Here is a 72089-nt window from a genome sequence, read left to right on the forward strand (position 1 = left end):
TTAGTATTTCCAGTAGATTTTGTTGTTTTGGACATGGAAGAAGATTCTCAAGTTCCTCTCATATTAGGAAGACCATTCTTAAACACGGCTAAAGCAATGATAGACGTGTTCGGTAAGAAATTGACCCTAAGTATAGAGGATGAGAGTGTTACCTTTTCAGTTGATAGAGCAATGCAACAACCACAATCTGCAGATGATACATGTTATTATATTCAAACTATAGATGCACATGCAGAATTATTAGAAGAATTTCCAGAATTACAAGGAACCGGAGAATGTTCTTTAGGAGAAGGCAATGAACCAATTGATGAAGCTGAAATGTTAGCTACACTTATAGCTAATGGATATGAACCAACAACAGAAGAAATTCAAATGCTAAAAGAAGAAGTCAGATATCGATATAAATCATCGATAGAAGAACCTCCGAAATTAGAGTTAAAGCCACTTCCAAACCATTTGGAATACGCTTATTTACATGGTGAATCTGAATTACCTGTAATAATATCGTCTTCTCTTACTGAAAATGAGAAATCACAACTCATTTCTGTGTTGAAAACTCATAAACCAGCCATTGCATGGAAGATTCATGATATTAAAGGAATAAGTCCTTCGTATTGCACACATAAAATCCTTATGGAAGAAGGTCATAAAACGTATGTGCAACGCCAACGAAGACTAAATCCTAATATGCAAGATGTAGTTAAGAAAGAGATTATTAAACTGCTAGATGCAGGTTTGATATATCCAATTTCCGATAGTCCATGGGTAAGCCCAGTTCAATGCGTACCTAAGAAGGGTGGGATGACTGTCATTACAAATGAGAAAAATGAGCTTATTCCTACTAGGACTGTAACAGGATGGCGTGTATGTATTGATTATAGAAAATTAAATGACGCCACCAGAAAAGATCACTTTCCCTTACCTTTCATAGATCAAATGTTGGAAAGATTAGCCGGAAATAGTTACTATTGTTTTCTAGATGGATTTTCCGGATATTTTCAAATTCCAATAGCACCCGAAGATCAAGAGAAAACCACATTCACGTGCCCTTATGGTACTTTTGCTTACAAACGCATGCCATTTGGACTTTGCAACGCCCCTGCAACCTTTCAAAGGTGTATGATGGCGATTTTTCACGACATGATAGAAGAATGCATGGAAGTATTCATGGATGACTTTTCAATCTTCGGTGATACATTTAAATCATGTCTAGTTAATCTGGAACGAATGCTAATTAGATGCGAACAATCAAATCTAGTACTTAATTGGGAGAAATGCCATTTCATGGTTAAAGAAGGCATCGTTCTTGGACATAAAATTTCAAAAGAAGGAATTGAAGTGGATAGAGCTAAAGTAGATGTAATTGCTAAACTTCCACATCCCACCAATGTTAGAGGAGTTAGGAGTTTTCTAGGGAATGCCGGTTTTTACCGACGTTTCATAAAAGATTTTTCTAAAATTGCCACTCCTATGAATAAACTCCTAGAAAAGGATGCGCCATTCATCTTTTCATATGAATGTATCAAATCTTTTAATATTCTTAAAGAAAAACTCACTAATGCACCGATCATGATAACACCAAATTGGAATCTACCATTTGAACTAATGTGCGATGCAAGTGATTTTGCAATGGGAGCCGTTTTAGGACAAAGGATTGAAAAACGATTTCAACCTATATATTATGCTAGTAAGACGTTACAAGGAGCACAAACAAACTATACAACTACTGAAAAAGAACTCCTTGCTATTGTCTTTGCTTTTGACAAATTTCGATCATATCTCGTTCTAGCAAAAACGGTGGTCTATACCGACCATTCTGCTCTTAGATACCTATTTTCAAAACAAGATGCTAAACCAAGATTAATCCGTTGGATCTTACTCTTACAAGAGTTTGATATTGAAATCCGAGATAAAAGAGGAGCAGAAAATCTCGCCGCTGATCATCTTTCTCGTCTTGAAAATCCTGAATTAGAAGTTCTAAATGAATCGGCCATACAAGACAACTTTCCTGATGAATATCTATTGAAGATAGATTATAAAGAAATCCCATGGTTTGCAGACTATGCAAACTACTTAGTTTGTGGATTCCTTGAAAAAGGATTATCGTACCAAAGACGAAAGAAATTCTTCAGTGATATAAAACACTATTTTTGGGAAGATCCACATCTGTTTAAAAGTTGTCCCGATGGAATAATACGCCGATGTGTATTTGGAGATGAAGCTAGTAAAATTTTAAACCATTGTCACACAGGACCAACAGGAGGGCATTATGGGCCTCAACTAACAGCAAGAAAAGTTTATGAAGCTGGATTCTATTGGCCTACAATTTACAAAGACGCACACCTTCTTTGCAAATCCTGTGATGCATGTCAAAGGGCCGGAAAAATAAGTCAACGTGATGAAATGCCACAAAATGTCATCCAAGTATGTGAAGTATTTGACATTTGGGGTATTGACTTTATGGGTCCATTTCCAAAATCTCATAATAATCTATATATACTCGTAGCCATTGATTATGTATCTAAATGGGCGGAAGCACAAGCTCTCCCAACTAACGATGCACGAGTTGTAGTCAACTTTTTAAAACGTCTTTTTGCAAGGATTGGAACACCGAAAGCTTTAATAAGTGATCGGGGTACTCATTTCTGTAATAATCAACTTGAGAAAGTTCTTAAAAGATATGGAGTAACTCATAAAATCTACACCGCATATCATCCACAAACAAGTGGACAAGTTGAAAATACCAACCGAGCTTTAAAACGTATTCTAGAGAAAACCGTAGGATCAAATCCGAAGGAATGGTCCATTAAATTGGAGGATGCACTCTGGGCTTTTAGAACAGCCTACAAAACTCCAATTGGAACCACACCTTTTAGACTTGTTTATGGAAAAGCATGTCATCTTCCAGTAGAAATTGAACACAAAGCATTTTGGGCTTTGAAGACATGTAATCTTGATTTACATGAAGCTGGACGTCTACGATTAAGTCAACTAAATGAATTAGAAGAATTAAGACATGAAGCATACGAAAATTCGTTAATCTATAAAGAAAGAACGAAGAAATGGCATGATAAAAGAATCGGAAGATCAAAAGAATTTAAAGAAGGAGACAAAGTTCTTCTTTTCAATTCACGATTCAAGCTATTTCCTGGAAAATTGAAATCAAGATGGTCTGGACCATTCATAGTCAAAAGAGTTTTCCCATACGGAACGATAGAATTGATAAATTCAAATGGGATTGAATTTAAAGTTAATGGTCACAGAGTTAAACATTACATACATGGTCCAATGAAAGTTGACAACGAAGTTAATCACAATTTCGACACCACAGCTAACTAAGTGTGGGGAGAATCAAGTCTTTAAAGGATAATATGTATTTCTGTTAGAGTTAGATTGTCTGTTTTCGTATAGTTCTCGAAAATGGAACCCGAATGGTCTTTCCCTAGCAGACCCTAAAGAACTAGTCTTCTCCCCCCATTCTGAATTTTTATTTTTTTTAGGTTTTTACGAAATGAAGACTGCCTGTGAACTAAACCATGGTCTACTGCTACACGCTTTGATCACTAAAAGAAATAATGACATACTACCGAGTGAAATAGTATCAGTAATCAGAGAAAGAATGGACGGAGTTAGAAAAGAATCCAGATGCGAAGATAATAAGTTACAATTTGGTAAAGGAAAATCAAAATCCGCAGCGAAAAGAAGAGCACGACACTTAGAACGATGTCACAAATGCGGAAAATGGTCACATGGAGGTAAATGTTCCAATAATCAAACCTATTCAAATACCGAATTTGTTACTTTATGCAGAGACGGACCGTTCATATGTTTAGAAGAAAAGACACTGAATGCTCGAGGTTACGCCTATGTAGCCATGGAAAACCAATTAAACCGACTATCTTATGAATGGGATAGATCATATAACTAAGAAATCTATTTCACAGGTATGTCTGTACAGTTTTTATTTTTATTTTTATTTTTAACCTTTTGATAATAAACGCTAATTTGTTCGCTAAAAAGTATTAAATTGGTATTGAATAAAATTAGGTTTGGCGACCGAAATTATTGATATCATTCAAAAATTTATTACATCACTGCGAAATTTAACGTTTATTCTTAAGGTATAAATATCTTTAATCAATCAACCCAAAATATTTCAAAAATTCGTCATGAGTTAAATTAAGTCTTGGAACCGAAATTACTTTACCGAAAAGAGGGGCGCATATTTTTGATAATATTTGATTGATTAAAGTGGGATAAAAAGACAAAAAGATTTTTAAATTTATTTTTACCATGTTTTTAAAATTAATATTTAAATCTTAAATTAATATTGTAAACTTTGTAAAAACAATATATTTAAAATTGTAAATATTTGAAAAATTAATATAACTTTGATATGAATTTATAAATTTTTAAATTAAGTTTGGTGTGAATTTTTAATTTTTAAAATATAAATTTTTAATTTTATGCATTTCAAATTTTAAGTTTGGTGTGAATTTTTAATATTAATTTTGAATTTCATATTTAAGTTGTGTGAATTTAAAAACAAAAATTTACTTTATCTCATTAAGTTAAGAATATGATTTTTAAAATTCGTCGTAAGTTGAAGACTAGGTCTTTGAACCGAAATTGCTTTACCCGAGGGAGGGACGAGAACTTTTATTATCATTATTTTTAATCTTATTGAATTAGAGTATGCCAAAAACATTGAAAAAACCCAAAAATCTTAGCTTTTAAAACAATCGCTACAAAAAGACAAATTTTAAAATTTTATCGAGGGACGGACTAGGACATCGATCCGAAACGACCTCGTCCTAAATAACAAGGGAAACAAAATTTTAAAATTAATTACTTAATTGTTTTAATAAGTTAATGATTATAAAAAAAAATAATAATAATAATACCAAACTCCGCGAGTCGCGGAGTTTGGAGGGTAAATCCCCGCGACTCGCGGAGGGGCCGGATTACAGAAAAAAAATAAAGAGTTGAACGATCAGTTTCAGTCCCCAACCCAAAACTCAAAAAACACAGCGAACATACTGCCGAAAATACACCCAAAAACACCCCCAAAATCACAATTTTTAACCGTTAATCACCAAATCTTTTGCTAAAATCATGTTGAGAAGGATGCTATCTAAGAATTACTCAAGAAAAACGGTAAATTTCTACACCTAAACACCATTTAATCCGAAATTTGGTGTTCTTGAGCAAATTTTTCCCCAATTTGATTTTGATGCTTTTTATTGTAATTAAGCTTAAATTGTTTATGTATTATGCTTGTATAACCTAGATTGATGCTGTTTAACATGATTAGAAGCCTTAAACTTCAAATTTTGAGTAATCTAGGGTTTGTGTTCTTGAGCAATTTGGGGCTTTTTGATATAAACAGGTTATGGCCGATTTTTGTCATGAATTGTTGCTAAATTAAGTAGTGTAACATGTTTAGGTAGTTAAATGATCCAAACTTTGAGCCTAAACATGATTTTGAGAATTAAAGTGGACTTTTTCAAGTCTAAAATTCATGAACTTGATTTTTGAAAGATAATGCCATTTGAGACTTGTTTAATTGCTAGTAATGATTATTTTGACATGTTATTTGAGTTGAATGCTTATGAACTTGGCGAACATTTTCGTATATGCTTATTTGAAAAAGTGTAGATTTGATAAAAATGTGAAAATGAGCTTAAGTTTGATATAAATTGATAATGTCATTGTAATTATTTTGATTGATGATTTTGCTGACACTAATGCATATTTGGATGCACAAAAATTGTGTTTGATGTGTTTTGCAGAATGAAAGGGGTGAATCTTCATCCCAAGCCCGCAATGCTCCTGCTGAGAATTTGGAACAACAGGAGGTGGATAACTACTACAAGCAGGATATACCTCATCCAGTCATGACCTTTTCTGATATGCACTTGGAAGAGTTGCACCCGAACCTGAGATTTGACAGACTTTGGATAGATTATCCAAAATATCAACGGGGTTTGCATACTCTTCATTCCAAGGTTGTTGAGGTACCGAGGGTCATAGAATGGGGACCCTTAGAAGCTGTAGAATTGGCCGGGCCAATTAGGGAATTACTTGTACAGAGGTATGGTAATTCTTCTTTTAATGACTGGGTATGTTTATTCACCATACGTAGACCTGTATATAAAGTATGGTGTGAAGAATTGTTATGTAGTATAGAGTTGAATGATCGGGTAGCTAGTTTAACCGATCGTTCTTTTATTAGATTTTTGTTAGGCGGTTCGATGCGCCACATGTCTTTACTGGACATGGCTCAGGCTTTACGTATATATACGCCTGAGGAGTTAGCGTCTGCCGATTGTAGAGGATTGATACTAAACGGTAGAAAGATAGATGAGAATTTTGATACACACGGTGTGTGGAGTCAAATGACAAGCCATCACCGTTTCAAAGGGGGAAATTACTCTTATTTGGATATAGATAGAGCCAAATTAAGAGTGATACATAGGTTTTTAGCTAATTCGATTACACAAAGGGGTAAGAACAAAGAAAAAGTAAATGAACAGGATTTGTTTTACTATATGTGTATTCGAGACCCACAAAGCGCTGTAAGTATACCATATTGTGTGGGTTATTATTTATCAGCTATGGTTCGGGGGATGCGACCACATAGCATAATAGGAGGTGGTATTTTTATTACTTTGATTGGTGAATATCTCGGTGTGGATATAAGTCGGGGGGGATTATTACTAGAAGAGTCGGAACCCCGCGATACTATAGGTTTAAATGTATACCATGGTGCGAAAGTTTTGAAGAGGCGAAATAACGCCGCAGTACGATACCATGGTAGACATCCACAGGTGGAGAGAAACCAGCAGCAAGGTAATGTAGGAGGGGGGAATGAGATGCAAGAAATGCATAGGTTTATAGCTTCTCAGGAATACGAAAATGCTAGACAGAGAGCATTTGAAGATTGGCAAGTTCATCAGAACCAAATCATAGCTCATTGCCAACATATAGGTAGAAACTATATTCCTACACCGAAACCCATCTTCCCTCCTTGGTCTATAGAGATGCAGCCACCATATCCTACGTATGACCCTGCCGAAGCATTCTATAGCACTTATGGTTATGCCTGGAACCCCTATTGGTACCAATATCATCCTTAGTATACTTATTTTTTTTATTTTGTAATTTGTAATTATTGATACGTTTAATACTTTTGTTAATATTGTAATCATTTTTATAATTGTCTAACTTTTATTCTTAGATTTTAATAATTTTTGAATGTGGGGTAATATACCAAACTTCAAAAATATGTATATATGTTTGTAGTTTATCTTATGTACACAACAGGGTAAAACAACGCATTTTCAAAGACTGGCATTAAGTTCAGCAAAAGCAACTAATTTTGACGACAAGATGCAAAATATATGTGAAATAACAACAAGACGGAATGAACAAATGATGTGCACCATTTATCATTCAGCAAACAAACGCCAATATATTTGGAAACTTTGGTAAAAATTTAATCATTTTCACACAAATCACCCTCAATAATTTAAATTGTTACTAATTTCTTGCAAATGAGGGCATTGCAAGATCTTAAGTGTGGGAAGGGGATAAATTCTTTCGGATTTTAAAAATTTTTACTTTATACACTTGGTTACCATTAAAAATACTAGTAAAGCAGTAGTTGTATTAGAATCTAGTGCTCTCTGATAAAAAAAAAGAACAGCCCTAGTCTTATATACTGACTACCCAATTCTAGTAAAATTTTTCAAAATTTTCAATTAAATGAATTCAAAATCATGTTTATACATATTTATAAACGATAAAACTAGGTTTTAACACCGAAATTATTGTTACCTCGGAAAGGACATAAATTAAGAAACAAACTAAAATGTTAAAATTCATTTAAAATGGAATAGAGGACGATAAAAAGGAAAATAAAAGCCAAGTGTGGGAAAATTTACCAAGTTATCTTAAACATATGTCACATATATCTGTAACAAATAACTGAAAATACTTTTGCTTTGGACTAAACTAAACTGTTTTACCCGATGAAAGAAAAGAAGAGATGGATCTACACGATGAATCAATTCCATCATTAAAAGGAAGTAAAGTCTTCCGAAAAAGACACGCGCTTCTTGATTTAGGTCATGAAGTTGTCGTCCAGACCAGCTGTAGGTTGACGAAAAATCTAGAAAAGTCATCACTAAAATCAGCAGGAAATCCACGGACCTCAGCATTAAACAGGGTCGCCAAGTGGTCAGATTTATCCTAACCATGAGAAGGATTTATCTCGTACAATGGGGGGGCACCATGCAAATTAGCTGGATAAGACTAATGAATCAGATCCCCAGAAAGGATAATCTCCTTAAAGATTAAAAATCAGATTTTAAGACTGATATTACTCAATCCTAGAGATTGACCTTAAAGATTGAGAATTACAAACTCATGGAATTCGATGATATCTAAACTCGAGCTTAAACGAGAAAATATTTTGATCAAAATTACAAACCGATTTGTTTTCTGAAAACCCTATTTTCAATGCGTTCATTACCATTGAACGTAAAATCCTAGGAATTCACCTGGAATTCATTAGGTCACCTGAACTAAATCGGGTGTCAACCGTAAGAACGGTGGTTGCATAGTGGTCAAAGACAGGACCTTGTGCCATACCGAAAAATTATAAGGGTGAGCTTTACTATTGCTCCTACCAAGGATAGTAATTGCGTCCGACACATTATAGACCATAATTAAAAGCATGTCAGGGGACATTGCCTTAACAGTTGCTTGTTCAACGCTTTCCTTTCAACCGGACGGTAGTTTACCAAAAGGTAATATACGGGACAAGTAAACTGGACGTGTTGCTTTCCAAATACAAGGTTAGCAAGTGGGTGACACAAAACCGCATTTGAGCTAAAATTTTCAAATCTGAAACCCACCAAACCCACAAAAATATTTTGCAAACACCGGTAAAGGGTTATTCCGGAAAACTTATCTAGGGTAAAAACTAGATTTAATTTTCAAAAGATCAAATGTTTTCATAAAGATCCAATTTCCTTAATGGATCTAAATTTTTATAGTCATGTGGGACTGTAAACCATATCGTTACTACCATTGTTTATACCGCCGTATAGAAATCACTGATGTACAAAGTGTGAAGAATAAAGAAGTGATTCTAGTATTTCAAGACAATATTGCTTGAGGACAAGCAACGCTCAAGTGTGGGAACATTTGATAATGCTAAAAACGAACATATATTTCATAGCATTATTCCTCAAGAAAGACAAGCTTTTAGTTGCAATTGTTCTATTTACAAGTGATATTCGTTTAAATAATAAAAGGTGAAGACAAAAGACAGATTCGACGAATTGAAGACGCAAATGACCAAAAAGCTCAAAAGTACAAAAGACAATCAAAAAGGTTCCAATTATTGATAAGAAACGTCTCGAAATTACAAGAGTACAAGATTCAAAACGCAAAGTACAAGATATTAAATTGTACGCAAGGACGTTCGAAAATCCGGAACCGGGACCAGAGTCAACTCTCAATGCTCGACGCAACGGACTAAAAATTACAAGTTAACTATGCATATAAATATAATATATAATTAATTATATTAATTATATATATATTATATTTATAAATAAACCGTCGGCAGAGAAAGACTCCAAAGTGTGAGCTGGAATCTCAAACTCCGTGACTCGCGGAGTTTGAAGGCAAAATATGCCGCGAGTCGCGGAGCCCCAAATTTCGAAAATCCCTATAAATCCAACCGAATTCTGATCGCAAAATATAATCTTTTTCTCTCTTCTCTCATATGTAAACGATATATATATATATATAATTTATATTTTAATTTTAATTTTAATTATAATTCTAATAATAAGGGTATGTTAGCGAATATTGTAAGGGTGTAAGTCGAAATTCTGTCCGTGTAACGCTACGCTATTTTTAATCATTGTAAGTTATGTTCAACCTTTTTATATTAATGTCTCGTAGCTAAGTTATTATTATGCTTATTTAAAACGAAGTAATCATGATGTTGGGCTAATTACTAAAATTGGGTAATTGGGCTTTGTACCATAACTGGGTTTGGACAAAAGAACGACACTTGTGGAAATTAGACTATGGGCTATTAATGGGCTTTATATTTGTTTAACTAAATGATAGTTTGTTAATGTTAATATAAAGATTTACAATTGGGCGTCCCTATAAATTACCATATACACTCGATCGGACATGATGGGCGGGGTATTTATATGTACGAATAATCGTTCATTTAACCGGACACGGGAATGGATTAATAGCCACTAGAATAATTAAAACAGGGGTGAAATTACATTCAAGGGTAATTGGTGTAATTGTTAACAAAGTAGTAAAACCTTGGTTTACACGCAGTCGATAACCTGGTGTATTCATTAAACAAAGTATTAAAACCTTGTTACAATTCGAATCCCCAATTAGTTGGAATATTTAACTTCGGGTATAAGAATAATTTGATGAGGACACTCGCACTTTATATTTATGACTGATGGACTGTTATGGACAAAAACCAGACGGACATATTAAATAATCCAGGACAAAGGACAATTAACCCATGGGCATAAAACTAAAATCAACACGTCAAACATCATGATTACGGAAGTTTAAATAAGCATAATTCTTTTATTTCATATTTAATTTCCTTTATTTTATATTTAATTGCACTTCTAATTATCGCATTTTTTATTGTTATTATATTTAATTGCATTTTTAATTATCGTACTTTTTAATTATCGCAAGTTTATTTTATCGCACTTTTATTATTCGCAATTTCATTATCGTTATTTACTTTACGCTTTAAATTAAGTCTTTTATTTATTTAATATTTTACATTAGGTTTTAACTGCTACTAAAGTTTTAAAATCGACAAACCGGTCATTAAACGGTAAAAACCCCCCTTTATAATAATAATATTACTTATATATATGTTTGTATTTTTATAAAAGTAAACTAATATAGCGTTACGCTTTGTTTAAAGATTTCCCTGTGGAACGAACCGGACTTACTAAAAACTACACTACTGTACGATTAGGTACACTGCCTATAAGTGTTGTAGCAAGGTTTAAGTATATCCATTCTATAAATAAATAAATATCTTGTGTAAAATTGTATCGTATTTAATAGTATTTCCTTGTAAAAATTAATAGTATTTTATACCCCTCTGCTTTAACATCAACAACGCCTTTCCAAGGTGCAACTTTAAGCATGACCATCTCTCCAATTTCAAATTCTATATCTTTTCTTTTAATGTCAGCGTAGCTCTTTTGTTGACTTTGGGCGGTTTTCAACCGTTGTTGAATTTGGATGATCTTCTCGGTAGTTTCTTGTATAATCTCCGGACCCGTAATCAATCTATCCCCCACTTCACTCCAATAAATCGGAGACCTACACTTTCTACCATAAAGTGCTTCAAACGGCGCCATCTCAATGCTTGAATGGTAGCTGTTGTTGTAGGAAAATTCTGCTAACGGTAGATGTCGATCCCAACTGTTTCCGAAATCAATAACACATGCTCGTAGCATGTCTTCAAGCATTTGTATCATCCTTTCGCTCTGCCCATCAGTTTGTGGATGATAGGCAGTACTCATGTCTAGACGAGTTCCTAATGCTTGCTGTAATGTCTGCCAGAATCTTGAAATAAATCTGTCATCCCTATCAGAGATAATAGAGATTGGTATTCCATGTCTGGAGACGACTTCCTTCAAATACAGTCGTGCTAACTTCTCCATCTTGTCATCTTCTCTTATTGGCAGGAAGTGTGCTGATTTGGTAAGACGATCAACAATTACCCAAATAGTATCAAAACCACTTGCAGTCCTTGGCAATTTAGTGATGAAATCCATGGTAATGTTTTCCCATTTCCATTCCGGGATTTCGGGTTGTTGAAGTAGACCTGATGGTTTCTGATGCTCAGCTTTGACCTTAGAACACGTCAAACATTCTCCTACGTATTTAGCAACATCGGCTTTCATACCCGGCCACCAAAAATGTTTCTTGAGATCCTTGTACATCTTCCCCGTTCCAGGATGTATTGAGTATCTGGTTTTATGAGCTTCTCTAAGTACCATTTCTCTCATATCTCCAAATTTTGGTACCCAAATCCTTTCAGCCCTATACCGGGTTCCGTCTTCCCGAATATTAAGATGCTTCTCCGATCCTTTGGGTATTTCATCCTTTAAATTTCCCTCTTTTAAAACTCCTTGTTGCGCCTCCTTTATTTGAGTAGTAAGGTTATTGTGAATCGTTATATTCATAGATTTTACTCGAATGGGTTCTCTGTCCTTCCTGCTCAAGGCATCGGCTACCACATTTGCCTTCCCCGGGTGGTAACGAATCTCAAAGTCGTAATCATTCAACAATTCAATCCACCTACGCTGCCTCATATTCAGTTGTTTCTGATTAAATATGTGTTGAAGACTTTTGTGGTCGGTATATATAATACTTTTGACCCCATATAAGTAGTACCTCCAAGTCTTTAATGCAAAAACAACCGTTCCTAATTCCAAATCATGCGTCGTATAATTTTGTTCGTGAATCTTCAATTGTCTAGACGCATAAGCAATCACCTTCGTTCGTTGCATTAATACACAACCGAGACCTTGCTTTGATGCGTCACAATAAATCACAAAATCATCATTCCCTTCAGGCAATGACAATATAGGTGTCGTAGTTAGCTTTTTCTTCAATAACTGAAACGCTTTCTCTTGTTCATCATTCCATTCAAATTTCTTCCCTTTATGTGTTAATGCAGTCAAGGGTTTTGCTATTCTGGAAAAGTCTTGGATGAACCTTCTGTAGTAACCAGCTAGTCCTAAAAACTGGCGTATGTGTTTCGGAGTTTTCGGGGTTTCCCACTTTTCAACAGTTTCTATCTTTGCCGGATCCACCTTAATACCTTCTTTGTTCACTATGTGACCGAGGAATTGAACTTCTTCCAACCAAAATACACACTTTGAAAACTTAGCGTACAATTCTTCCTTCCTCAATACTTCTAACACCTTTCTCAAATGTTCACCGTGTTCTTGGTCATTCTTTGAGTAAATAAGTATGTCATCAATGAAAACAATGACAAACTTGTCAAGGTATGGTCCACACACTCGGTTCATAAGGTCCATGAACATAGCTGGTGCATTAGTTAAACCAAACGGCATGACCATAAACTCGTAATGACCATAACGTGTTCTGAAATCAGTCTTTGGAATATCATCTTCTTTCACCCGCATTTGATGATACCCGGAACGTAAGTCAATCTTTGAATAAACAGACGAGCCTTGTAGTTGATCAAATAAGTCGTCGATTCTCGGTAGTGGGTAGCGGTTCTTGATGGTAAATTTGTTCAACTCTCGGTAGTCGATACACAACCTGAATGTACCATCTTTCTTCTTGACAAACAAAACAGGAGCTCCCCATGGTGATGTGCTTGGTCGAATGAAACCACGTTCTAATAGTTCTTGTAATTGACTTTGCAGTTCTTTCATCTCGCTGGGTGCGAGTCTGTAAGGAGCACGAGCTATTGGTGCAGCTCCTGGTACAAGATCTATTTGAAATTCAACGGATCGATGTGGGGGTAATCCCGGTAATTCTTTCAGAAATACATCGGGAAATTCTTTTGCGACGGGAACATCATTGATGCTCTTTTCTTCAGTTTGTACTTTCTCGACGTGTGCTAGAACAGCATAGCAACCTTTTCTTATTAGTTTTTGTGCCTTCAGATTACTAATACGATGTAGCTTCGTGTTGCCCTTTTTTCCGTACACCATTAAGGGTTTTCCTTTTTCTCGTATAATGCGAATTGCATTTTTGTAACAAACGATCTCTGCTTTCACTTCTTTCAACCAGTCCATACCGATTATCACATCAAAACTCCCTAACTCTACTGGTATCAAATCAATCTTAAATTTTTCGCTAACCAGTTTAATTTCTCGATTCCGACATATATTATCTGCTGAAATTAATTTACCATTTGCTAATTCGAGTAAAAATTTACTATCCAAAGGCGTCAATGGACAACTTAATTTAGCACAAAAATCTCTACTCATATAGCTTCTATCCGCACCCGAATTAAATAAAACGTAAGCAGATTTATTGTCAATAAGAAACGTACCCGTAACAAGCTCCGGGTCTTCCTGTGCCTCTGCCGCATTAATATTGAAAACTCTTCCGCGGCCTTGCCCATTCGTGTTCTCCTGGTTCGGGCAATTTCTAATAATGTGGCCCAGTTTTCCACATTTATAACAAACTACATTGGCATAACTTGCTCCGACACTACTTGCTCCGCCATTACTCGTTCCGACACCATTTGTTCCTTTCGTTCTGTTAACCCCTGGTCCGTAGACCTCACACTTTGCCGCGCTATGACCATTTCTTTAACACTTGTTGCAAAATTTGGTGCAGAACCCCGAGTGATACTTTTCACACCTTTGGCATAGCTGCTTCTGATTGTTGTTGTTGTTGCGGTTGTTATTGTTGTTGGGATGATTGTTGTAGTTGCTGTTGTTGTTGTTGTTGTTGTTGTTTTTGTTGTTGTTGTTGGGCCGTTTGTTGTAGTTGCGATTGATGTTGCGATTGTTGGGATAATTGTTGCGATTATTGTTGTAATTGCTGTTGTTGTTGTATTGGTGATTCTTATCACCGTTTTCCTCCCACTTTCTTTTGACTTGCTTCACATTGGCCTCTTCAGCAGTCTGTTCTTTAATTCTTTCTTCAATCTGGTTCACTAGTTTGTGAGCCATTCTACATGCCTGTTGTATGGAGGGGGGCTCGTGTGAACTTATATCTTCTTGGATTCTTTCCGGTAATCCTTTCACAAACGCGTCGATCTTCTCTTCCTCATCTTCGAACGCTCCCGGACACAATAGGCACAATTCTGTGAATCGTCTTTCGTACGTGGTAATATTAAATACTTGGGTTCGTAACCCTCTAAGTTCTGTCTTGAGCTTATTGACCTCGGTTCTGGGACGGTACTTCTCATTCATCAAGTGCTTGAATGCTGACCACGGTAGTGCGTACGCATCATCTTGTCCCACTTGCTCTAGATAGGTATTCCACCATGTTAACGCAGAACCTGTGAAGGTATGCGTAGCGTACTTCACTTTGTCCTCTTCAGTACACTTACTTATGGCAAACACCGATTCGACCTTCTCGGTCCACCGTTTCAATCCGATCGGTCCTTCGGTTCCATCAAATTCCAAAGGTTTGCAGGCAGTGAATTCTTTGTAGGTGCATCCTACACGATTTCTTGTACTGCTAGATCCAAGGTTATTGTTGGTATGTAGCGCAGCCTGTACTGCGGCTATGTTTGAAGCTAGAAAAGTACGGAATTCCTCTTCATTCATATTCACGGTGTTTCGAGTAGTCGGTGCCATTTCCTTCAAAATAGTCAAATGGAACAAGTTAATCATACAGAATATTAAGAGTAGTTAATAGTATTTCGTAGCATAATATGAACTCATTTATAAAAGCTTTTTCTTCATATTAGCGTTTTATAAGTTTAAATTCGGGTAGTACCTACCCGTTAAGTTCATACTTAGTAGCGAATATACAATTCAACTACTACAATTCTATATAAAAAACTGATTATAATAATATTTCGCGTTCAAACTTTTACACAATATTTTACAAACTTACAATACCGCTTATTTTACATATAGCATGAAATATAGCACACAATAAATTTGATACAAGATGGTTGTGAAGATAATTCTAGCTAGTACACAAGTCGTTCAGCAAAGGCAATAAAGACACGTAATTCATACGTCCAGAAACAAGTCATGCATTCTGGTTTTACTAGGATTACTTCCCATCCTTGCTCTTGTGGAACATAACCGTTATGGTCGTTGATAAGACAGCGTGTTGTAACGTCGTCAAAGGGACGAGGGTTACGTAATGTCCAACAGTCCCGTAACAATCTAAAAACCTCATTTCTTACCCCAATTACCGACTCCGTCACTTGTGGGAACGTTTTGTTTAATATTTGTAGCCCGATGTTCTTGTTCTCACTTTGGTGAGAAGCGAACATTACTAATCCGTAAGCATAACATGCTTCTTTATGTTGCATGTTAGCCGCCTTTTCTAAATCACGAAGTCCAATATTCTGATATATTGAGTCAAAATAATTTCTTAACCCATTGCGTAAAATAGCATTTGGGTTCCCCGCAATATATGCGTCAAAGTAAACACATCGTAACTTATGGATTTCCCAATGTGATATCCCCCATCTTTCGAACGAAAGCCTTTTATAAACCAAGGCATTCTTGGAACGTTCTTCGAATGTCTTACAAACTGATCTCGCCTTAAATAGTTGTGCCGAAGAATTCTGACCGACTCTAGACAAGATTTCATCAATCATGTCTCCGGGTAGGTCTCTTAAAATATTGGGTTGTCTATCCATTTTGTATTTTTATACTGTAAAATAGACAAGAGTTAGATTCATAAAAAAATACTTATTAATACAAGCAATTTTTACATATATCATAAAGCATAAGCACACTATATTACATATATTACACCACACGAATACAACTATCTTATTCCGACTCGCTCGTTTCTTCTTCTTCGGTTTTGGTTCGTTTTGCTAAGTTTCTAGGGATATATGATGTTCCCCTAATACGAGCTGTCGTTTTCCACAACGGTTTAGAAAAACCTGGTGGTTTAGAGGTTCCCGGGTCATTGTTACAACTTAAGGGCTTCGGGGGTTGACGATACATATAAAGTTCATCGGGGTTGGAATTAGATTTCTCTATTTTTATGCCCTTTCCCATATTATTTTCTTTTGCCTTTTTAAATTCGGTTGGGGTAATTTCTATAACATCATCGGAATTCTCGTCGGAATCCGATTCATCGGAGAATTGGTAATCCTCCCAATATTTGGCTACCTTGGCGGAAACACCATTGACCATAATTAACCTTGGTCGGTTGGTTGAGGATTTTCTTTTACTTAACCGTTTTATTATTTCCCCCACCGGTTCTATTTCCTCCTCCGGTTCCTCCTCTTCCGGTTCTGATTCTTCTTCCGGTTCTGATTCTTCTTCCGTTTCTTCTTCGGGAACTTGTGAATCAGTCCAATATATATTCGACTCTTCGTTATTATTAGGTGAGTCAATGGGATTTGTGCTAGAGGTAGACATCTATCACACAATATCAAACATGTTAAAAGATTAATATATCACATAATATATACATGTTAATAATATATAGTTTCCAACAAAAATGTTAAGCAATCATTTTTAAAGAAAACACGGTCGAAGTCCAGACTCACTAATGCATCCTAACAAACTCAATAAGACACACTAATGCAAATTTTCTGGTTCTCTAAGACCAACGCTCGGATACCAACTGAAATGTCCCGTTCTTATTGATTAAAAACGTTCCATATTAATTGATTTTGTTGCGAGGTTTTGACCTCTATATGAGACGTTTTTCAAAGACTGCATTCATTTTAAAACAAACCATAACCTTTATTTCATCAATAAAGGTTTAAAAAGCTTTACGTAGATTATCAAATAATGATAATCTAAAATATCCTGTTTACACACGACCATTACATAATGGTTTACAATACAAATATGTTACAACAAAATAAGTTTCTTGAATGCAGTTTTTACACAATATCATACAAGCATGGACTCCAAATCTCGTCCTTATTTAAGTATGCGATAGCGGAAGCTCTTAATAATCACCTGAGAATAAACATGCTTAAAACGTCAACAAAAATGTTGGTGTGTTATAGGTTTAACCTATATATATCAAATCATAATAATAGACCACAAGATTTCATATTTCAATACACATCCCATACATAGAGATAAAAATCATTCATATGGTGAACACCTGGTAACCGACATTAACAAGATGCATATATAAGAATATCCCCATCATTCCGGGACACCCTTCGGATATGATATAAATTTTGAAGTACTAAAGCATCCGGTACTTTGGATGGGGTTTGTTAGGCCCAATAGATCTATCTTTAGGATTCGCGTCAATTAGGGTGTCTGTTCCCTAATTCTTAGATTACCAGACTTAATAAAAAGGGGCATATTCAATTTCGATAATTCAACCATAGAATGTAGTTTCACATACTTGTGTCTATTTTGTAAATCATTTATAAAACCTGCATGTATTCTCATCCCAAAAATATTAGATTTTAAAAGTGGGACTATAACTCACTTTCACAGATTTTTACTTCGTCGGGAAGTAAGACTTGGCCACTGGTTGATTCACGAACCTATAACAATATATACATATATATCAAAGTATGTTCAAAATATATTTACAACACTTTTAATATATTTTGATGTTTTAAGTTTATTAAGTCAGCTGTCCTCGTTAGTAACCTACAACTAGTTGTCCACAGTTAGATGTGCAGAAATAAATCGATAAATATTATCTTGAATCAATCCACGACCCAGTGTATACGTATCTCAGTATTGATCACAACTCAAACTATATATATTTTGGAATCAACCTCAACCCTGTATAGCTAACTCCAACATTCACATATAGAGTGTCTATGGTTGTTCCGAAATATATATAGATGTGTCGACATGATAGGTTGAAACATTGTATACGTGTCTATGGTATCTCAAGATTACATAATATACAATACAAGTTGATTAAGTTATGGTTGGAATAGATTTGTTACCAATTTTCACGTAGCTAAAATGAGAAAAATTATCCAATCTTGTTTTACCCATAACTTCTTCATTTTAAATCCGTTTTGAGTGAATCAAATTGCTATGGTTTCATATTGAACTCTATTTTATGAATCTAAACAGAAAAAGTATAAGTTTATTGTCAGAAAAATAAGTTACAGTCGTTTTTGTAAAGGTAGTCATTTCAGTCGAAAGAACGACGTCTAGATGACCATTTTAGAAAACATACTTCCACTTTGAGTTTAACCATAATTTTTGGATATAGTTTCATGTTCATAATAAAAATCATTTTCTCGGAATAACAACTTTTAAATCAAAGTTTATCCTAGTTTTTAATTAACTAACCCAAAACAGCCCGCGGTGTTACTACGACGGCGTAAATCCGGTTTTACGGTGTTTTTCGTGTTTCCAGGTTTTAAATCATTAAGTTAGCATATAATATAGATATAGAACATGTGTTTAGTTGATTTTAAAAGTCAAGTTAGAAGGATTAACTTTTATTTGCGAACAAGTTTAGAATTAACTAAACTATGTTCTAGTGATTACAAGTTTAAACCTTCGAATAAGATAGCTTTATATGTATGAATCGAATGATGTTATGAACATCATTACTACCTCAAGTTAATTGGATAAACCTACTGGAAATGAGAAAAATAGATCTAGCTTCAAAGGATCCTTGGATGGCTTGAAAGTTCTTGAAGCAGAATCATGACACGAAAACAATTTCAAGTAAGATTTCCACTCGAAATAAGATTGTTATAGTTATAGAAATTGAACCAAAGTTTGAATATGATTATTACCTTGTATTAGAATGATAACCTACTGTAAGAAACAAAGATTTCTTGAGGTTGGATGATCACCTTACAAGATTGGAAGTGAGCTAGCAAACTTGAAAGTATTCTTGATTTTATGTAACTAGAACTTGTAGAATTTATGAAGAACACTTAGAACTTGAAGATAGAACTTGAGAGAGATCAATTAGATGAAGAAAATTGAAGAATTAAAGTGTTTGTAGGTGTTTTTGGTCGTTGGTGTATGGATTAGATATAAAGGATATGTAATTTTATTTTCATGTAAATAAGTCATGAATGATTACTCATATTTTTGTAATTTTATGAGATATTTCATGCTAGTTGCCAAATGATGGTTCCCACATATGTTAGGTGACTCACATGGGCTGCTAAGAGCTGATCATTAGAGTGTATATACCAATAGTACATACATCTAAAAGCTGTGTATTGTACGAGTACGAATACGGGTGCATACGAGTAGAATTGTTGATGAAACTGAACGAGGATGTAATTGTAAGCATTTTTGTTAAGTAGAAGTATTTTGATAAGTGTATTGAAGTCTTTCAAAAGTGTATAAATACATATTAAAATACTACATGTATATACATTTTAACTGAGTCGTTAAGTCATCGTTAGTCGTTACATGTAAGTGTTGTTTTGAAACCTTTAGGTTAACGATCTTGTTGAATGTTGTTAACCCATTGTTTATTATAACAAATGAGATGTTAAATTGTTATATTATCATGATATTATGATATATAATATATCTTAGTATGATATATATACAGTTAAATGTCGTTACAACGATAATCGTTACATATATGTCTCGTTTCGAAATCATTAAGTTAGTAGTCTTATTTTTACATATGTATTTCATTGTTAATACACTTAATAATATATTTACTTATCATTTAACATAATTAATCAAGTGTATCAATATCTTAATATGATTCATATGTACCTAGTAAGACGTTGTTATAACGATAATCGTTATATATATCGTTTTCGAGTTTCTTAAATTAATAGTCTCATTTTTATGTATATAACTCATTGTTAAAATACCTAATGAGATACATACTTATAATAAAATCATGTTAACTATATATATAACCATATATATGTCATCGTATAGTTTTTACAAGTTTTAACGTTCGTGAATCACCAGTCAACTTGGGTGGTCAATTGTCTATATGAAACCTATTTCAATTAATCAAGTCTTAACAAGTTTGATTGCTTAACATGTTGGAAACATTTAATCATGTAAATATCAATCTCAATTAATATATATAAACATGGAAAATTTCGGGTCACTACAGACACTTCACCCCGAGTGGCGTCTTAACACGTCGACACTTCACTCGTTATATTACTTGGAGTGGCATCTTAACACGTCGATACTTCACTCCGAGTGGTGTCTTAACACGTCGACACTTCACTCATCACGTGAAACGTGGTGTCTTAACACGTCGACACTTCACATCTCACGCTACACAAATAAATACATTATATATGTACACGCATAATTATTACACTCACCTTATCACGTCGGTGATGATTAAGAACTTCCGTAAGCTTCAAAGCAAATGACCTAATACATTAAGTACACATTCAATACACAACTAGTAGAACTAACCACCAACACTTAACTCTTGAGCATTTAATGACCCGGTTGCATTAAATGACCCAATTACACCCAAAGCCTCCCATTTAAGGCCAAGACTCATCATTAATCACTAAAAGCTAGTGATTAAAGTCTACAAACACCAACTAACACAAACTTAGAGTATTTCACACCCATCACACCCAATTAGGTTAACCATTACCTATTTGACCCAATTAAATACTTAGACTTACCAATTCGGTCAAACTTAAACTCATTAACAACCCTTCAACCTTACACAAGTGTATTAGTGATCTAACAACACAATCAACACTTACCAACCTTAATTTACATGACCAAACCCTAGATTATAACCATTAGGGTTTCCTTTCATCAATTTAACCCAAACTTACCCATTTAACCCTCAAATGGGTCTTACAAGTCTCAAATGAAACAAACCCTAGCCATAAATCAATTAAAACTCAAAACACGAAGTTAAGACTTACCAATACAATCACAACGTAGCTAGAGATGTAGGGAATAACTTTAAAACTCGGACTCAAGCAAGATCTCTTCTTCTTCTTCTTCTTCTTCCCCAAAATGAGCTTTCACTCACTAAAACTCTATCTCTATCTCTAAATTTAATTTGGGTGGTTGAAGAAATGATAAATGAGGTTAGGATGAGGTTGGATCAGTTTTTAGACTCCCCAAACCGTTCACCATGTAAAAAGACTAAAACACCCCAAAGATACCATTTAAAATCGGGCTAAAATAGTCAAACAGCGTTGCTGTCGCATTCCGCGACCTAATGTCGCGTTTCACGATGACTAATACGCGACAAACTACTCTGAAACGCGATAAACAGCTCAGGTCCTGGGGTTTCATGTCGTCGCGTCCCAACCAAGTGTATCGCGTGTCGCGATGAACCAGATCGCGACATAACACCTTCAAACGCGATGGGTTCCCAGTTTCACCCAATTCCAACATTTTAAACTATCTACAACGATCACTATTAAGGTTAAACGTTAGAAAGGTTGCGTACGTACCTTGGAACATATACGAGGGAAAACGGGGTGTTACAAGAAAGTACAGATTTCGAAGTCAAACTTTTGTGCTTCGTGGTCAACGATTAGATTCGAACGATTCGTGATGTTTCTGTTTAATCAATTGATTTGAGAGTGATAAGATGAAGATGATATGGAGCGATTTTCATGAAGGATTAATGGTCTAAAATAGTTCAAAATTTGAGTTTGATTTTTTTGAAGTTCATCTTCATGTTCATGACTATTCATCGATTTAATTTGTAGATGTTGTTTATGATCGAAGTTTGTTACAGGGAAAGAAAGGAGGGTTACAGGATAAGGGTTTAGGATCGAAGTTTATAATCGAAGTTTGTTTATGACAGGATCGAAGTTTATTACAGGATAGAGATATATACCCCGTATATATTATATAAAATAAATACAGTGATAGATATATACTTGGTATATATGTATGTACATAAAAGAAAAGAGGGTTGTCAAAAAATAGAAGCAAATTGAAAAATCATTAGGTATGATGGGAGAATCTTATTATGTTTTGAATCTTATTACGTTAAAATATAAAAATAAATTACATTTATGTATTTATTATATATATATATATATATATATATATATATATATATATATATATATATAAGTGAAGAAGATGAAGATGAAGAGTAAAGGACGAATTTACCCTCGCATGCATGTCACATGACAAGGGTTAACGGACTTCTTTAATGGAAAGTTGACGGAGAGACTTGGTATGCTTAAATGTGATAATGGAGGGATGCTGTAAGCAGAAAAAAAAATGAAAGGGACGTTGTTCACTATTTGGTGTATAATGGAGGGATCAATGACACAAAAAAATCTGTTATAAATAAGGATTATTCAAGCTTAAAAAAATTCAGAAATAAAGAAAAAATTTCTAAGTCTCTCATGATGATGTCATTAAAATAATTAATTATATTTAATAAAAATACATACATATTCATTGTATAATATATGAAACATTATGTTGAACCTTATAATAAAACACATCATGACCATATGTACAATATTTGAAATATTATGTACAATCTTATGGTAAAACACTTTCATGACCATATGTACAATATTTGAAGCATTATGTACAACCTTATGATCCCCTTGACCATATGTACAAACCTTAAAAAATATTGTACAATATTTTACAAAATAGTCCATGAACATATGTACAAATTTTGAAGCATATTGTACAACTTATATATAATAATGGAATTTTAATTTTTTTTTTAAAATTAAAGAGACATTTGTTATTACTAATAATTATTATTAAAAATATAAATACTCAATTATTAGCAAACTTTATTTTTAGTATATTATTATTATTATTATTCAAATATGGGTTCCCTTTACGGGATTAATTACGTTACATATGTATACGAAATACGTGTCTCAATAAAATGTTGTAATATTGTCTTTTATGACAAGAAAAATAGTAATTGTGATGAAAATTGGAAGAAGTTATGGGAGAATAAATATAGTTCATTTATTCTGACCAAGTTAAGTATATCAATATGTTTGTAAAAACAACGATAAGTTTCTTAGTCGAAATCTGTGATTCTATGGGTCATTAAACTAAATGACTTTAGCATTTAAGTTCACTGAATACATAAAACATATCATTAAACTGTTTCATTTAAACAAACTCGTGGTTTCACGGGTCATTTTACTAGTTTAACCACATGAAAACCTAATTTTCTACTTAATCATTAATAAAATTTAATTAAAAGCTAGAAAAATTTTCCCTTCCTTTTCCTCATCTTTCATCTTTTTTTTTTCTAACCTCCAACCCAAAAAAAAGCACTCATCTAGCTTCGTACTTTCATTTTATTATTCAATTATTCAAACACCTAAATGACCACTCAAATCCAACCTTAAAAACTTCAAAAATAAAAAAGAAAAAGAAAAAAGCTCAGTGTTGCATTTTGGATGCCAAAGTCAAAATTCCGGATAAACATCGACCGGAAATTTGAGTCGAAATGACGGAACTTCGTAGATACGGCATTCCAGATCAAAAACACATCACTCATGGTGCTTTTATTGTTTAATCATTCACCTCGATAAAAATATAAATATAAATATAAACAAAAAAATTAAATAATGTTTAAATTTACTTACTTTTATTCACTAGACTAATAAGACCACTCTTATCCATGACACCCGTCATGTAACCACATTGATGCCACATCAGCGCCACTTCAGCAGTTTCTTTCAACCACATTCCCAACCACATTCACTAACATCCATCACACCAACCACATTGACCCCACTTCCAATATTAATTATTTTTTTTATTCTTATTTACTATTATTATTATTATTATTATTATTATTATTATTATTATTATTTATATTTATATTTATATTTTAAAATTAAAAAAAATTAAATCTCAAACAACTATAAAATGAACCTTTTTTTTTATAAAAACGGCTAGTTGCACACTCTCTATATAAACACCAACTCACAACTCCTCATACACCATTCTTCATCTTCTTCATTCTCAAACAACTCAAACAAAAAAAATGTTGACTACTCCCTCCATGATTGCTTCGTTCAACGTTTACTACGATGGTAGTTTCGATTCGGAGTACAAAGTGTATGATTACGCTAGCGGAAAAAAGGTTAGGTTTGCCGAAATCGACATTCGTGACATCGGGTTAGAAACTTTATTAGCTTTCCTGAAGCAAAACGTACCCTTCGAACACAATGATGTTATGTACTTTGAAGACGATTGTCTTCCCGACATGTCTGCGAAGAGTCTTCGGACTGAAGAAGCTTGGGAGTCGATCAAAGAAACTCTCTCATGGCGTTCAAATGTGATTTCTCTGTATTTGGTTTACGAAGACTACTCTCCTCCTTGTAGTTCTGCTTACTACAGTGATGGGCAATTCTGGTCGAATGTTCCAACATCCCAAGAAGATTAAGTATCATGTAACCGTTTGTGTTTGTGTTTGTGTTTGTGTTTGTCCTTTAAGTTTACTTTAATTTTGTTTGTATTTCAAAAAAATGTAACCGTTTGAAAATGTGTTTTGAATAAAAGTGTTGTTAAAAAAATAAACATTGCATTAATTTGACCATTACATTACATTACATTAAACCAAATATATATATATATATATATATATATATATATATATATATATATATATATATATATATATATATATATATATATATATATATATATATATATATATATATATATATATATATATGAATACAGAATACAGAGTGCTAGTTTGAAAAAGGAAAAAAAAAAGGAAACTGAAAATATGCAACGGATATATTTATTTTTTTGGCCCCACCTCGTGATATATATCGTCGTTGAAAGGCAATTTGGTCCACGGTGCTAGCAACGGCGCCCCAACCGCGCTTGCTAGCATCGGTGGCATATAACCACATTGCAACGGCGGAGGCAACGACAATGCCGATGTGGCCGGTCTAAGTAAGTTTGTATTCATTGAAGAATTGTTAGGAAACAAACTGTAAACTTTAAGGTCTAAAAAAAATAAAAAATAAAAATAAAAAACCTCAAAAGCCCTTCGAGAAGAAATTTTCCAACTCGACACCGTGATCTTTTTTATTTAGGAACCGCCCTCAAGTTGATTTAGCTTTCTTTCCACACGGAAGCCTTCGAAACTTTCCATCACCGTTTCGAAAAAGCCAGCATAATTGCCCGAATAGGTCCCAATGCCATCACCCAAGGTAGCAAAATTCGCTATTCGGGGATTTATCGGTCGGGACTTTGAAAGGATTAATCGGTAATTCGGGGATTAATCGGAGATTAATCGGATTGTACTGTATACATTTAAATATTAAATTTTAAAAATTATATGTGTAACTATAGAAAATAACCATAAATATATAGATAATTTTTAACATAATTGTCTAAAATTGTTCATTTTGCTTCAAAACTATAAAATTTTAGTTTAAATTCATGGTTAAATGTTAACCATTTTTTACTTTAACTTACTTTGATTACCAAATTCGATTTTGATCCATCAATTCACGTTGACCGTTTAATTAAACGGATTTTTGAAAATAGGAACGGATTGCTCCTAAAAATGATTAATCGGAGATTAATCGGCGAGTAATCGGGTTTTTTACAACACTGCCATCACCAACAACCCGCCCAACTCCATCTGACCATCTTGACTCTCTCGTCAAAGCCAGCCGGCCGGGTCCGTCATCAAAACCCTTAATTAAATTAAATTAAGTTCCCGCCGTTTCACTCATCACAACCATTAAACTTAATTAAATTTAAATTAGATTAGATAATAAATAAAAGTTCAAAAGCCAATGTCTTTAAACGCAACAATCAAAAATGACGGCCAGCTCCCGTTAATCACAGCATCTTCGATAAGAATTTCATAGTCACCACCGTTTGATAACAATAAATATAGCTGAATTGAAAGAAAAAAAAAAAAAAAAAAAATGAAAAAGGGAGATTATTCAAAATTAGCAAAAAAATGGCTGGAAAACAGTTCCACATTTCAATTAGACGGCATGGCACAAAGAGGAATTAAAATCGATCGCGTTGAATTCGGTTACGTCCGTTGCTATTTCGTTGTTCCAGATCATCTAACGGTTAGTTAGCTCAATCCATTATTTTTTACTTAATTTCATCAATTGCGCCACTCAATTAACCTTAGTACCTTACATATACATATAGATACACATATAAATGTATGCCCATATTGTATCATCAGGTTACTATATGTATGCGTAAATATATATATAGCGGTTGATCTAGCTAGGGTCGATCTACTCGAGCTCAATTCGAGCGGAGTTCGAGCCCGAGCTTGAACATAATTTGAAGATCGATTATTAAACAAGATTAAACTTCTTTATCTTTCATTTATAAAAATATAGTAATACACACATAAATTATATGAAATTACTACACATATATAATTTCAAACTCAAACCGCACTTGAGTTTATTTCATGTCAAACGATAGAGTTCGAGCTCGGGCTCTCTGAAATGTAAACAAGCCCTAGCCTTTGTATTGTATCTTTTGCGAATAAAGATATGAATTGATTATTTTAATATCGAACAATAAAGCATAATGAATAATAAATTAATAATGATTATGATTTATGAATATGAATATGAATTATGATGATCACCTAGATCAGGATGGAGAAGGAAACTGGAACGCTGGTGCAATATCGGTTTTGATCGACGGAATGGCTGCAGGTGCAGTATTTTCTATTTGTGGAGGTCAATTGGCAACAATTGATTTCACCATCTCATTTTATTCAACGGTTAAAGTCAATGTAAGTCATTTCTTTATCTCTTCCCTTGTTATGATTCATGTAAGTGTATAGACTCACACTCGAGTAGTTGTTTATACTCAGCTCGTAAATCGAGCTTGTGTCATTTTGCATAAGGTGTATGCGTATATTTGTGTGTATGTGTTACAGTCACACATATACATGCCTACGTGATTATCATGCTATATACTCGAGTTAAATCAATTAGTTGAGCTAATAATGTATTGGATTTTTCTAATGACACTAATTATGTATCGGAATATTCTAATAACAGCCCATAAAGGTTGTCGCGAACATGCATGAGTGTATTTTACATAGCGGATTAAATTGATTTTTTTAGTGGCGGTCGTTCACATGTACAATATATTTATGCACGGACAACTCTAAGGGCTCTCATTAGAAAAGTTCTTATTAGCTATTTCTGTAACTTATTCTTCTTACATTTGGAAATTTGAGTTAATTACAAGTTTTTCATTGAAAACGGGCGTTGTTGTTATAGGAGGAGGTTGTGATAGAGGCAAATGTGGTTGGAGAACAGGGCAGTTTGATATCAGTGGTAATCGATATCACAAAGAAAGCCACAGGCGACAAGGTTGCCGTTGGAAAACAATGGATGCATACTAGTCCTTTCAAAAGCACGCATGCTAAGCTTTGAGTCACTTAGCATATACCATTGAATATAAGATAACAAATTTGTTTTTGTATCATAATTTATACATCAGTAGTACATGAAAAGCTACAAGCTATGGTTAAATTTGGATATGCTTTGACCATAATTTTACATAATGAATTTTATCTGAATGATTTTTTTGTCGTCATTGTTGTATTCCTTCTTAAAAACTGCTTTGGAAGCCAGTGTAATGAAATAACTAGTTATATTACCTTGATGTATACAGTATACAAACTATGTTTTTCATCTCTTTAGTGAGACCATCCACATTGGTTAGTATAAAACTAGCCGATACGCTTCCAGAAGTGGGCCCCAAACAAGTAAAGAGAAGCTACAATGCTTTGACCTAATCTTTATATCATCTCATTAAACCCCCACCTTTTCCAAAATACCACCAGAGACCCTCACAATTTCCCTATCTATTTCATCAGCTACCTTCTTCTTCCCTAATCTCTTAAACCCCCTACTCAAAACCTTACCTATATACTCATCATCTGAAGAATCGCAATTCCATCCACCGGACTTCATCATCTCGTATATCCTCACCGTTGGCTCCACCCTATCGGCCGCAAGCAACGCCTTGATAACCGTCACAAGCCCCTTACCCTCGGCCGACTTCAGATCCTCCACTTTAATATCGGACATCAATTGATCGATTTCATCTGTCATGCCTGATAGTATGAAAACATTCAGATTATATTATCACACGTGCACATTGTTTGCAAATTAATATTCAATTATACACAAAATCGGACAACAAATCATATGTGATAAAATTATGATCCTAAAAAGGATTACCGAAACGGCGAATCCAATAGCACTCAAAAACAGTACTATTAACAAGAAGTTTTAAGATTTGTGTGCAGGTTAGTGCCTATATGGCAGTCCACATATGCTGAGACTACGGGTGCGTTTGATAAAACTGAATGATTTTAGTGCTGAATGGTTCAGAATCTGAATGATTCAAGGCCTCTGAATAAAGTTTGTTCGGAATGAAAATAAGCTGTTTGATAATCACTTAGAATGAACGATATAAACTGAGTAAAATTACCTTATCAAAATGTAACATGAATAAATATTCAATATACTTGTTAGTTAAGTGTTCAGGATAGGATTGGAAGAGAAAATTACAGAAAATTTAGGCTCTTAATGGTTAAGAGAGTGTTTCATCTCTGAATGGTTCAGCACTGAATTCTGAACCATTCAGCACCACATGTCATTCAGAGGTCAGAAACAAACGCACTGAATGTTGAATGGTTCAGCATTCAGCACTGAACCATCCCATTAAGAGGCAAACAAACACATCCGTAACGTCTAATTGGCAGTTAGGGAATTTATGTTATTGCCATGTCACCGTCTGCATTGCAGCCCACATCATTAACCATGCCAACATGGTAGTCCACGTCATCAATAGACTTTTTTTTAACTAATGACATTCTAAATCCTCTAACTTACAAAGTTACAATTAAATACGTACTACGGAGTATCATTTTTTGTTCCTTTGAAGGGCAAGAAACTATACAATACAATTTTCTTAGCAATTTTCAGTATGAAAAGTACGAAGTAATATAATTCAACAAAAACTAGATTTACACATAACTAACAAAAATTAGTAATCTATAACTTATTCACTGATAATAAATTATTGTCATGATAACGGAGTATATGTAACATTATTAAATAACTTTATATGTACTTACCTTTATTCGCCATAGCAGTAACAAGCTTCGCGTACAAATTTAGGTCAGTTTTATACCAATCTTCAGATCTAATGGCTGAAAAAACCTTAAGAGCTAAATCAAACTGATCTTGCCGAATAAGTTCATTGAAGGCGGCAATAAGATCAGATTTCACTAACCGAGATAGAGTTTTCGAAACGGAGTCGTTATTAGTTGGATCTAAACGGTGTGAGCGTTTAAGTGATTGAACGGCTTGGATTGCTTCTATGCTTAGTGTTCGGCCTTTGTGGAGAGGACCACGATTGTCACGTGGACCGCACCGTACTGGAACATAGTTTGGTGGTTTTCCGGAGGTCTGTACGGTGGCAGAACGGTGGTGCGGTGATGGACGGAATTGTTGGTAAAGGTGGATTGAGGATGATGCCATTTAGGTAATGAGATAATGTGATGATGGAGGTTTTGGGGGACGAGATGAATTGGATTTAGCTGTTGGGGAATTACTATTTTACCCTCCAGTTTTTAGAAGAATAGAATATAGTTGAGTTTGAAAAAGAAACCGTCAACAGCAGGATTCGAACCTGCGCAGGCAAAGCCCAACAGATTTCGAGTCTGTCTCCTTAACCACTCGGACATATTGACAATTTGTCATGTATGTGTGGGATAATTTTAAATAGTTTTTGTGATCTATATTAGAATCTCAAAAAGCCTAAGAATTGTATATTACAGTCATTAAGATTAAAATCTTTAAAAAAACGCATTCACAGTCATATCAACACATATAACATGTCAAATATATGCATTACATCTAAACCCAAAGGTCCAACTAACCTCTGACTTACATACTCCGCATAACTTAAAACATCTCAACTTTGGTGGTCGTCATTTAACAAAAGCTTTCCTTTACATCATCAATATCATGAGAATGTATTTTTTATTTTATATTATTTCATGCATATGAAAGTGCTTAAAGATGGGGGGCATTAATGGAATGCTTGAGCTTTTATATCCCTCCATCAAAAATCGTAAACAATCTAGCCTATAAAAAAAGAAGAAAGTGGAAGACTGATCTAAAATCCACATTAATTGCACAGTAAAACTGTAATAACAAGTGTATAATATCAACATACACAGGTATTAAATGTATTATCACTGACTGGACCTAAAATGCTTGCTTGAAAATGAGTTACAACTGGAAGCTATGATTATTTTGCAGATATCTGAACATATACCATTTGAGTGTACCCGTTGAAAACAGAAGGCTCAAGTTTAGATAAACCTAGCCTTTGATACAAACCAAATCTTCCATCTTCAACAATGGGACTGGGTGCACGGGCTGGATCATATCGTGTTTGGTGAGTAAGTGACGGGCCAGCTACAGGTGGAAGTTCCCAATATACGTCAAGTACTGATTCTACAAACCTGCTGTTTTGGAAATGCTGATTGTATGATATTGGCTTATTGGTGTGGTTAAAGTCATCCCGCATGTTTCCTCTAACTCCCCACCATGCTTCACCGGGCCCACATAGTTCTTGAGTATCCACTGCCTTTTCCCAAAACTTCTTTCTTTTTGATCTTAACCTAGCTTCATCACCATCTTCAAAACAGCTATGCCCACCTCCTATAGAAAAAAGATAACATAATTGAACCACAACACTTGGTTTCAGAGTTGAAAAGTGTACTATTAATGACTTAATATAAGACTTGTTATAATTCAGTAGGCTTATAACTACCTTTAGTGGTTTGATTCTTGATGTTATAATTCAGTAGGCTTATAACTACCTTTAGTGATTTGATTCTTGATTTAGAATACTAATAATGAAGTGTAAGAACAAAGATGATAATGGAGAGAAAGAAAGAAACACTTTGTAAGTGTGAGAAATGGTGCAAGTTTAATGCTTGCATTCATGAGTATTTATAGCCTAAAATCTCAATATAAAAATACATACTTTGTGTACCAAAATTGACTATATGTATACACCAAAATTGACTATCCATATCTATATTATTATTATTATTATAACACTCCCCCTTGGATAGCAATTTTATTTTGTTGAAGATCAACTATAAATTACTGCCTCGTTAAAAACCTTGCTAAAGAAAACCCAGTGGAAAAAAACTTTAGCTAAGGGAAAAAGAGTGCAGCATGGAGTTGACTCCCCCTCAAGTAGACATCGCTTCAGCTGTTACATCTTTTGAACATGTCTCATGCCAATGTTATGAACGTGTGTTCTGAAAATAGCAGTTGGAAGTGCTTTCGTGAAAAGATCAGCAGAGTTTTTGCTGGATTGAACATATCTCATTTCAATCTCGTTGTCCTTAATGAGATTTTGAGTGTATGAGAAGAATCTAGGAGGTATGTGTTTGGTTCGGTCACTTTTGATATACCCTTCTTTCATCTGTGCTATGCAAGCTGCATTATCTTCATAGATAATTGTTGGACTTTTATCGCGTTCTAGTCCACAAGAATCAGTAATGATTTGTGTCATTGATCTCAACCAAAAACATTCCCGAGTAGCTTCATGTAATGCAATCACTTCGGCATGATTTGACGATGTAGCAACAAGTGTTTGTTTTTGAGAACGCCATGATATTGCAGTACCTCCATTTAGGAATACATATCCAGTTTGAGATTTAGCTTTATGTGGATCAGATAAATAACCTGCATCTGCATAACCAACCAAATCTTGTTTTGATTCGTTAGAATAAAATAATCCTAAATCAGTAGTTCCTCGAAGGTATCGAAATATGTGTTTGATCCCATTCCAGTGTCTTTTGGTAGGAGCAGAGCTGAACCTTGCCAACAAATTAACTGCAAAAGAAATGTCAGGTCTTGTACAATTTGTAAGATACATAAGAGCTCCAATTGCACTAAGATATGGTACTTCTGGTCCAAGAATGTCTTCTTGATCTTCACATGGACGAAATGGATCAGCTTCAACATTGAGTGATCTAACAACCATAGGAGTACTTAATGGTTTTGCCTTGTCCATATTGAAACGTTTCAAAATCTTTTCAGTATATGTTGTTTGATGTACAAGTAAACCATTAGGCATATGCTCAATTTGTAAACCAAGGCAATACTTGGTTTTTCCGAGATCTTTCATTTCAAATTCTTTCTTTAGAAGTTGAATGGCTTCATGGATCTCTTTATTTGTACCTATGATGTTAAGATCATCAACATAAACAGCTATGATCACATATCCGGATGTTGTTTTCTTAATGAAAACACAAGGGCAAGTAAGATTATTTGTATACCCTTTGCTTATCAAGTAATCACTTAATCGGTTATACCACATACGTCCCGATTGTTTTAACCCATATAAAGATCTTTGTAATTTAATCGAATACATTTCTTTGGGTTTTGCATTTGATGCTTCTGGTACCTTAAATCCTTCAGGTATCTTCATATATATATCACTATCAAGTGATCCATATAGATAAGCAGTCACAACATCCATGAGATGCATTTCTAAATTTTTAGAAACTGCCAGACTGATTAAGTACCTAAAAGTAATTGCATCCATAACAGGAGAATAAGTTTCTTCATAATCAATTCCCGGTCTTTGAGAAAAACCTTGAGCTACAAGTCTAGCTTTATACCTTGTAACTTCATTTTTCTCATTTCTTTTTCGGACAAAAATCCATCTGTATCCTACAGGTTTCACATCTTTAGAAGTGAGAATGATGGATCCGAAAACTTTTCTTTTATTGAGTGATTCTAATTCAGCTCGTATTGCTTCTTTCCATTGAGCCCAATCATGTCTATTTTGACATTCAACCATAGATGTTGGTTCTGGATCATCATCATTATTCATGATGTCATATGCAACATTAAATGAAAATTTCTCATCAAGATTTTTCATTTCATTTCGGTTCCATAATATTTTTGAATATGCATAATTGATTGCAATTTCTGTATTGACATCATCAATCTCCTCTGCAGTAGGAGTACTGATTTGTGGTTCTTCTTGAACACTTTCTTTTACTTCATTATCAGCTGATTTTCTTTTTCGAGGATTTTTATCCTTTGAACCGATTGGTCTTCCACGTTTCTGACGTGGCAAAGATTCATGAGTGACGTTATTGCCAGCTTTTGGAATTTCAATTCGAGCTGGAGTATTTACTGCTGGTATATATGATTTTGTCACCGTTTTTGTATCTGTAAATGCATCAGGCAATTGATTTGCAAGTTCTTGTATATGCATTATCTTTTGAACTTCTGTCTCGCATTCTTTTGTGCGAGGATCAAGATACTTTAATTGAGGTTCACACCATGAAACATCATTTTCTTTATTTTTCATTTCTCCCCCTAATCTAGGGAACAATGTTTCATTAAAATGACAATCAGCAAAACGTGCTGTAAAAACGTCACCTGTCATAGGTTCAATATACCTTAATATTGAAGATGTTTCATATCCAACATATATTCCCAACCTCCTTTGAGGACCCATTTTTGTACGTTGTGGTGTCGCAATTGGAACATACACTGCACAACCAAATGTTCTAAGATGGGAAATATTTGGCTCTTGACCAAAAGCAAGTTGTAGGGGGGAATATTTATGACTTGCACTTGGTCTGATGCGAATCAATGCAGCAGCATGTAAAATTGCATGACCCCATATAGATACAGGGAGTTTTGTTCTCATTATCAATGGTCTAGCGATTAACTGTAAACGTTTAATCAATGACTCGGCTAAACCATTTTGTGTATGCACATGAGCAACAGAATGTTCAACAACAATTCCTATAGACATGCAATAGTCATTAAATGCTTGAGATGTAAATTCACCAGCATTATCAAGTCTCACCCTTTTAATGGTGTAATCAGGAAAATGAGCTCTCAATTTAATAATTTGGGCAAGAAATTTTGCAAATGCCACATTACGGCTTGATAACAGACAAACATGAGACCATCTGCTAGATGCGTCTATTAGAACCATGAAATATCTAAATGGTCCACATGGTGGATGAATTGGTCCACATATATCACCTTGAATTCTTTCAAGAAACATTGGTGATTCTTTCTCAACCTTAAGTGGTGAGGGTCTAGTTATCAATTTTCCAAGAGAGCAAGATGTACATGGAACCATTGTATCATGATGGATTTTTCTATCCTTTAGTGGATGTCCATGAGTACATTCAATAATCCTTTTCATCATTGTTGATCCTGGATGGCCTAATCTGTTATGCCATAAACTGAATACACCAGGATCAATATATTTTTCGTTAACTACCATATGTATTTCTGGTACATTTATATGTGTATAATGTAATCCAGAACTAAGTCTTGGCAGTTTTTCAACCACATGACTCTTGTCAGTGATACTTAAATATTTCTCATTTTCTGTTGTCACTGACTGATAATCATACCCGTTAAGGTATATGTCGGAGAAACTCAATAAATTTCTGCTTGACTTGGGAGAAAATAAGGCATCATTTATTAAAAATTTTGTACCATTTGGTAGTATGAAATTTGCCTTTCCTATCCCTTTTATCAAGTTAGCAGGTCCTGATATTGTATGTATAGTTCCTTCCGTTGGTTTTAGATCAATAAAATATTTCTCGGATTTAAGTATAGTGTGTGTAGTTCCACTGTCTGCTATACAGAGATCTCCACCACTTGATTGATGTTGTATTCCAGCAAAATTCATATTGAACTTCATATATAAGAAATAAATAGTGAGTACATTAATATTACACAATATTTTAAACGCAAATAGATAGTACTGAAACATTTAGCAAACATAATGACAAAGACAGACGATATTAAATCGTTTATTTTTCGAAAGACACACAACTTAAACATTCAAGAAATCTTCATATAAATCAGATGGTTTCTCAGTGACTGTTGGATCGACGTTATCCACAAAGTTTACTTCCTTTTCTTTATCTTTCAGCGAATCCTGATACATCTTAACAAGATGTTTAGATGTTCGGCAAGTATTAGCCCAGTGGCCCATTCTACCACATCTGTAGCAAGATTCTTCAGAATTTTTAGAAGAATTTTCTTCAACATCTTGTTTAATGGGCTTGTTTTGTGGTTGATATTTATATTTTCGTGGATTACTATTTCTTTGACCACCACGGCCACGACCACGACCACGTCCACGCCCATTACCATTACCATAAGGATGGTTTCTACCATAGTTATGACTTTTGGCATGATGATGGTGATGGTTATTATAACCACGACCTTGCCCGCGTCCTTGTCCCTGTTTATAATTATTTGCAGTATTTGCTTCAGGGATTGCAAGTGTACCAGTAGGACGGGATTGCTGATTTTTCATTAATAGCTCATCATTTTGCTCTGCAACTAAGAGATATGAATTAAGTTCAGGATATGTTTTGAACTTTAGCATTCTCAAATTTCTTTGCACTGTGATGTTTGCAGCATTCATTGTGGAGAAAGTTTTCTCCATCATGTCTGCATCACTAATTTCATGTCCACAGAATTTAAGTTGTGAACATGTATTATACAGAGCTGAGCTGTATTCATTTACTTTCTTAAAGTCTTGGAACCTTAATGTTCTCCATTGTTCCATTGCAGCTGGAAGTAAAATTTCTCTTTGATTATTGAATCTGCTTTTGAGACCTTCCCATAAAACATGGGGATCTTCTACAGTCACATAATTATTTTGTAAGCATTCATCAATATGTTGATGAATAAAGCAACATGCCGTAGCTTGTTCTTTTTCAGAACAAGTGTTGTTTTCATTTATGGTTTCAAGAATGCCCATTGATTTAAGATGCATTTTTACTTTTATAACCCATGGCATGTAGTTGTTTCCAGCTGATTCTAAAGGAGTAAATTTAAGCTTTTCCAGATTCGACATTTTCTATTATCAAAAATTAAAACAAACATCATGATAAATTAGAGTCAATTTATATTCATAAGTATATAAACATTAAACATAAATTTAATATAACATAAATGATAAGTAGGTGACAGTGTCGACCATGTGTAAGCAATCATAAATAAATGTTATATAACAAAAATATAAATATTAGTAAACATAAATGAAAATTTGGCGACAGTGTCGACCATATATTTTTTCAGGTGGTATAACCGACCTATATCATTCTGGTGGTATAACCGACCATATATCATTTTGGTGGTATAACCGACCATATATCATTTTGGTGGTATAACCGACCATATATCATTTTGGTGGCAGAGCCAACCATATTTAGTATTAAGATTATCGTGCTGATAACGTGTTATAATTCAGTAGGCTTATAACTACCTTTAGTGGTTTGATTCTTGATGTTATAATTCAGTAGGCTTATAACTACCTTTAGTGATTTGATTCTTGATTTAGAATACTAATAATGAAGTGTAAGAACAAAGATGATAATGGAGAGAAAGAAAGAAACACTTTGTAAGTGTGAGAAATGGTGCAAGTTTAATGCTTGCATTCATGAGTATTTATAGCCTAAAATCTCAATATAAAAATACATACTTTGTGTACCAAAATTGACTATATGTATACACCAAAATTGACTATCCATATCTATATTATTATTATTATTATTATAACAAGACTATATATATAAAGAACATCAATATGTATCCACATATAGTTGAATAATAAGATTTAGGAGGTAGTATGAATTCAATATGGGCTTATGGTGACTTTCAACTCATTTGGATTATAACAGGAACCATTTCGAACCATTCGTAATTTGTAAATTACAAAACAATATTGCAATCACAACATCAGATTAACAACAGTGACAGAAAAATCATAATTATCTTGAAATGTGATTGCAAAGTGGGAAGAGTACTACTGGACCATTAATGTGAAAAATAACATAACAGATAGTACAATCAACTAACCTTGTATATAAAACTGGTCACATATTTGTCTCAAGGAATAATGATCTCCGGTCCCCGTATCATAATTGTCCTCGAAAACAAGATTTGAAAAGCCAGCTTTTAGTGCCTGCTTTAATCTGTAACCATAACAAGTATTAAAAGAGAAAATCTTACATTAATACCTAATTGATGTGAACCAAGTAGTGAGCAAGACGAACTGGGTTGACCATATGACAAAAACAATTTCAACTTTCTTATATAATTTAGTGTGTTAATGAGTTAACGTTAAAGATGAGTACAAAAGTTATACTTGTTTCCATGTAATACAACAGTCTGAACAAAATAATTTTAAAGGCTTTATACAGTAACAATACACTTTGAACGGCTGCCAAACCGTTTTCGTACATGGGTATATATGTTGAAATTGGCCCATTAGTCAGTTAGATATATAAAAGAGCCCGAGTGGTAGTTACATAGAATGTGAACTAAAATAAACATCAAGAAGCGTGCTATAGTCTAATGTGGTAGTTACCTTTTTAACTCATTTTGATGATCATCAAAAAATATAAGAACTCGACTCAGATCAGTTACGCCGTGGTTCTTCATCACAGTCCCCCAATCAACACTTCCAAAATCAACGAAGTCCTTTCCAGCAAAATATGTGCAGTTCTCATCAACATATGCCGGGCCCTTTTTAAGGTACTTTTCAGGATGGCGAGGAGTAACAGAGATAATCCGTGTGTTTGGCATTGCTTGCCTCAAGACCCAGGTGGAGTGACCCTTGAAGGCCCCGCTCTCAATCATTAGGTCTGGTTTCAGCCATCGTGCAATAAACCAGAGCCCAAAGCTGTGGTCAAAACCCATCCCGTACATGTTATTCTTGATAGGCCGTGTTTCATATATTGATACAAATTCTTGAAGACCTTGGAGCAAATCCTTAGATGTCCACTCGACGGTTTTTCCATGTTTCGATCTGCCTTTTAAGAAGGAAATAATTTAAAAACACGTAGAATATGAGAACTTTATCACTTCAAAGTCAAACTTGGTCTTCACAGCAATGCTTTGAAATAATCAACAAATTACACATGTGAAAATTTGATGCTAAAATGGTAACTGTTAATAGCCTGAAAACATTCTGGATAACAAATTCATATGGCTTGACAAAGTCTCAGCCTCCATTAAGAGTTCTATCTTAAATTCATATAAAATTCAATGTACAGTAATTATATGACGATGTAAATAAAATCAAGTTCATTTGATAAAATAAGATTGTTCATTGCATGTTCTAAGTGGTTTAATTCATTCCTAATTCCTGAACCTTACTATTTTATACTTTCAAAAACATAAAATCAACAACCACTCATGCCCTAGATTCAGCTCCAATATCAAACAATCACTTCTTCAACTCCTATAAATTATGGAGTAATAAACATAAGCATGAGATACGCAGTCTATACTACTAATAAGCCTTAACACAAACATATAACCAAAATATAACATTAATCCAGCTCTGATAAATCAATTTATATGCAATGAGATTTACATAGATACTACGATAAGCATTATAAAAAAACATAAAAGTAGAGTAAAACATCGATTACAATAATTCATTTTATAAGCATTAGGGAACACATCCTGTACAGCTAATTAAGCAGTATAAGGGAACACATCCTGTACAGCTAATTAAGCAGTATAAGGGAACATATAACTAAATAATCACCTCAACTAAATCAGATCTAGTAAAAACGAATCAAATTAACAAACCCTAGGTGATGAAATCTTACACCACGGAACACCTAGCAATCCAAAATCCGAATCAAGTCCATCGAATCCGAAGAACCGACTCCGAGCGAGACGATCGAACGAAGAAACGGAGGAGACGCAGAGCAGATCACGGGAGCGGATGAAATAGGATGAGATAAGGAGAATGAGTAACGTGATGAGAAGAATAGGGCAAATATAACCGGTTCGGGTAAAGTAAGTAGTGATCTGATTAGTGATTGAAAGCTTTTTAGTTTTGGATTCATCTGTTTTGTGTTGATTTTGTTCATCTTTCTCATCACTGTGAGTTCCTCTCCGCATAGATCGCATTCTGTCTAGCATCACTCTTTCTCACTCACACAGCTGCTCAACGGGAAGTGTGTCCAGTATCTGCACATAAATATAAATATAAATATAAATATAAATATAAATATAAATATAAAATATAAATATAGATATAAATATAAATATAAATATAGATATAGATATAGATATAGATATAAATATAAATATAGATATAAATATAAATATAAATATAGATATAGATATAGGGTGAGGATCTAGAGAGAACCATAGGTGGTAGAGAACCGAGAGAACCAACAGCTCAACCTTCAATCTGCGTTGTAACATCCCAATTATTTAAGGTATTATTTTATGTGAAATTTTATTGCTAAGAAATTAATTGGTAAAAGTTATTTTATGTTAAATGGACAAAAGTTAAGTTTATTGGTTAAGTTAAGAAGGACTAATGGTGCAAAGTTGGAATTAAGGACCTTCCTAGCTATAGATGTGATGGGGAGGGTAGAAAGTGCAATTAGGCCAAAGTTAATTTAAATAAAAAGGAATTAAAATGCTGGAAATTGAGTTATTCACAAAAATTATACAGAAAAACCTCCTGTATGTGTGTGTATGTCGATGTTGAGGGAGAAGGAGGAAGAAACCACAAATTGTTGAAATTAGACTCATGCAATTGAAGATTTGTGAAATCTAACACACCTTAATCACTCTAGCAAGCTTTAATCTTCCAATTTCACTCTCTTTGTGCACAATTAGGGTTCTTAAACTCTAAAAGTCAAGGTATGAATTTTATGTCTATGTATTGCTTTTATTGTGTGATAATGATGAGATTTATGCTTAAGAAGTTGCTAGTTGTTGAATGGTGCACAATTGTTTGAGTTAAAATGAAATTGTCATTGATTTTGGAAGAAGAATTAAGCATGAACTTGCATTTTGGATTTATGGTATGAATATGATGAATTTAGTGATGTTCTAGTTAAATTTCTAGTCATGCACACCAAGTGTTTGATGAAATGTCTCAATGAGATGTTCATGTGTTTTAGTTAGTAATTTTGAAGAAGAATGTTCATGTTTGAGTTATTGTTATTATTGTAAGTTATGGAATTTGATTAAGTAATAACTTAAGTGTCATAACCCGTCCTTAACCATAAGAACGTGTTAGATAACGTATGATTTCATTGCGAGGTATTGACCTCTATATGCGACATTTTTAAAAAGGAAAACTGCATATATTATACATTACAAACCAAACCATTATTTTTGATACAAGCTTTAGACAATAAAAAGATGATTATCGTTTAACGATAATCTTCGACTTACAAACTTTACAAATGATAATAACAACACGATTTCTAGCATATTTTACAACACACGTCCTCGGATATGCAGTTTTATTTTTGACACAAATATGAGTACGCATGATCCTGCTTAGATTCAACATAATGCAGCGGAAGCTTTAATTATCACCTGAGAATAAACATGTTTAAAAACGTCAACATAAAGTTGGTGAGATATAGGTTTAGTGCGCAGCAATATATATATATAGACCACAAGATTTCGTATATAAACATTTCAATAAAAATATTCTAAGTGGTTGAGCACTTGGTAACCATACTTAACATTTAATCACGTCGCATATTCCCTTTAATATGAAATCTCACTACACTGTACCGAGTGTAGTCACAAAACGAAGTACTGTGCAACCGTTGAATACTGGTCGTCCAGCCCGGTTGGGGTTGTCAGGCCCGATAGATCTATCAACAGGATTCGCGTTTACAATACCGCTGTAAATATTAGTTACCAAGCTACAGGGAAGTATGCCAGTGGTACAACTCAACGTAGAATATATTTTTCAGTTACTTGTGTCCATAACGTAAAACATAAAATACATGTATTCTCATCCCGAAATATTTAGAGTTTAAAAGTGGGACTATATACTCACTCTTGTCTTGATGATATATATATTTTGACTCGGTCTTCCGGTTGATATCACGAACCTATCCATATATAATATATCAATATGTTTTCATTTTAAAACAAACGTTATATATATATATACTTGTTATACTTTTAATATTTTGAATATTTCCTTAGTCCGTAGTTAGCATTCCGATGTTAGTAATTCAATTTTTAATGGTTCATTTTTAGATGTTTAATATACCCGCAATAAACAAAACCCCCAACGAAATAAATAAAACCCCATCGTATATGTATTGGTCGAGATTAATCTTGACCCATGGTACCGGTGTTGTCAAATGACGTGTTGCGTACATAAAGTACCGGTGTTGTCAAATGACGTGTTGCGTACAAACATGGGATCTTATGATTAATCTTCTCGTATTGTTTACGGGTGATCCTGAACCATATAAAATTGAATTATAAGTACATATATATAAAATATCATGTTATCTTAGAAATATGTGATTTATATCATTTTTTTCCAATTGATCCCGTAGTTGAAATGATCTAGGATAACCAATTTTGTTTCGGTCATAGTTTCTTCGTTACAAATCCGTTTTCGTTGATTCAAATTGCCATCTTCTTGGATCGAGTTCTTCTTTAAGACTATGAACTGTAAATACCTTGGTTTGTATTCAAAATCATACGGCATAAGTGAAACATTAGTGAAACATATGAAGTTAAACATTTTTGTTACAACAAAATCATTTAATGACCATTTTTCTAAAAATACTTATACTTTGAAAAACCAAGTTTTACCTTGTTAAATTAGTATATACATAAGTTATATTACAGGTCTTGAAGTATTTTAAAAGTTAAGTTAGAAGGATCTATTTAGTTTGCAAACAAGTTTGAAAACATTCAAACTATGTTCTTGTTGTTAAACTTTTGTACCACAAAATAAGATAGCTATATATATATGAATCGAATAAGGTTATGAACATAGATTCTACCTCAAGTTCCTTGGATAAGTTTGCTGTAAAAGAGAAGTAAGAAGCTAGAATCAAAAGGGTGATGGAAGTGGATGAAAGATTGGAAGTAAGTTGGTGTTCTTGGAAGGTTTTCTTGAAGTGTTTTTGTATGGTTTTCTTATGGTGTTTTAGTATGGTTTTTGAAGCTAGATCTTTATGGAACTTTGCTGGATTGTTATGGAGTTTAGAGAGTAAGAAAGAGTGTGTGTTTTTAGTTAAGAGATTGAAGTAAAAATGAATCAAAAATGATGATACATATATACTCCTAAAAATGTGATCTTTAAGGATAACATGACAAAATTCTAGTTTGTATTTTTGTAATTAGTCTTGCAATGATTCAAAAGTAATTACCTAGCTCTAAGGGCATGAATAATGGCTGGTTAGGTGGTGATTTTGATGTGTATTTACTATTAGTAAATACGTATAGGAGCTAGGTATGATACGAGTACAAATACTCTAAATATACGTATAGAAATTTTGTGAAAAATGGAATGAGGATTCAAATATAGCTATCTTTTGTGAATACACTTATATGATTTTATGTATTTAAGTTCTTAAAAGTGATTAAATACATTACTTATACAATATATGTATAAACATTATAGTCTTAAGTATTTAAGTCAAATAACGTTACGTATTGTTATCGTTTTGAAAACTTAAGTTAGTAGTTTCAAAATACACATATAACTTGTTGTTATTAATACAAAATGAGATATTAAAACATTCATTAATCATGTTAAATATGTATATATACATATATATACACAAACGTATAGTTATCATATATTGTATAGTTCGTGATATCATCGGTCAAACTAGACGGTCAAACGTTGTGTAAAACTCTTTTCGGAAATATAAGTCTCGACAATTTGGATTGCTTATCATGTTGGTAAGGTTTAATTTATGTAAATATTAATCTTATAAGTATATAACGATCGAAAAAGTGCGGGTCGTTACATTACCTCCCCGTTAAATAAATTTCGTCCCGAAATTTTAAAATTGTACCTATTTTGCGTCATCGAGAAACAAATGCGGATATTTTCGTTTCATCTGATCCTCTCGTTCCCAAGTAAACTCGGGACCTCTTCTAGCATTCCAACGAACCTTAACAATCGGTATATTACTCTGTTTGAGCTGTTTAACTTCACGGTCCATGATTTCGATTGGTTCTTCGACGAATTGTAGTTTCTCGTCGACATGAATTTCTTCAAGAGGAATGGTGAGGTCTTCCTTTGCAAGACACTTCTCAGGTTTGAGACGTGAAAGGTATTATGTACTCCAGCGAGTTGTTGCGGTAACTCGAGTCGATAAGCTACCGGTCCAATGCGTTCGATGATCTTGAACGGGCCTACGTACCTTGGGTTCAGTTTACCCCTTTTGCCGAAACGTATTACACCTTTCCAAGGTGACACCTTTAGCATAACCATGTCCCCGACCTGAAACTCTAATGGTTTCCTTCGAACATCGGCGTAGCTCTTTTGGCGACTACGGGCTGTTTTCAATCTCTCCTTGATTTGCACTATCTTCTCAGTCGTTTCATGTATGATCTCGGGACCAGTTAAATGTCGATCTCCTACTTCATTCCAACAGATAGGAGATCTACACTTCCTTCCGTACAATGCTTCGAATGGCGCAGCTCCAATGCTCGCATGATAACTATTATTATACGAGAATTCTGCTAACGGTAGGTATTTATCCCATCCGTTTCCAAAATCGATCACACATGCCCTGAGCATGTCTTCGAGAGTCTGAATCGTTCTTTCACTCTGTCCATCGGTTTGTGGATGATATGCGGTACTCATATCCAACCGAGTTCCTAGTGCCTCCTGTAGTGATTGCCAAAATTTTGAAGTAAATCTACTATCACGATCGGATATAATGGAAATAGGTATTCCATGCCTTGAAACTATTTCCTTTATATATAATCGTAATAATTTCTCCATTCTATCTGTTTCCTTTATAGGCAAGAAATGTGCAGACTTGGTGAGACGATCAACAATCACCCAAATGGTGTCGTACCCCCAGGCAGTCTTTGGTAACTTCGTGATGAAATCCATGGTAATACCATCCCATTTCCATTCTGGGATTTCTGGTTGTTGAAGTAACCCTGACGGCTTTTGATGTTCTGCTTTGACTTTGGAACAAGTTAAACATTCCCCAACATATGTTGCAACGTCTGTCTTCAAATTAGGCCACCAATAATGCGTCTTAAGATCTTGGTACATCTTTCCAACTCCAGGATGTATCGAATATCTTGTCTTATGTGCCTCGTTCAATATCAACTTCCTTAATCCACCCAACTTCGGTACCCAAATACGGTTTGCAAAATATCGAATTCCATCTTCCTCTATAACGAGTTGCTTCTCATACTTTTTCATTATTTCATTTCCTATATTTTCTTTAGTAAGTGCTTCTCGTTGAACTTCTTTGATTTGTGAGTTGAGATTCATGCGAATTTTTATGTTCATCGCTCGTACTCGAATTGGTTCTCGTTCCTTTCTGCTTAAAGCATCGGCCACCACGTTCGCCTTTCCGGGATGATAACGAATTTCACAATCATAGTCGTTTATTAACTCGACCCACCTACGTTGCCTCATGTTCAATTGTTTTTGATCGAAAATATGTTGAAGGCTTTTATGATCAGTAAACACAGTGAATTTAACCCCATACAAGTAGTGTCTCCACATCTTCAATGCAAACACGACTGCTCCCAATTCTAGATCATGCGTCGTATAATTCCGCTCGTGAATCTTCAATTGTCGGGATGCAAATGCAATTACTTTCTTTCGTTGCATAAGAACACAACCAAAACCTTGTCGCGAAGCGTCACAATATATTTCAAAATCATCGTTCCCTTCAGGTAATGATAAAATAGGCGCCGTAGTTAACTTCTTTTTCAGTATTTGAAATGCGTTCTCCTGCTCCGAAGTCCATTCATATTTCTTCCCTTTTTGCGTTAACGCTGTCAACGGCTTAGCTATTCGGGAAAAATCTTGAATAAACCTTCTATAATAACCGGCTAAACCCAAAAATTGGCGTATCTGTGTTGGTGTCTTAGGAGTCTCCCATTTTTCAATGGCTTCAATTTTTGCTGGATCAACCTGAATTCCTTTGCTACTAACAACGTGGCCAAGAAATTGTACTTCTTTCAACCAGAAAGCACACTTAGAAAATTTAGCATAAAGTTGTTCTTTTCTCAACAACTCTAATATCAACCTTAAATGCTGCTCATGCTCTTGCTCACTCTTGGAATAGATAAGAATATCATCAATGAAAACGATAACAAACTTATCTAAATACGGACTACAAACTCGATTCATGAGGTCCATGAATACAGCTGGCGCATTCGTCAATCCAAACGGCATAACCAAAAATTCGTAATGACCATAACGTGTCCGAAAAGCAGTTTTCGGAATATCCTCTTCTTTGACGCGTAGTTGATGATAGCCCGATCTTAAGTCGATTTTTGAATAAACACATGATCCTTGCAATTGATCAAATAAGTCATCAATTCTCGGTAGTGGATACCGATTCTTGATAGTTAACTTATTTAATTCACGATAATCTATACACATCCTAAAAGATCCATCTTTCTTCTTAACAAACAAAATTGGAGCTCCCCACGGTGAAGTACTCGGTCGTATGAATCCACGGTCCAGTAATTCTTTTAACTGACTTTGAAGTTCTTTTAACTCGGACGGTGCAAGTCTATATGGAGCACGAGCCACTGGTGCAGCTCCTGGTACTAAATCTATTTGAAATTCTACCGATCTAAATGGAGGTAATCCCGGCAATTCTTCCGGAAAAACTTCAGGAAAATCTCTTGCCACAGGCACGTCGTTGATGCACTTTTCTTTCTTTTCGATTTTATTAACATGTGCTAAAATAGCGTAACATCCCTTTTCTAAACACTTCTTGGCTTTCAAACAGCTAATGAGTTTTAGCTTTGAATTACCCTTCTCTCCATAAATCATCACCGGTATTTTATCCTTACCAGAAATACGAATTGCCTTCTTAGCACAAACAACTTCCGCTCCTATTTTGGACATCCAGTCCATGCCGACTATTACATCAAAACCTCCTAATTCTACGGGTATTAAGTCGATTTTAAACGTTTCTCCGGCTAAATTTATTTCACAATCACGACAAATTTTATCGGCTTCAATTAGTTTACCATTAGCTAACTCAATCAAGTACTTAGCATCTAAAGGTAATGATGAACAATTCAATTTAGTGTAAAAATTTCTACACACATAACTTCTATCGGCGCCAGTATCAAATAAAATAGATGCTGATAAGTTATTAATGGTAAACGTACCCGTAACAAGCTCCGGGTCTTCTCGTGCCTCTCTAGCATTAATAACAAACGCTCTTCCACGTGCAGGTCCGCCATTCTGATTCGGGCACTGGCTCTTATAATGACCTTGTTTTCCACACCCAAAACAAGTAATGTTAGCCAAAGCAGTTCTATTTGCGTTGGTGGCAGGAGTCTTGTTGCCATTTGTAACGAGAGCCTTACAATCTTCCGCAAGATGACCTTGTCAATTACACTTGGTGCATAACACACTACAGTAACCAAAGTGATGTTTGTGGCAACGGTTGCATAAAGGACTTTGTCCTTTATAACCAAAACCTGAACCACTACTCGCACCTTTTGTGGTTTCTTGTTTCTTATAAGGTTGTTGTTGGTTACCTCGATCATAACTTCCATTCCACTTTTTCTTGTTTCCCAATACCTTCACCTCAGTATTGAATGCTTTCTTGTCCAAAATGACCTGATCCATTAGCTCGTTCGCCATGGTTATAGCTTCATGAATTGTCTTAGGTTTCGATGCTGTAACATTTGCCTTGACCTTTTTGGGCAAACCAGCTTTGTACATTTCAATCTTCCGTTCTTCGGTTGGAACCAATTCAGGACATAGCAAAACTAATTCCATGAATCGCTGGTTGTAGTTGGTGATTTCAGTACCAACCACCTTCAAACTTCGTAACTCATCTTCTAACTTAATAACCTCATTCCTTGGACAATACTCGGTGATTATCATTGCTTTGAATTCTTCCCATGGAGTATCATAAGCTACATCTCCTCCTACCGCCTTCACATAATTCTTCCACCATGTGAGTGCACTATCTTGTAAAGTGCACGATGCAAACTTGGTCATGTCTTTTTCATCACAACCGCTGATTTTGAACACCGTCTCCATCTTTTCTATCCATCGGGTTAAACCGATAGGTCCTTCCGTTCCACTGAATGATGATGGCTTGCAAGCTTGAAACGTCTTGTAGGAGCATCCTACACGAGGATTTGGATTAACTGCAGCAGCTCTTGCAGCCTCAACCCATAACATTCTGTCGTTCACTCGCTGGTTGATGAGTTCCTCGAGTTCTTGTTCCGTCATTCGATTCAATCGCGCCATTTCCTAATGAAAGAATTATTCACATGGATTATTATAGATGTAGTGTGTATTTATAGTACATTATAGCTTATTAATAATATGAACTAGGTATTATTATAAAAGCCTTTTCTTCTTATTAGCGTTTTATAATTATATCTTGGGTAGTACCTACCCGTTAATGTTCATACTTAATAGCTTAGTACAGAATCAATTACTACAATCTAAATAATACTTAACCATGGAAAATTATTGCATTTCATACTTCAATATTTTACATATGCTTATCTTACATCGAACATTAAGCAAACCACACTATTAATATTATACAAAACATTATTCGGTTCCATGGTTTGACACAGCAGCGCATCGTTTGATCTATTTTCTAGGACGTTTAGACACAAAGATTTGCTTAACGCTTATCCTAACTGTCTGCCTATATTTTGGCTGTGGGACTGAAGAACTGGATGCCGGGACAGAACGAATAGGAATAGCGGGGATAGGGGTGGTAGTGTTGAGTGGAATTGGTGCCACATCATTCTCATTAAACTCGGGATTTGGATTTTCTAATTCATTAGCCTTTCGTTTCTTTCCTAGTTCGAACTCGTCTTTTGTAATTTCCTGTATTTCTTCCTCGGGTTCACTTTCCTCCTCGGGTTCACTTTCCTCCTCGGGTTCACTTTCCTCCTCGGGTTCACTTTCCGATATTTCTATAGTTGGTTCATCCGGAAATTGTGAGTCTTCCCCAAGGATATCATTTTCGTCATCGGACAGGTTAATGACTGGAACGCCATCTGAAGATTCTGATTCGGAGTCGTTGATTGTGATAACAATTTTTGAGCTCGACATCTATCACACAACAACTAACCCATTAGTACTTATATAATATTTACATATAAATTTTAACCAACAGTGATAAGCAATGGTTTTTTTTTTTTTTTTTTTTTTTAAATCAGACCCGGTCAAAGTCCAGACTTACTAATGTATCCTAACGGCTTCTCGGTTAGACACACTAATGCAGACCTGGTTCGCTAAGACCAACGCTCTGATACCACATGTCATAACCCGTCCTTAACCATAAGAACGTGTTAGATAACGTATGATTTCATTGCGAGGTATTGACCTCTATATGCGACATTTTTAAAAAGGAAAACTGCATATATTATACATTACAAACCAAACCATTATTTTTGATACAAGCTTTAGACAATAAAAAGATGATTATCGTTTAACGATAATCTTCGACTTACAAACTTTACAAATGATAATAACAACACGATTTCTAGCATATTTTACAACACACGTCCTCGGATATGCAGTTTTATTTTTGACACAAATATGAGTACGCATGATCCTGCTTAGATTCAACATAATGCAGCGGAAGCTTTAATTATCACCTGAGAATAAACATGTTTAAAAACGTCAACATAAAGTTGGTGAGATATAGGTTTAGTGCGCAGCAATATATATATATAGACCACAAGATTTCGTATATAAACATTTCAATAAAAATATTCTAAGTGGTTGAGCACTTGGTAACCATACTTAACATTTAATCACGTCGCATATTCCCTTTAATATGAAATCTCACTACACTGTACCGAGTGTAGTCACAAAACGAAGTACTGTGCAACCGTTGAATACTGGTCGTCCAGCCCGGTTGGGGTTGTCAGGCCCGATAGATCTATCAACAGGATTCGCGTTTACAATACCGCTGTAAATATTAGTTACCAAGCTACAGGGAAGTATGCCAGTGGTACAACTCAACGTAGAATATATTTTTCAGTTACTTGTGTCCATAACGTAAAACATAAAATACATGTATTCTCATCCCGAAATATTTAGAGTTTAAAAGTGGGACTATATACTCACTCTTGTCTTGATGATATATATATTTTGACTCGGTCTTCCGGTTGATATCACGAACCTATCCATATATAATATATCAATATGTTTTCATTTTAAAACAAACGTTATATATATATATACTTGTTATACTTTTAATATTTTGAATATTTCCTTAGTCCGTAGTTAGCATTCCGATGTTAGTAATTCAATTTTTAATGGTTCATTTTTAGATGTTTAATATACCCGCAATAAACAAAACCCCCAACGAAATAAATAAAACCCCATCGTATATGTATTGGTCGAGATTAATCTTGACCCATGGTACCGGTGTTGTCAAATGACGTGTTGCGTACATAAAGTACCGGTGTTGTCAAATGACGTGTTGCGTACAAACATGGGATCTTATGATTAATCTTCTCGTATTGTTTACGGGTGATCCTGAACCATATAAAATTGAATTATAAGTACATATATATAAAATATCATGTTATCTTAGAAATATGTGATTTATATCATTTTTTTCCAATTGATCCCGTAGTTGAAATGATCTAGGATAACCAATTTTGTTTCGGTCATAGTTTCTTCGTTACAAATCCGTTTTCGTTGATTCAAATTGCCATCTTCTTGGATCGAGTTCTTCTTTAAGACTATGAACTGTAAATACCTTGGTTTGTATTCAAAATCATACGGCATAAGTGAAACATTAGTGAAACATATGAAGTTAAACATTTTTGTTACAACAAAATCATTTAATGACCATTTTTCTAAAAATACTTATACTTTGAAAAACCAAGTTTTACCTTGTTAAATTAGTATATACATAAGTTATATTACAGGTCTTGAAGTATTTTAAAAGTTAAGTTAGAAGGATCTATTTAGTTTGCAAACAAGTTTGAAAACATTCAAACTATGTTCTTGTTGTTAAACTTTTGTACCACAAAATAAGATAGCTATATATATATGAATCGAATAAGGTTATGAACATAGATTCTACCTCAAGTTCCTTGGATAAGTTTGCTGTAAAAGAGAAGTAAGAAGCTAGAATCAAAAGGGTGATGGAAGTGGATGAAAGATTGGAAGTAAGTTGGTGTTCTTGGAAGGTTTTCTTGAAGTGTTTTTGTATGGTTTTCTTATGGTGTTTTAGTATGGTTTTTGAAGCTAGATCTTTATGGAACTTTGCTGGATTGTTATGGAGTTTAGAGAGTAAGAAAGAGTGTGTGTTTTTAGTTAAGAGATTGAAGTAAAAATGAATCAAAAATGATGATACATATATACTCCTAAAAATGTGATCTTTAAGGATAACATGACAAAATTCTAGTTTGTATTTTTGTAATTAGTCTTGCAATGATTCAAAAGTAATTACCTAGCTCTAAGGGCATGAATAATGGCTGGTTAGGTGGTGATTTTGATGTGTATTTACTATTAGTAAATACGTATAGGAGCTAGGTATGATACGAGTACAAATACTCTAAATATACGTATAGAAATTTTGTGAAAAATGGAATGAGGATTCAAATATAGCTATCTTTTGTGAATACACTTATATGATTTTATGTATTTAAGTTCTTAAAAGTGATTAAATACATTACTTATACAATATATGTATAAACATTATAGTCTTAAGTATTTAAGTCAAATAACGTTACGTATTGTTATCGTTTTGAAAACTTAAGTTAGTAGTTTCAAAATACACATATAACTTGTTGTTATTAATACAAAATGAGATATTAAAACATTCATTAATCATGTTAAATATGTATATATACATATATATACACAAACGTATAGTTATCATATATTGTATAGTTCGTGATATCATCGGTCAAACTAGACGGTCAAACGTTGTGTAAAACTCTTTTCGGAAATATAAGTCTCGACAATTTGGATTGCTTATCATGTTGGTAAGGTTTAATTTATGTAAATATTAATCTTATAAGTATATAACGATCGAAAAAGTGCGGGTCGTTACATTAAGGGTGTTAGTAATGGAATTGGATTGTATGCAACTTATTAAATGAATAATGAAAAGATTGGTGGAAAGTTGCATGTATTACTAAAAGAGATGAACTAGTAATGTACATGATTAAAGTTATGAAGTTTAATTGGTAATATTCTTATCTTAGAAAAGATGAGATCAAGGCTAGAATGTATGTATGTTGTGATTAGGGGGTTAAGTGTATGTATAAGTATAGAAAGATGCAATGATTCATGAAAGTTGTGATTTTGTTGAGTTGTGTGATTAATGGGATTAGCTCATGTATAGGTGCTAATCAAGGAAAAGAGGTTACAAGTGATCAAGGAAATTCAATTAAGCAAGGTGAGTTTATAGGGGGTAATATGGGCGGGTCAAGAGTGGCTTAGTGTTCTCGGATTGCATCCGTGCAAGAGAGTAACGACTAAGTGCACTATATATGTGGCTTAGATAGAATTATTAGGTTAGCCTAATAATTGTATCTATGGTTGATGTTTAGCTTAGGCAAGGTTATTACATTGCTAGTAATCTTGCCTATGGTTTGTTTTAGCTTAGACACATTAAATGTCTATGTTTGAAATGATGATGAAATGAAATGATGATAGCTTAGGCATATTTAGTATGTCTATGGTTAGCTTAGGTATGATTACTAGGGTTGGCCTAGTAAGTCATGCCTATGGTATGAATGAATCGGATCCGAAAGTAAGCAAACAACCGATGGGTTGAAGGATAAGTGTTATATTTTATGTTTTACTACTTTCCTATAACTCACTAAGTGTAAAAGCTTACTCCCATGATGTTTTATGTTTTAGGTGCTAAGGTTCATCGCGAAGGTAAGGAGCCCGTTTGAAGCGCTAGGGGAGCATTGGCATTAGTGTAAGTGGTATTGCAAGTCCCTTTTGTAAACACGCTCTACGGTTCCACTTATCAACGCCTAGTGTTTTGAATGTGTCATGTTTGTTATTGTCAAATTTGGGACCAAATGATGGTTTAGATTATGAAAACATGTTTTGATGTTTAAAAGATGTTTGCGAATGTTTAATGATATTAGAAACTGTTTCCTTAAGTTTGTGTATGAATTATGCAGTTTTGATTGTGTTGGAAAAATGATGAAAGGTGTAAAATTTGGTTTAAATAAAAAGTTGCAGGTCAAATCCTGGACACGAGTTGTGTCGCGCCGCGGCAATGGCCTGAAGTTGATATCAGAAACTGGGTTAAGATGTGTAATGTTTCCCGCGTTGTGTCGCGCCGCGACAAGGCAAACCGCGCCGCGGCATATGCCTTGTCCGGGCAGTGACTCTGTTTTTCAAAAAAAAAAAAAAAAAAAAAAAAAATTACTCGTTTAAAGGCGTTAAAAGTTGGTATCAGAGCTGTGGTTTAAGGGACTTGGATAACCCACGATAGGGATTATCTAGGCTTAAACCATTGTTATGAAATGATAAGCGGTTTAGGACTTGCATAAGTGTTAAGGTCGAATAGTTGTGCCATGCTCCATAGGGTAGAGTCGTTGACGAGACTTGTAGTTTAATGATTGAGATTATGATTGGTTTATGTAAGGAGTTTGATACTCGTTAGCCATGATGTCTTAGTAGATTAAATGTGTAATGGAATGGTGTAATAACAACAGGCCATTGTTATTACTTCATTTTAGTACACATGAACGTCTACTATGGTCATGGTGAATCGAGTTAGGAATTCTTTCGATTTGTTTGGTTATGATGATGATGTAGGTATTTGAACTAACGAGTTGAATGTAATTTTCAGAATGGCTATTGTATCACCGAATAGAGGTAATGAGGAGGACGACGAGTACGTCCACACCCCATCCATGGAGTCTATTGAAGACTCTCAAAATGAATCCGAAGAAGTTAACATGCCAAATGACATTTCGGGGCAAATAGGGCAAGCCTTGATACGTTATACCCCAACCTTGTTAGAAAAGATCAAGACATTGATAAACGATCAATTAGACGAGAAGTTAAAGACTCTTATTGCTAATAACCCTACTTTAAGAGGCGAAGGGGGAAGTGGGGTAAGACAAGAAGAGGTAGAAGCCCCAAGAAGGAAGGATGATCGATTTGAATATAAGAACTTTGCAAATTGCCATCCCCCGGAGTTTCATGGTAAGGTTGACCCAATTGTTAGTCAAAGATGGATCGATGAGATTGAAGAAACTTTTATGTTGTGTGAATGCCCCGAGCATTTAAAGGTAATTTATGCGGCTCATCAAATGAAGGGTAGTGGTTATGAGTGGTGGAATTTCATAGTTAAGTCTCATGGGCGAGACGTGGCTACAAGTTTCTCATGGGACAAGTTCCGTGAAATGTTTATGACCCAATTTGCTCCACCCGCCGAGGTTAGTAGGTTGAAATCCGAGTTTATGAATATAGAGCATGGAAGTAAATCGGTGACCGAGTTTAATGCCGAGTTCAATGATAAGTCTCGTTTTTGTCCGGACTTTGTGTCAAGTCCCAAGTTGATGATGGATCATTATCATGAAAAGTTGAATCCCGAGATAAGTGAATTTATCGACAAGAGCACCTATAAGACCTTAGCCGAAATGATGAATAGAGCACTTGTTAGAGAGCATGAACTTAGGAAGAAGGCGGCGTTTAAGCGAAAGTTAGATCAAGACTCTAAGGCGATGCATAATGTTAGTCCGAAGAAGGGTAAGTTTGGTTCTGAATCCTCGCACAAGTCAAAAGGGAGTTTTGTGTCGGGTAAGAGCGGTGGGAAAGAAGCCAAGTCGTGTACTAGGTGTGGTAAGAATCATACGGGTGAATGTAAAGCGGGTACCACTGATTGTTACTCTTGCGGGAAGCCGGGTCATAGGGCCGCCGAATGTCCTAAGAAAGGTAAGCAATGTTATTATTGTTTTGAGAAAGGTCACTTTCAAGTCGAATGTCCGGAATACAAGAAGGATTTAGCTAGTGGTAGCGTTAAGAAAGAGGTTAAGACGGAACCGAAGACTAGTGATAGCCGACCAAGGGCCCGAGCTCATCAGATTACCGCACTCGAAGCGAAGGAGTCCCAAAATGTGGTGTCAGGTACCTTTATTGTAAACTCTTTACCTGCGCATGTTTTGTTTGATTCCGGTGCTACGCGGTCGTTTGTATCGTATTCTTTTTGTAAGCATTTTAATATGACCTCAAGTATGTTAGAACACCCATTAGAGGTTGAAATAGCGGATAATAAAACCGTGATGGTATATAGTATCATTAAGGGGTGTGAAATTGTTTTAGATGATGAAAAGTTTGTCATTGATTTAATACCCATGCATATGGGGGAATTTCAAGTAATTGTGGGTATGGATTGGTTAGATGACAATGAAGGGATAATTTTGTGTCGTAAGAAAATTGTGTTAGTTCAATCGCCAAGTGGGAAAGTTATATGGATTTATGGGGAGCGAGCTAGGCGTGCTATCCCTATATGCACGTATGCTAGGGCTAAAAGATTTTTGTCTCATGGATGTTGTGCGTTTTTGGCACATGTTGTTGATAATTCGAAAAAAATTGTTGAATTAGATGATGTACCGATAGTTAACGAGTTTTCGGATGTGTTTCCAAGTGAATTGCCCGGTGTACCTCCCGAACGAGAGGTAGAGTTTAGAATAGATTTGATACCCGGGGCCATGCCAATTGCCAAAGCTCCCTATCGATTAGCCCCGTCGGAGATGAGAGAAATGATGACTCAATTACAAGATTTGATAGATAAAAGTTTTATACGTCCCAGTAGTTCACCATGGGGAGCTCCGGTTTTATTTGTGAAAAAGAAGGATGGAACTATGAGAATGTGCATTGATTATAGAGAATTGAATAAGGTCACTATTAAGAATAAGTATCCGTTGCCGAGGATAGACGATTTGTTTGATCAACTACAAGGTGCAAGTTTCTTTTCAAAGATAGATTTAAGGTCGGGTTACCATCAATTGAAAGTGAGGGAAGAAGATGTTCCTAAAATGGCTTTTCGAACGAGGTATGGTCATTATGAGTTTGTGGTTATGCCGTTTGGGTTAACAAATGCTCCGGCCGCGTTTATGGATTTGATGAATAGAGTTTGTCGACCGATGCTTGATAGATTTGTAATTGTATTCATTGATGACATTTTGGTATATTCTAAGAATGAAGAGGAACATGCGGTGCATTTAAGACAAGTATTAGAGACTTTAAGAAGAGAAAGGTTGTTTGCTAAGTTCTCTAAATGCGAGTTTTGGCTTCGTGAAGTTCAATTTTTGGGTCATGTCATTAATAAGAAGGGTATTTGTGTTGATCCGGTAAAGATAGAAGCAATTATGAGATGGGAACCACCTACGAATCCTACCGAGGTTAGGAGTTTTCTAGGCTTAGCGGGGTATTATCGACGGTTTATACAAGATTTTTCTAGAATAGCCACCCCACTCACCAAGTTGACTCGTAAAAGTGTGCCATGGAAATGGGAAGAAAAGCAAGAACAAGCGTTTCGACTCCTTAAGGAGAAGCTTGTTCAAGCGCCCATATTGGTTTTACTGGAAGGGAATGAGAACATGACGGTTTATTGTGATGCTTCTAAGAAAGGCTTAGGGTGTGTATTGATGCAAAATGGGAAGGTCATAGCTTATGCTTCCCGACAATTGAAGGAACACGAGAAACGTTATCCTACGCATGATTTAGAATTGACGGCCGTAGTTTTTGCTTTAAAGATTTGGCGTCATTATCTTTATGGTGTTAAGTTTTCCATTTATACCGATCATAAGAACTTAAAATATTTATTTGATCAAAGGGATCTGAATGATAGGCAAAGGAGAGGTCTAGATTTGGTGAAAGATTATGATTGTGAGATCTTATATCACCCCGGAAAAGCGAACGTGGTAGCGGATGCTCTTAGTAGGAAGTCGAGTCATCAACCGATTAAGATAACGAGTTTGGCCATGGTAATATCACCTCAAATATTTGATGATATTCGTGTTGCACAAGGTGAAGCATTATCGCCCGAAAACGTGAGAAAAGAAAGGATCAAGGGGCAAGTTGATGATTTTGTGGTAGATTCTCGTGGATTAAGACTTAGATATGGGAGAATTTGGGTACCTTTGCAAAGTGGTGTTAGAAGTGAGCTCCTTGACTTATCTCACAAATCTAAGTATTCGATTCACCCCGGCGCTACGAAAATGTATAGAGATTTAAGGAAAGACTATTGGTGGCCGGGAATGAAGAGGGATATAGTTAAGTATGTGCACAAGTGTCTTACTTGTCTTCAAGTGAAAGCCGATCATCAAATTCCTTATGGTAAGATGCAACCTTTAGAGGTACCGGTTTGGAAATGGGAGCATATTACAATGGATTTAGTGACTAAGTTGCCTAAGACCCCTAGACAACACGATGCAATTTGGGTTATTGTTGATAGATTGACTAAAAGTGCATTATTCTTGGCAATAAGAGAAGCTTCGTCATCGGAAGCAATGTCTAAGTTGTATATGAAGGAAGTTGTTGCAAGGCATGGAGTGCCGGTTTCTATAGTTTCGGATCGAGACACCCGATTTACCTCACGATATTGGAGAAAGTTTCAAGAGGAAATGGGTACTAAGTTACATATAAGTACCGCGTTTCACCCGCAAACGGATGGTCAAAGTGAACGGACTATACAAACTCTTGAGGATATGTTGAGAGCATGTGTCATCGATTTCGGTGGAAGTTGGGATACTCATTTACCTTTAGTTGAGTTTTCATACAACAATAGTTATCACTCTACAATTGGAATGGCACCATATGAGATGTTGTATGGAAGGAAGTGTAGAACCCCGACTTGTTGGGGCGAAGTGGGTCAACGAGAATTAGGAAGCACGGAAATAGTACAACAAACCACCGAGATGATCGACCAAATTCGTGAAAGAATGAAGGCGGCACAAGATCGACAAAAGTCTTATGTAGATAAAAGGAGAAAACCGATAGAATTTCAAGTAGGTGATAGAGTGATGCTAAAAGTTTCTCCATGGAAAGGCATCATTCGTTTTAGAAAGAGGGGAAAATTGGGTCCAAGGTTCGTGGGACCATTTGAGATAGTGGCAAAAGTTGGGAAGGTAGCCTACCGTTTGGCTTTACCCGAAGAATTGAGTAATATACATGACACGTTTCACGTGTCGCAATTGAGAAAGTGTTTGGCGGATGAATCAACCTATGTTCCTTTGAATGAAATTGAGGTCGATAATAAGTTAAGATATGCGGAGAAGCCAATAAAGATTTTGGAGCAAAAGGTTAAGCGCTTGAGAAATAAGTCGGTTATATTGTTGAAGGTATTATGGCAATTTAGAAAAGGTTCCGAATGTACATGGGAACCCGAAGAATGGCTCATGAAGTATTATCCGTCGTTGCATCAAGAATGGTTCGCGAGGACGCGAACGATCCAAGAGGGGGAGAGTTGTAACATCCCAATTATTTAAGGTATTATTTTATGTGAAATTTTATTGCTAAGAAATTAATTGGTAAAAGTTATTTTATGTTAAATGGACAAAAGTTAAGTTTATTGGTTAAGTTAAGAAGGACTAATGGTGCAAAGTTGGAATTAAGGACCTTCCTAGCTATAGATGTGATGGGGAGGGTAGAAAGTGCAATTAGGCCAAAGTTAATTTAAATAAAAAGGAATTAAAATGCTGGAAATTGAGTTATTCACAAAAATTATACAGAAAAACCTCCTGTATGTGTGTGTATGTCGATGTTGAGGGAGAAGGGGGAAGAAACCACAAATTGTTGAAATTAGACTCATGCAATTGAAGATTTGTGAAATCTAACACACCTTAATCACTCTAGCAAGCTTTAATCTTCCAATTTCACTCTCTTTGTGCACAATTAGGGTTCTTAAACTCTAAAAGTCAAGGTATGAATTTTATGTCTATGTATTGCTTTTATTGTGTGATAATGATGAGATTTATGCTTAAGAAGTTGCTAGTTGTTGAATGGTGCACAATTGTTTGAGTTAAAATGAAATTGTCATTGATTTTGGAAGAAGAATTAAGCATGAACTTGCATTTTGGATTTATGGTATGAATATGATGAATTTAGTGATGTTCTAGTTAAATTTCTAGTCATGCACACCAAGTGTTTGATAAAATGTCTCAATGAGATGTTCATGTGTTTAGTTAGTAATTTTGAAGAAGGATGTTCATGTTTGAGTTATTGTTATTATTGTAAGTTATGGAATTTGATTAAGTAATAACTTAAGGGTGTTAGTAATGGAATTGGATTGTATGCAACTTATTAAATGAATAATGAAAAGATTGGTGGAAAGTTGCATGTATTACTAAAAGAGATGAACTAGTAATGTACATGATTAAAGTTATGAAGTTTAATTGGTAATATTCTTATCTTAGAAAAGATGAGATCAAGGCTAGAATGTATGTATGTTGTGATTAGGGGGTTAAGTGTATGTATAAGTATAGAAAGATGCAATGATTCATGAAAGTTGTGATTTTGTTGAGTTGTGTGATTAATGGGATTAGCTCATGTATAGGTGCTAATCAAGGAAAAGAGGTTACAAGTGATCAAGGAAATTCAATTAAGCAAGGTGAGTTTATAGGGGGTAATATGGGCGGGTCAAGAGTGGCTTAGTGTTCTTGGATTGCATCCGTGCAAGAGAGTAACGACTAAGTGCACTATATATGTGGCTTAGATAGAATTATTAGGTTAGCCTAATAATTGTATCTATGGTTGATGTTTAGCTTAGGCAAGGTTATTACATTGCTAGTAATCTTGCCTATGGTTTGTTTTAGCTTAGACACATTAAATGTCTATGTTTGAAATGATGATGAAATGAAATGATGATAGCTTAGGCATATTTAGTATGTCTATGGTTAGCTTAGGTATGATTACTAGGGTTGGCCTAGTAAGTCATGCCTATGGTATGAATGAATCGGATCCGAAAGTAAGCAAACAACCGATGGGTTGAAGGATAAGTGTTATGTTTTATGTTTTACTACTTTCCTATAACTCACTAAGTGTAAAAGCTTACTCCCATGATGTTTTATGTTTTAGGTGCTAAGGTTCATCGCGAAGGTAAGGAGCCCGTTTGAAGCGCTAGGGGAGCATTGGCATTAGTGTAAGTGGTATTGCAAGTCCCTTTTGTAAACACGCTCTACGGTTACCGCTTATCAACGCCTAGTGTTTTGAATGTGTCATGTTTGTTATTGTCAAATTTGGGACCAAATGATGGTTTAGATTATGAAAACATGTTTTGATGTTTAAAAGATGTTTGCGAATGTTTAATGATATTAGAAACTGTTTCCTTAAGTTTGTGTATGAATTATGCAGTTTTGATTGTGTTGGAAAAATGATGAAAGGTGTAAAATTTGGTTTAAATAAAAAGTTGCAGGTCAAATCCTGGACACGAGTTGTGTCGCGCCGCGGCAATGGCCTGAAGTTGATATCAGAAACTGGGTTAAGATGTGTAATGTTTCCCGCGTTGTGTCGCGCCGCGACAAGGCAAACCGCGCCGCGGCATATGCCTTGTCCGGGCAGTGACTCTGTTTTTCAAAAAAAAAAAAAAAAAAAAAAAAATTTACTCGTTTAAAGGCGTTAAATGCGTGCAGATCGAGTCAAGCTGGGTGCAGATGGAGTCAAGCTGGGTGCAGATTGAGTCAATCTGCGTGCAGCTCGAGTCAATCTGCGTGCAGCTCGAGTCAATCTGCGTGCAGCTCGAGTCAAGCTGGGTGCAGATGGAGTCAAGCTGCGTGCAGATTGAGTCAATCTGCGTGCAGATTGAGCTTGTTTTTTGGTGCAGGCACACTCTGTTCTTCGTAAGAAATTGAATCTCTCAAAATCAAACCTATAGCAAAAATTAAAAACGCAGATTTATTAGGTTTCATCTCGTGAATCTATGTGCAAAGTTTCAGATTCTAACACCTAGATTTGAGCTCGAATTCGTGATTTATTAGATTTTCTATTTCTTAAATTCCGAAAATCAAGCGTTACTACGTCAAAAGCTAAGACGAATCTTTATTCTTCATTTCACTCTTTTACGATAACTTCTCTCATACGCTTCGAGTAATCGGATTGTTTTATCCATATTATTCAACGGTGATAAAACTCTATTTATCAACTCATGTACGTCATGAAAACATTTTTATTGTTAGCCATGACGACCTCACTCAAATTTCGGGACGAAATTTCTTTAACGGGGAGGTACTGTGATGACCCGAAAATTTCTGGCCAAATTTAAACTTAATCTTTAACGTTCCCGACACGATAAGCAAAGTCTATGAAGTTGAATCTCAAAATTTTAAACTATTCAAATACCCTTCGTTTATTCACAATGATGCACAAACAATTATATGTAAATAGATACATATACTGAAATGCCCCGTCCTAATCCATCTGGACGAAGTCATCAACATTTGGTCTCATTGCGATGATCGACTCCAAGTAATGTCTTTAAAATGAGCAAATGCACAGCGGAAGATTTCTTTCATACCTGAGAATAAACATGCTTTCAAGTGTCAACCAAAAGGTTGGTGAGTTCATAGGTTTATCTTAAAACAATAAAATTCATCATTTTGATAGACCACAAGATTTAAATGATGCATGGTATAAATGGGCCCGAATCCTATACCCACCTGTAATGTACATGCTATATCTTTTAAATACAGTACACCTTTCTCGTGTACGAAATTATCTTTCATAAATCTTAGTAACCGTACACATATCTCGTGCACAAAAATAACATACACATAACCTGTGTATAAAATCATTCTCTCGATACATAACATTCTTTTCATTACTTCCATAGCTTGGCTTGGTAACCGACCTTAACATATAATGCGCATAATAATATTCCCAAAACAGAACATCTCGTCTGTATAATAATCATATAAACTTCGAAGTACTAAACACCACGCCCACTAGCCCTTCCGTCTAGTGAACATTCCAGGTGGGGGTGTTAAACCCGGTAGCTACCTTTAGGATTCGCGTGAATTAGGGCCATACCCGATTCTAATTCTTAGGTTACCAAGCAATAATAATCAGGGGAAAATATATTCATCAATTGGTGGCAATTATCATGTCCACATAATTCAATAATAATCCACAGAACTTCTGTCTGCATAATAATTCATTCGAGGAATGTTTTGCTTGTGTCTATCTCGTCAAACATTTATAAAAGCATTTCATGCATTCGCAATTCAAAAATATATTTCAAAAGCATTTAATAAAGTAGTTGTAAAAACAGCGCATGTATTCTCAGTCCCAAAAATGTAAAGAGTAAAAGGGAATCAAATGAACTCACCTAATGTATTTTGTAGTAAAAATACATATGACTATATTGAACAATGCAGGGTTGGCCTCGAATTCACGAACCTATATCATGTATATATGTTAACACCAAATAGTAATCGAACAAGTTTATATATATTATTATTATTAACATATACTTGTTATTTTATACATTACATAGATAAATTTATATTTAATCAATATATTTTATATAACTAATACTTATCATATTAAATTTTAATATAGTAATTACTCAGTAAAATATTATTTAATATAATATGTATTATTGATACTAATGTAGTTATGTTTTATGTCATAAATATTTTATATAGACAATCTTTATTTGATATATAATAATACTAATAATACTAATAATACTAATAATACTAATGATAAAAATAATACTAGTTATGATAAAAATTATGATAATTTTAATAATAATAATAATAATGATAATTTTAATAATAAAAATGATAATTTTTAATAAAAAAAATAAGTTTCAATAAAAATATTAATTTTAACAAAAATGATAAATTTAAAAATATAATGATACTTTTAGTAATAATCATAATAAAAATAATACTGATAATAATAATAACTATAATAATAAGTTTTACTTCTAATACTAATGATGATAATAATATCCCTAATAATGATATTCATAATAATAATAATAATAATAATAATAATAATAATAATAATAATAATAATAATAATAATAATAATAATAATAATAATAATAATAATAATAATAATAATAATAATAATAATAATAATAATGAATATATTACTACCTTTAAAGAGAATGTAAAAGTTTTCTAAAAAAAATAGACGATGCCAAGTCTCGAACCCACGACCTCTTGATAATCACCAACACCACCAAAACACTCCGCTGATTCTACTATTCTGATTATACATCCCGCCTAAAATGTTTAAGCCGATTATTTTCTGTTTCATTCTAATAATACAACATGGGACACGGCCCAATCTCACCATGGATTCCAAACTTCAAGAGCAGGCCCAAGTTGTTACCCTATATATATCAATTCGGTTCATGCTGCATGAAAGATCCAAGATAGATTGATCTAGTTTAAATTGCAGATATCTAACTAAGTCTGATAATAAAATCGAACGGCAGGTATCCAAACACATTCGCACATTCTCATCATAATTTCATCATCCTTACTTCATCATCCATTAGGCATCATTTAAAAAAAAAAATTAAACAAGGTAGCAGCAGTACAGCAAGATGGTGTCGAGCAATCTGGGTCTTCAACTTGGTTCCACAACAACCCACTTGGTAACCCAATACTATTTTCAGTGGCAGTTGATGTGCAGCGGGGTGTATATAAAATAGTTATTAAATTTTTGCAGGAAATACTATTAAATATGATACAATTTTACACAAGATATTTATTTATTTAGAGAACGGATATACTTAAACCTTGCTACAACACTTATAGGCAGCGTACCTAATCGTACAGTAGTGTAGTTTTTAGTAAGTCTGGTTCGTTCCACAGGGAATCTTTTTAAACAAAGCTTAACGCTATATTAGTTTACTTTTATAAAAATACAAATATATATATATATATATATAAGTAATATTATTATTATAAAGGGGGATTTTTACCGTTTAATGACCGGTTTGTCGATTTTAAAACTTTAGTCGCAGTTAAAACCAAATGTAAAATATTAAAAATGAATACAAGACTTAAATTAAAGCATAAAGTAAATAACGATAATGAAATTGCGAATAATAAAAGTACGATAAAATAAACTTGCGATAATTAAAAAGTACGATAATTAAAAGTGCAATTAAATACAATAACAATAAAAATGCGATAATTAGAAGTGCAATTAAATATAAAATAAAGAAAATTAAATATGAAATAAAAGAATTATGCTTATTTAAACTTCCGTAATCATGATGTTTGACGTGTTGATTTTAGTTTTATGCCCATGGGTTAATTGTCCTTTGTCCTGGATTATTTAATATGTCCGTCTGGTTTTTGTCCATAACAGTCCATCAGTCATAAATATAAAGTGCGAGTGTCCTCGTCAAATTATTCTTATACCCGAAGTTAAATATTCCAACTAATTGGGGATTTAAACTGTAACAAAATTTTAATACTTTGTTTAATAATTACACCAGGTTGTCGACTGAGTGTAACCCAAGGTTTTAATATTTTGTTATCAATTATACCAAGTGTCCTTTGTACATAATTTCACTCCTGTTTTAATTATTCTAGTGGCTATTAATCCATTCCCGTGTCCGGTTAAATGAACGATTATCCGTACATATAAATACCCCGCCCTTCGTGTCCGATTGAGTGTATATGGTAATTTATAGGGACGCCCAATTGTAAATCTTTATATTAACATTAACAAACTATCATTTAGTTAAACAAATATAAAGCCCATTAATAGCCCATAGTCTAATTTCCACAAGTGTCGTTCTTTTGTCCAAACCCCAATTATGGTACAAAGTCCAATTACTCAATTTTAGTAATTAGCCCAACATCATGATTACTTCGTTTTAAATAAGCATAATAATAACTTAGCTACGAGACATTAATGTAAAAAGGTTGAACATAACTTACAATGATTAAAAATAGCGTAGCGTTACACGGACAGAATTTCGACTTACACCCTTACAACATTCGCTAACATACCCTTATTATTAGAATTATAATTAAAATTAAAATATAAATTATATATATATATATATATTTTACGTATGAGAAGAAGAAGAAAAAGATTATATTTTACGATCAGAATGCTCGAGCTTTATAGGGGGTTTCTGAATTTGGGGCTCCGCGACTCGCGGCATTTTTGCCTTCAAACTCCGCGAGTAGCGGAGAATGAAATTACAGCTCAGTCCCTTTGGAGTCTTTCTTGCCGACGGTTTTTATTATTTATTATAATATATAAATAATTATAAGAATTATTTAAATATTATATTATATTTATGTGCATAGTTGACTTGTAATTTTTAGTCCGTTGCGTCGAGCGTTGAGAGTTGACTCTGGTCCCGGTTCCGGATTTTCGAACGTCCTTGCGTACAATTTTATATTTTGTACTTTGCGTTTTGAATCTTGTACTCTTGTAATTTCGAGACGTTTCTTATCAATAATTGGAACCTTTTTGATTGTCTTTTGTACTTTTGAGCTTTTTGGTCGTTTGCGTCTTCAATTCGTCGAATCTGTCTTTTGTCTTCACCTTTTATTATTTAAACGAATATTACTTGTAAATAGAACAATTGCAACTAAAAGCTTGTCTTTCTTGAGGAATAATGCTATGAATTATATGTTCGTTTTTAGCATTATCAAATATTCCCACACTTGAGCGTTGCTTGTCCTCAAGCAATATCGTCTTGAAATACTAGAATCACTTCTTTATTCTTCACACTTTGTACATCAGTGATTTCTATACGGTGGTATGAACAATGGTAGTAACGATATGGTTTACAGTCCCACATGACTATAAAAATTTAGATCCATTAAGGAAATTGGATCTTTATGAAAACATTTGATCTTTTGAAAATTAAATCTAGTTTTTACCCTAGATAAGTTTTCCGGGATAACCCTTTACCGGTGTTTGCAAAAAAAATATTTTTGTGGGTTTGGTGGGTTTCAGATTTGAAAATTTTAGCTCAAAACTTATGGTTTTGTGTCACCCACTTGCTAACCTTGTATTTGGAAAGCAACACGTCCAGTTCACTTGTCCCGTATATTACCTTTCGGTAAACTACCGTCCGGTTGTAAAGGAAAGCGTTGAACAAGCAACTGTTAAGGCAATGTCCCCTGACATGCTTTTAATTATGGTCTATAACGTGTCGGACGCAATTACTATCCTTGGTAGGAGCAATAGTAAAGATCACCCTTATAATTTTTCGGTATGGCACAAGGTCCTGTCTTTGACCACTATGCAACCACCGTTCTTACGGTTGACACCCGATTTGGTTCAGGTCACCTAATGAATTCCAGGTGAATTCCTAGGATTTTACGTTCAATGGTAATGAACGCATTGAAAATAGGGTTTTCAGAAAACAAATCGGTTTGTAATTTTGATCAAAATATTTTCTCGTTCAAGCTCGAGTTTAGATATCATTGAATTCCATGAGTTTGAATTCTCAATCTTTAAGGTCAATCTCTATGATTGAGTAATATCAGTCTTAAAAGCTGATTTTTAATCTTTAAGGAGATTATCCTTTCTGGGGATCTGATTCATTAGTCTTATCCGGCTAATTTGCATGGTGCCCCCCCATTGTACGAGATAAATCCTTCTCATGGTTAGGATAAATCTGACCACTTGGCGACCCTGTTTAATGCTAAGGTCCGTGGATTTCCTGCTGATTTTAGTGATGACTTTTCTAGATTTTTCGTCAACCTACAGCTGGTCTGGACGACAACTTCATGACCTAAATCAAGAAGCGCGTGTCTTTTTCGGAAGACTTTACTTCCTTTTAATGATGGAATTGATTCATCGTGTAGATCCATCTCTTCTTTTCTTTCATCGGGTAAAACAGTTTAGTTTAGTCCAAAGCAAAAGTATTTTCAGTTATTTGTTACAGATATATGTGACATATGTTTAAGATAACTTGGTAAATTTTCCCACACTTGGCTTTTATTTTCCTTTTTATCGTCCTCTATTCCATTTTAAATGAATTTTAACATTTTGGTTTGTTTCTCAATTTTTGTCCTTTTTGAGGTAACAATAATTTCGGTATTAAAACCTAGTTTTATCGTTCATAAATATGTATAAACATGATTTTTAGTTCATCTAATTGAAAATTTTGAAAAATTTTACTAGAATTGGGTAGTCAGTATATAAGACCAGGGCTGTTCTTTATTATCAGAGAGCACTAGATTCTAATACAACTACTGCTTTACTAGTATTTTTAATGGTAACCAAGTGTATAAAGTAAAATTTTTTTAAAATCCGAAAGAATTTAACCCCTTCCCACACTTAAGATCTTGCAATGCCCTCATTTGCAAGAAATCAGTAACAATTTAAATTATTGAGGGTGATTTGTGTGAAAATGATTAAATTTTACCAAAGTTTCCAAATATATTGGCGTTTGTTTGCTGAATGATAAATGGTGCACATCATTTGTTCATTCCGTCTTGTTGTTATTTCGCATATATTTTGCATCTTGTCGTCAAAATTAGTTGTTTTTGCTGAACTTAATGCCAGTCTTTTAAAATGCGTTGTTTTACCCTGTTGTGTACATAAAACAAACTGCAAACATATATACATATTTTTGAAGTTTGGTATATTACCACACATTCAAAAATTATTAAAATCTAAGAATAAAAGTTAGATAATTATAAAAATGATTACAATATTAACAAAAGTATTAAACGTATCAATAATTACAAATTACAAAATAAATAAAACTAAGTATACTAGGGATGATACTGGTACCAATAGGGGTTCCAGGCATAACCATAGGTACTATAGAATGCTTCGGCAGGGTTATACGTAGGATATGGTGGCTGCATCTCTATAGACCAGGGAGGGAAGATGGGTTTCGGTGTAGGAATATAGTTTCTACCTATATGTTGGCAATGAGCTATGATTTGGTTCTGATGAACTTGCCAATCTTCAAATGCTCTCTGTCTAGCATTTTCGTATTCCTGAGAAGCTATAAACCTTTGCATTTCTTGCATCTCATTCCCCCCTCCTACATTACCTTGCTGTTGGTTTCTCTCCACCTGTGGATGTCTACCATGGTATTGTACTGCGGTGTTATTTCGCCTCTTCAAAACTTTCGCACCATGGTATACATTTAAACCTATAGTATCGCGGGGTTCCAGTTCTTCTACTAATAATCCCCCCCAACTTATATCCACACCGAGATATTCACCAATCAAAGTAATAAAAATACCACCTCCTATTATGCTATGCGGTCGCATCCCCCGAACCATAGCTGATAAATAATAACCCACACAATATGGTATACTTACAGCGCTTTGTGGGTCTCGAATACACATATGGTAAAACAAATCCTGTTCATTTACTTTTTCCTTGTTCTTACCCCTTTGTGTAATCGAATTAGCTAAAAACCTATGAATCACTCTTAATTTGGCTCTATCTATATCCAAATAAGAGTAATTTCCCCCTTTGAAACGGTGATGGCTTGTCATTTGACTCCACACACTGTGTGTATCAAAATTTTCATCTATCTTTCTACCGTTTAGTATCAACCCTCTACAATCGGCAGATGCTAACTCCTCAGGCGTATATATACGTAAAGCCTGAGCCATGTCCAGTAAAGACATGTGGCGCATCGAACCGCCTAACAAAAATCTAATAAAAGAACGATCGGTTAAACTAGCTACCCGATCATTCAACTCTATACTACATAACAATTCTTTACACCATACTTTATATACAGGTCTACGCATGGTGAATAAACGTACCCAGTCATTAAAAGTAGAATTACCATACCTCTGTACAAGTAATTCCCTAATTGGCCCGGCCAATTCTACAGCTTCTAAGGGTCCCCATTCTATGACCCTCGGTACCTCAACAACCTTAGAATGAAGAGTATGCAAACCCCGTTGATATTTTGGATAATCTATCCAAAGTCTGTCAAATCTCAGGTTCGGGTGCAACTCTTCCAAGTGCATATCAGAAAAGGTCATGACTGGATGAGGTATATCCTGCTTGTAGTAGTTATTCACCTCCTGTTGTTCCGCATTCTCAGCAGGAGCATTACGGGCTTGGAATGAAGATTCACCCCTTTCAGTCGTTTTTCTTGAGTAATTCCTAGATAGCATCCTTCTCAACATGATTTTAGTAAAAAAATTGGTGATTAACGGTTAAAAATTATGATTTTTGGGGGTGTTTTTCGTGTTTTTGCGGCAGTATGTTCGCAGTTTTTTCTGTGGGTTTTGTGTGGAATGAGCTGGTTCAGCTGTTATTTTTTTTCTGTAATCCGGTCCTCCCGCGAGTCGCGGGGATTAACCCTCCAAACTCCGCGAGTCGCGGAGTTTGGTAATTTTTTTTTTTTATAAACTTTAACTTATTAAAACAATTAAGTAATTAATTTTAAAATTTTGTTTCCCTAGTTATTTAGGACGAGGTCATTTCGGATCGATGTCCTAGTCCGTCCCTCGACAAAATTTTAAAATTTGTCTTTTTGTAGCGATTGTTTTAAAAGCTAAGATTTTTGGTTTTTTAATGTTTTTGGCATACTTTAATTCAATAAGATTCAAAATAATGATAATAAAAGTTCTCGTCCCTCCCTCGGGTAAAGCAATTTCGGTTCAAAGACCTAGTCTTCAACTTACGACGAATTTTAAAAATCATATTTTTAACTTAATGAGATAAAGTAAATTTTTGTTTTTAAATTCACACAACTTAAATATGAAATTCAAAATTAATATTAAAAATTCACACCAAACTTAAAATTTGAAATGCATAAAATTAAAAATTCATACTTTAAAAATTCACACCAAACTTAATTTAAAAATTCATATTATAAATTCACACCAAACTTATATTAATTTTTCAAATATTTACAATTTTAAATATATTGTTTTTACAAAGTTTACAATATTAATTTAAGTTTTAAATATTAATTTTAAAAACATGGTAAAAATAAAATTTAAAATCTTTTTGTCTTTTTATCCCACTTTAATCAATCAAATATTATCAAAAATATGCGCCCCTCTTTTCGGTAAAGTAATTTCGGTTCCAAAACCTAATTTAACTCATGACGAATTTTTGAAATATTTTGGGTTGATTGATTAAAGATATTTATACCTTAAGAATAAACGTTAAATTTCGCAGTGATGTAATAAATTTTTGAATGATATCAATAATTTCGGTCGCCAAACCTAATTTTATTCAATACCAATTTAATACTTTTTAGCGAACAAATTAGCGTTTATTATCAAAAGATTAAAAATAAAAATAAAAATAAAAACTGTACAGACATACCTGTGAAATAGATTTCTTAGTTATATGATCTATCTCATTCATAAGATAGTCGGTTTAATTGGTTTTCCATGGCTACATAGGCGTAACCTCGAGCATTCAGTGTCTTTTCTTCTAAACATATGAACGGTCCGTCTCTGCATAAAGTAACAAATTCAGCGTTTGAATAGGTTTGATTATTTGAACATTTACCTCCATGTGACCATTTTCCGCATTTGTGACATCTTTCTAGGTGTCGTGCTCTTCTTTTTGCTGCGGATTTTGATTTTCCTTTACCAAATTGTAACTTATTATCTTCGCATCTGGATTCTTTTCTAACTCCGTCCATTCTTTCTCTGATTACTGATACTATTTCACTTGGTAGAATGTCATTATTTCTTTTAGTGATCAAAGCGTGTAGCATTAGACCATGGTTTAGTTCACAGGCAGTCTTCATTTTGTAAAAACCTAAAAAAATAAAAATTCAGAATGGGGGGAGAAGACTAGTTCTTTAGGGTCTGCTAGGGAAAGACCATTCGGGTTCCATTTTCGAGAACTACATGAAAACAGACAATCTAACTCTAACAGAAATACATATTATCCTTTAAAGACTTGATTCTCCCCACACTTAGTTAGCTGTGGTGTCGAAATTGTGATTAACTTCGTTGTCGACTTCCATCGGACCATGTATGTAATGTTTAACTCTGTGATCATTAACTTTAAATTCAATCCCATTTGAATTTATCAATTCTATCGTTCCGTATGGGAAAAATCTTTTGACTATGAATGGTCCAGACCATCTTGATTTCAATTTTCCTGGAAATAGCTTGAATCGTGAATTGAAAAGAAGAACTCTGTCTCCTTCTTTAAATTCTTTTGAACTTCTGATTCTTTTATCATGCCATTTCTTCGTTCTTTCTTTATAGATTAACGAATTTTCGTATGCTTCATGTCTTAATTCTTCTAATTCATTTAGTTGACTTAATCGTAGACGTCCAGCTTCACGTAAATCAAGATTACATGTCTTCAAAGCCCAAAATGCTTTGTGTTCAATTTCTACTGGAAGATGACATGCTTTTCCATAAACAAGTCTAAAAGGTGTGGTTCCAATTGGAGTTTTGTAGGCTGTTCTAAAAGCCCAGAGTGCATCCTCCAATTTAATGGACCATTCCTTCGGATTTGATCCTACGGTTTTCTCTAGAATACGTTTTAAAGCTCGGTTGGTATTTTCAACTTGTCCACTTGTTTGTGGATGATATGCGGTGGAGATTTTATGAGTTACTCCATATCTTTTAAGAACTTTCTCAAGTTGATTATTACAGAAATGAGTACCCCGATCACTTATTAAAGCTTTCGGTGTTCCAAACCTTGCAAAAAGATGTTTTAAAAAGTTGACTACAACTCGTGCATCGTTAGTTGGGAGAGCTTGTGCTTCCGCCCATTTAGATACATAATCAATGGCTACGAGTATATATAGATTATTATGAGATTTTGGAAATGGACCCATAAAGTCAATACCCCAAATGTCAAATACTTCACATACTTGGATGACATTTTGTGGCATTTCATCACGTTGACTTATTTTTCCGGCCCTTTGACATGCATCACAGGATTTGCAAAGAAGGTGTGCGTCTTTGTAAATTGTAGGCCAATAGAATCCAGCTTCATAAACTTTTCTTGCTGTTAGTTGAGGCCCATAATGCCCTCCTGTTGGTCCTGTGTGACAATGGTTTAATATTTTACTAGCTTCATCTCCAAATACACATCGGCGTATTATTCCATCGGGACAACTTTTAAACAAATGTGGATCTTCCCAGAAATAGTGTTTTATATCACTGAAGAATTTCTTTCGTCTTTGGTACGATAATCCTTTTTCAAGGAATCCACAAACTAAGTAGTTTGCATAGTCTGCAAACCATGGGATTTCTTTATAATCTATCTTCAATAGATATTCATCAGGAAAGTTGTCTTGTATAGCTGATTCATTCAGAACTTCTAATTCGGGATTTTCAAGACGAGAAAGATGATCAGCGGCGAGATTTTCTGCTCCTCTTTTATCTCGGATTTCAATATCAAATTCTTGTAAGAGTAAGATCCAACGGATTAATCTTGGTTTAGCATCTTGTTTTGAAAATAGGTATCTAAAAGCAGAAT

The 72089-nt window shown here is 34.4% G+C and overlaps 3 protein-coding genes and 1 non-coding gene across 5 annotated transcripts; 1 reads left to right on the top strand and 3 right to left on the bottom strand.

The window, feature by feature from the left end:
• The first annotated feature begins 26569 nt into the window (after positions 1–26569).
• Positions 26570–28066, top strand: LOC139890447 (uncharacterized). The gene is made up of 3 exons (XM_071873325.1): positions 26570–26722; positions 27274–27414; positions 27911–28066. The coding sequence occupies exons 1-3, from the start codon at positions 26570–26572 to the stop codon at positions 28064–28066; spliced, it is 450 nt and encodes a 149-aa protein (XP_071729426.1).
• Positions 28067–28269: 203 nt separating this feature from the next.
• LOC139894174 (protein THYLAKOID ASSEMBLY 8, chloroplastic) lies at positions 28270–30218 on the bottom strand. The gene is made up of 2 exons (XM_071877382.1): positions 29782–30218; positions 28270–28752 (listed from the first exon to the last, which is right to left on the bottom strand). The coding sequence occupies exons 1-2, from the start codon at positions 30185–30187 to the stop codon at positions 28448–28450; spliced, it is 711 nt and encodes a 236-aa protein (XP_071733483.1). The 5' UTR covers positions 30188–30218; the 3' UTR covers positions 28270–28447.
• Positions 30219–30317: 99 nt separating this feature from the next.
• On the bottom strand, positions 30318–30399 carry TRNAS-CGA (transfer RNA serine (anticodon CGA)). Its single transcript has one exon. It is a non-coding gene; the product is annotated as a tRNA-Ser (tRNA).
• Positions 30400–30806: 407 nt separating this feature from the next.
• LOC139894175 (uncharacterized) lies at positions 30807–39714 on the bottom strand. Of its 2 annotated transcripts, none has more exons than XM_071877383.1 (4): positions 39361–39714; positions 38109–38553; positions 37598–37713; positions 30807–31378 (listed from the first exon to the last, which is right to left on the bottom strand). In XM_071877383.1, exons 1-4 carry the CDS (start codon positions 39677–39679, stop codon positions 30963–30965), a joined length of 1296 nt encoding a protein of 431 aa, XP_071733484.1. In that variant the 5' UTR covers positions 39680–39714; the 3' UTR covers positions 30807–30962. The 2 variants fall into 2 exon arrangements, with proteins under 2 accessions (XP_071733484.1, XP_071733485.1); XM_071877384.1 differs by having other exon boundaries at positions 38109–38549; positions 39361–39488.
• Between the last annotated feature and the right edge of the window lie 32375 nt (positions 39715–72089).

This window comes from Rutidosis leptorrhynchoides, chromosome 2, assembly GCF_046630445.1.
Source record: "Rutidosis leptorrhynchoides isolate AG116_Rl617_1_P2 chromosome 2, CSIRO_AGI_Rlap_v1, whole genome shotgun sequence".
Classification (NCBI taxonomy): domain Eukaryota; kingdom Viridiplantae; phylum Streptophyta; class Magnoliopsida; order Asterales; family Asteraceae; genus Rutidosis; species Rutidosis leptorrhynchoides.

Excerpts from the sequence above, each read along its gene's own strand:
- LOC139894174 (XM_071877382.1), bottom strand. The coding sequence starts at position 30,187 with ATGGCATCATCCTCAATCCACCTTTACCAACAATTCCGTCCATCACCG. Across the intron at positions 28,753-29,781 it reads TACTGCTATGGCGAATAAAG|GCATGACAGATGAAATCGAT; the intron begins GTAAGTACATAT and ends TCATACTATCAG.
- LOC139890447 (XM_071873325.1), top strand. The coding sequence starts at position 26,570 with ATGAAAAAGGGAGATTATTCAAAATTAGCAAAAAAATGGCTGGAAAAC. Across the intron at positions 26,723-27,273 it reads TTGTTCCAGATCATCTAACG|GATGGAGAAGGAAACTGGAA; the intron begins GTTAGTTAGCTC and ends CACCTAGATCAG. Across the intron at positions 27,415-27,910 it reads ATTCAACGGTTAAAGTCAAT|GAGGAGGTTGTGATAGAGGC; the intron begins GTAAGTCATTTC and ends TTGTTGTTATAG.
- LOC139894175 (XM_071877383.1), bottom strand. The coding sequence starts at position 39,679 with ATGCTAGACAGAATGCGATCTATGCGGAGAGGAACTCACAGTGATGAG. Across the intron at positions 38,554-39,360 it reads ATTGCTAGGTGTTCCGTGGT|GCAGATCGAAACATGGAAAA; the intron begins GTAAGATTTCAT and ends CCTTCTTAAAAG. Across the intron at positions 31,379-37,597 it reads TGACCAGTTTTATATACAAG|GAGGTGGGCATAGCTGTTTT; the intron begins GTTAGTTGATTG and ends TTTTTTCTATAG.